General features: G+C 40.6%; 1 protein-coding gene across 2 annotated transcripts; it reads right to left on the bottom strand.

Annotated features, from left to right (window-relative positions):
* Positions 1-42446: 42446 nt before the first annotated feature.
* LOC118722413 (TCDD inducible poly(ADP-ribose) polymerase) lies at positions 42447-71588 on the bottom strand. 2 transcript variants are annotated; one of them, XM_045583627.1, is made up of 6 exons: positions 71350-71588; positions 67296-68252; positions 51156-51324; positions 49211-49371; positions 43724-44002; positions 42447-43053 (listed from the first exon to the last, which is right to left on the bottom strand). In XM_045583627.1, the coding sequence occupies exons 2-6, from the start codon at positions 68210-68212 to the stop codon at positions 42606-42608; spliced, it is 1974 nt and encodes a 657-aa protein (XP_045439583.1). In that variant the 5' UTR covers positions 68213-68252; positions 71350-71588; the 3' UTR covers positions 42447-42605. The 2 variants fall into 2 exon arrangements, with proteins under 2 accessions (XP_045439583.1, XP_036299735.1); XM_036443842.2 differs by lacking the exon at positions 71350-71588 and having other exon boundaries at positions 67296-68254.
* Between the last annotated feature and the right edge of the window lie 501 nt (positions 71589-72089).

Raw genomic sequence — 72089 nt, 5'->3', positions numbered from 1 at the left:
GCTTTGTTAAGCAATCCATGAGCCGGGCAGCATCCCATCTGGCAGCTAGAAGGATGCTCTAAACATTGGGAATTATCCTGTTTGTAGTTATCATCTCCCCAACACTGTATTCTCTCAAAAGCTTTAAGTGCATGTTCGCAGCTGCTAACTGCCAAGGAAATGATCTCTCTGTAACGGGCATGTCAAAGAGGGAAACAGAGGGAATGAATGGTGTATGAATTCTAAAGCTGGGATCTGGAACTGGAACCTGTGGATGGCACAGAGGTTAAGCAGACTCTTCATGCCATACCAAGGATCCCCAGAGCTACAGCATGGGAGCTGAAAGTGACACGAATTGCCTTCGTTTTCAGCACTTTTCTCAGCGGTCAAGGGCATGTACCTTGGTTGTGGGCACATCCCCGGTGGGAGGTGTGCAGGAGGCGGCTGATGGATGATTCTCTTTCATCATCGATGTTTCTAGCTCTCTATCCCTCTCTCTTCCTCTCTGTAAAAAATCAATAAAATATATTTTAAAAAAAGAGTATGATCAAAAGGGGAGAGATTGTTAACAAAGAAGTTATAGGCCCAAAGTGGTGTCACTCAGGCTGAACATCCATGATACTACTGTAAACCAAAATTAATTGTAGGCTATATTAAAAAAAATAATAAGTATTTAGTTGAGCCAAAGGAGCTGCAGCACAGAAGGCACAGATTCAGGTAAATTACATTTCACAGAGGCAAAGGGGAGACCACTTTTTAATAGTGAAAGTTCCCACCCAGGTCCTCAGTGAGGTCCATTTTATGTAAATGAGGCATCCAACGGTGCAGTTCTGATTGGATGGGGCACTTCTCTTTCATTTCTTTGATAGGAAGACAAAGCCATGGCTTTCTCACAGTAGTTGGCTCAGATGGCTTAAACAAGCAGGGCATCCTACAGGAAGCCAAGAGTACAGTCTGAGGTTCCTCCCAGTGTACAGAGTGTGTGAGGAACCCCTGTCAGCAAATAGCTGCTAGACTCCTATTATTCATAAGATTTGGACCCTTGGTTGGCCCTGGGGGGTCCACCCCAGTAGATAAATTACTTTTTGGGGTACACATTAAATGAATTTTTCTTCTCAGGGTGTCCATTACCATACCTAGATTTAATACCTGATCTAATTGCAGTTTCAACCTCTCTCAGAAACACAGTCTTAATTAACTAGTCTGGAATTTCTGCTCAAGCAGCAGTAAGGTAATCTGTCACATAGCCCTCTCTATTCCCTCCCCGCCCTCTTCCCCCATAGAAAGAGAACACAATCTACATGATAACACACACACACACACACACACACACACACGCACCCCTTTCTCTCCTCTTCCCCTTGAGAAAGGATGTCCAGGCCTAATACTAATCCTTTCTTTTCTTTCACTAAATAGCTCACTTGCCCCACCCTGCTACTATGCAAACCTTCCCTTTTGTAGCGCTCGTTGTCTTCTAATTGCTGGTGGATGCTGACCAATTCATGAATCGCTTAATAAAGCTAATTAAACCTTCACATTTACTTGAATTTTTTTTAAACATGTCCAAGATGAATTATGGATGTATATTTGGGGGTACTATAAGATATGAGACCCAAAGACCCATTGGGCAGGTGAGGTATAGCTGCCATTTTGGGCAGAGGAGAAGTGGGGCAGGGATTTTAGATTTCAAAGGGAAACTGGGTAATTCACAGGAGGACACCATGTAATAAACAAACTCTTTCTGGGCAGCCCCAAATCGGTGAGACACAGAAGGGAAACTAGCTGACTTTTCCTCATATCCTCCCAGTCTGACATGCTTAATCCACACAAAGTTAGGGTGACTACGCTAAGGCCAATATGGTAAAGTGAATATGCTAAGATTCCTGTCCTGAAGCAGGTTTTTCTATCTGAATTCTCTTAGGCAGAAAAAAAAAAAAACACAAAAGGGGTGGGTGGGTGGGTGTCAAAGGTTCTTTCTGAGTCTTTTGTTTTAAAAGACACAGGTTCACAGGTTGGGGTGGCAAAGTTTGGTATCCTTTATTGGCCTGGGCTTCAGGATTTTACAAAGCTCTCCAAGTGATTCTAAGGTGCAAACTTGAGGATAACTGTAGAATGGTGGAATACAACACTCAAGGCCTTACGTAATCCAGACTCAGCAAACTTTTTTGACCTTCTCTTACTCCACCTCCATCTCAGCATGAATATAAGTCACACAGTCTTTCTCACTGCGCCCTAAATGTACTTTGCTCATCCTTATTTCCGGGCTTTCTTCATGCACACACATTGTCTCACTCTGGGCACCAAAAAAAAAAAGCCAAGAACAAATGTCTTCTGTGCAGCCTTCTCGGTCAACCCACCTTCACCTATGAATCTCTTCGTGCCCTGTGATCACTGAACACTTTTTGCATAGTTTTATTTCATTACAGGAAAGATATTTGTGTATAGGAATATCTGCTCCCCTTCCCTAACAGAATGTGTACTATAGTTTCAGCAGTAAGCAGGGTATAGGTTTCTATGAATGATTTATTGAATGAATGAATGAATGAATGAATGAAAAATGTAAAATTATTGTACATTATTGATGTTCCACTCATTGAACCGAATTCTAAGGCCAGAGTCTGCTTTACAATCTCTGAATCAGTAATTTGGGGGTGGGAGATCTGTATCTTTGCATCTCTACGTGGGAGGTCATAGACCAGCAGTGGCGGCTACATTATCTGAAAGCAAAAGTTACAGATGTAGAGTTTGCATTTCAATACAATGCCAGGCTTTTCTGCCTCTGGAATTTTTGTTATGGAAGGAAAGCTTTTCTTTCTTTCTTTTTTAAACCATTTAAGCCATTTCTGATCCTTTCAATCAAAAGCACTCATTGATATATTGAACATCTTACTGTGTTTGTTCAGTCAATAAATATTTGAATACCTATTATGAGGCACTATGCTAAGTTTCTTATACGTATTATTTCAAACCCTCAAGCAATCTATAAGTTGGGTATTATTATTCTCATTTATAAATAAGGAAATGGAAACTTAGAGCAATTAAGTGGATTATTAAGTAAAAGGGTTGGCACATGGTAAAGCCAGAATTTGAACCAGGCCTGTCTGACTCCAAAGCACATGTTTTTTCCTACTCTGTTTTGCTTCTCAGTTTGGATAGTGTTATTAATGAGGCCTCAATAGATTGAGTTCTCAACTTTATAGACTCAGAACTCTGCATTCTTAAGACTTAGTGAGGATTGAATGGCTTTTATTTGTAATATTGACTATAAACTATAGTTGAAAGAAATTAAAATAAAAAAGAAATGTATTTTGCACTCTAAAAAAAGAGAAAAGTGTTTTCATTTATTTAGGTTTTACCTACTGATGTTTAACACCTTAAACATTAAAACTAAGAAGTTTAATTTATTTTTAAAAATAGCCTTCACCCATGCAATGCTAATGAAAGTAACATATTTTCATGAAAAAATGACTATATTTTCCTAAGCAAAACAAAATAGTGGGAAGAGTGACATTGTTTGACATTTTTGCAAATCTTTTTAACATCTGGCTTATTAGATGGGTCCTGCTGGGTCCTCTCTGCTTCTACATTCAATCTGCAGTGGTGGTTTTAGCTGAAGTATACAAAAGAAATTGGACTTCCACGAGTATGCCACTAGAAAAGAGAGGAGTATTGTACAAGCCTTTTCATGTCACTGTTTATATGCTTTGAAGCTATACCAAACTGCACAAGTGTTAATTTCTGAAGGGTTAGTTGCAGTGTGGAACCTGAAACCGTGTTACAGGTGCACAATTTTGAAACATCAGGCACTGATAATTTGCAAAGTGCTTCCACTGAGTTGTGCAGATCTTCCAAATGTTGACACATTATATTTGACAGTATCAAAAATTGCATTTATCAATATTGCCATTGATACCATCAGTAAAGTCTCTAAATATTGGTAAGCTGTGAAGCTCTTGGCAGGCGATCCAGGTTTTCCAAAATTCTAATATTTTCTCGAATGCTCAATTTTTACCACTGGCAACAAATACTGTCAGCTATTTCCTTTGAAGTGACAGTCTTACTTGTTTGCTTTTGAGGAAATGTCTGCCAAATACCCAAGCCTGAAGAAGTACAATTTGTCTCTCAGTCATTCTTTCTCAAGTAAAAGCAGTGTTTCATGATAAAAAGCCATTAGTGTAGCTTGTGAGTCAACAATGGTGCAGGTCCTTTTGCTTGGAGACAAACATGGTACTTCATGCAGCGGACATTCTTTCTGCATATGTCCCATGCCATCACACAGGATATTAAAAGACGTGTACCTAAAGGTTGAGAGTTAATAAAATGAATACGTTTAATGGTTTCATCAAGGACTTTCTTAAATGAGACGGGCAAGCTTCTCTGCTTCTGTGAGTGTGTGGTTGTAAAGAATGCAGGGAAGACTGAAACAATTAGGTACCACTTTTTTATATTCTTCTTCTTCTTCTTCTTCTTCTTCTTCTTCTTCTTCTTCTTCTTTAACATATATTTTATTGATTATTTTACAGAGAGGAAGGGAGAGAGATAGAGAGTTAGAAACATCTATCAGCTGCCTCCTGCACATGCCCTACTGGGGATGTGCCCGCAACCAAGGTATGTGCCCTTGACCGGAATCGAACCTGAGACCTTTCAGTCCTCAGGCTGACGCTCTATCCACTGAGCCAAACCGGTTTCGGCGGTACCATTTTCTTGATTCGTTCTAAGGCACCAGTGGTTTTCTCCACTATTGCTTTTGCATCATCGGAATAAATGTCAACACTGATAGATCCTTCCTTCCCTCATTTGATGGACAGACATAAACCCTACCTGCGGCCAGACATTCCTGAGCTCTGAACCACCAATCAGCACCTGCCAAATACCCTAAGCCCCCATTCCTAATTCCCTAGGTCCTAATCAATCAGCGTGTGCTGAGTGCCCTAAGCCCCACCCTCTATCCTTAAAGGTGCTTGTAAGCCCCTCGCTCGCTCTCTTCTGCTCCTCTCTGTGGAAGCAGCCGGCAGGGGTACCTTCCCCTCCAATAAAGCCTGTGTGTGTCCTGCCACCCAATCTCCGGTCTACCTTCTCTATTTAATCTATCAAATACATTGATAAAGGTTAATGCCATCTTAATATTATCATGAAAATAGTGTTGACCTCCTGGGCCTCCTGAACCAGGCTCCCCAGAGGTCTGGAGACCACACTTGTAGAACCGAGATAATAGGTGACCATTTGGTAATGACACCCTTTAAGAGACGTTCCGGATACAAGATAATTATTGTAAGGGCCGGGAAGAGGCTAAGTTCTGTGCCACCTCATGGTCTGGTCTCTGCATGTGGGTCAGTGTCACTCTTGCCTCGGTGGCCCCGAGTGCATGGAGTCATGGCCAGAGGAGTCCAGGTGCGGAGGTGCTGGTGAGGCCTTGGCCGGAGGGCACAGGAAATTGGCTCCCCCAGTCCGAGTGCTGCTGGTGACAAACACACAACCACCTGCTTTGTTTCTCTGTTCAGCCTGCGAGGCAATTTAACTTGTCCCGGGCTTAGGAACGCACTATTTAACAAGATCGAATTTCTGTTTATGATTCTTAAAATGCTCCTATTAGTAAAGTTGTTTAAGCCCTTTTCTTGGGATAAAACTTCTCTGATGCCAAACAACTGTTAAATAATGAACGTTTTGTGCCCTTCTGCGGGACATCAGGACTCCCCCCTCGCACGCAGCTTCTGTCCCCCACAGCTTGCCCGAGGCGGGCAGCTTGGCCACACAGAACACAACTCTGGGGGCGTCTCACTGAGCCGGTCCCTGTTTCCAGAAAAGAAACCCCATGTCCTTGAGCCAGAACTGGGACGCCCCAGGGGCTGGGATTTTCCTTCCTCCCACTGACGGGGGCCAGACTGACAATGGCTTGCTTGAATCCCTCCAGTGGGAAAAGCTTTCCAGAAATGCCAGCCTGCCAGGCATCTCATGCCAGAGATACTGTCCCTTCCCTCATGAATAACTGCGGGATTGGCCTGGCTACTGCCAGGAGGGTTAAAAAAAAAAAAAATACTCTTCCTTATGAGCAGTGATGTCTGGGGCTGACTCAGCCTGGGGAAAAGGCCAGGCACGCTGCTGACCCGCTGTGCTCACGGAATGAATGTCTTCATGTGCAGAATGTCTTAAAGTGGTCCTTTCCTTCTTGCTGCTCCGCTGTGAAGAAGATAAGGCAGGGAGGAAGCTCCCACATCACCAGACAAATGGCTCCGAGCTTTAGCAAGTTTTCTCTAACATTTGGTGTGAAATGTTCTCTCCTTTGGAGTCTTCCAGACCTTCGCCCCCACCCCCACCCCAACACCAAAAAAAAAAAAAAAAAAAAAAACCAACAAGAAACAACAACAATGGCATCAATATAGCCCTCTTCTTTAAAAAAAAAAAAAATATATATATATATATATATATATATATATATATATATATATTGAATATATATATATATTATTGTTTTTTCACAGAGAGGAAGGGAGAGGCTAGAGAGTCAGAAACATCGATGGAAGAGAAGCATCAATCAGCTGCCTCCTGCACACCCCCTACTGGGGATGTGCCTGCAACCAAGATACATGCCCTTGACCTGAATCGAACCTGGGACCCTTCAGTCCGCAGGCCGACAATGCTCTATCCACTGAGCCAAACCAGTTAAGGCTGTATATCCCTCTTCTTACATATGTGCTGGGAACACAAGTGTTGTGGAGATCTCCTTGGCTCTGGGACTTTAAATCCTCCAGCAAATCCACCTCACCTCCATGAGTCAGGACCAGCCCAAAGCCGTGGAAGGAAGGAGGAAGCCAGGCCTATTGACATACGTGGGGTAATAATTTCCCAGATCTGGATCTAGCTACTCTTATCTGCGTGACATGCTGACTCTGTGCCCTAGAGTTTGAGTACAAATAGTATCCCCAGTGACCCTCCTTGCACTGCCCCATCCACTGCCCTTTGACTGTGAAAATGTGCCTTTGGGGATATTGATTTCTAAGCTAGTTGTTCAGAGACAAAAGACTCGGAAAGAACCTTTGACCTTCCCCCTTTCCTGCCACGAGTTGAAGATAGGAAGGCCTGTGGGAGTCTCAGCGTACTGACCTTCGCATTAGAGAGGAAGGATCCAGTTAGCTAGATTCCCCAGTGGCCCTCGCAGAAATCCGTTTCCTGCCTGGTCAGCTCTGCCTTGACTACCTGTAAATTGCCCGTTTCCCCTTCAGAATCCCAGACCCTGCCAGCTTCTCCCCTTTGTCCATAATGGCATGTGCTTGGAATGAATTTTGCGTCTCATTCTAATGGCACTCCAAACGTGCATTTACATCATAAACTTAGGACATTGTCTCCCGTTCATCTGTCTCTGTGAATTTAATTTTCAGCCCAGCTAGAAGAACTTAGACATTGGAGAAAAATGTTTGGTCCCCCCCCCCCCCGCCCCCACACACCCTCATAACTGTTACAGTGAGCATTTGCTTTACTTTAGCTCTTATTATTACGTTGGCAGAATGCCTTCTCTCTAAGCAGTGTTCTGGTACATTATTTCTGTCTTGTTCCAGAAGAAGGAATGGACGGGTAAGTTGGGGAAACGTGTGTTCTAGTTCTGCCACTCAATGGTGATAGATACTGGACAGGTCGCATGCCTTGGGCTTCACCTGGAAATGGGGGAATGGAGAAGGAGAGAGCTACATTTCCAGTGGTTCCTGAACCTGCGGGACAGAAATACATTGTTAGCAAGGCCCTCAGTCCAGCACCTCCTTCTATGGTGCCTCCTATGCTGAGAAATGTGTTGGGACTACTAGACTTGATGTGTTCTAGACTCTTGTCCATCCTAATATTTGTTTCCTCTATGGTTCCCTCTTTCTCTCTCTCCCCTCAAATGTCAAGCCTCTCCTCCCCACCCCCTCCCCACTAGATTGCACTTGTGACTTGCCAAAGCATCTGTGCCTTCTGGGTGGTCCACATGGCTTCAGGCCACGCCCAACTCTCCAGGCTGTAGTCTGGACCTTCCGCAGCTTAAAGGAGACTGCCATCTGATGATTTTTAAATTCTCTCCTTAATTTAGAGTTGCGAAGGGGAGCCTCATAAAAGTTGGGTGGTGGCAGGTTTAGTCCCAGGACAGCACATAAATAGGTGAGGAGAAGCCCTTCTCTCCTCAGGTGCTGCGTCCCAGCAGCCACACAGAGAGGCTTCTGGAAGGAGAGATTCCTGCCAGTTTCCAGAGGAGCAGATGGCCCAGCAGCACTGCTGGGAGCTGCCCCCCACACAGGCACCGAGAACCCACTTAACTTCCTACTCCTGGGACCAAGAATGACGAGCTCCCACCTACACAGGGCGGGGTTCTGAGAACCTGGAGGAGTCAGGAGGCAAACATTTACTCCCTGGAGGTGTAATGTTGGTGCCGCTGTGACCAAGGACAAAAATTTGGTTTCCTACATACCCCGATCCTGTGATAAGGCACACCCTACAGATTAAAGGGGAGAAAAGGACATAAAGAAATATAATAATAAGCAAACTGAGAGAAAGAGAGAGAGAGAGAGAGAGAGAGAGAGAGAGAGAGAGAGAGAGAGAGAGAGAAGTACTGTGCGTGCCAGTTGGCTATGCATCTGTAGAAAAAGAGGGGAAAAGGAAAAATCTGGGTGGCTTTAGGGAAAACAAAGACAACCAAATAGAAAAGAATTCAAGAACACACAGAAGAAGTGTGAATAAAATACATGAAAACACAACATAAAAGCGGATCCATTCATATAAAGGTAAACATAACCAGTAAGAAACTCCATGTGGTGACTCAAAATGATCATTCCCTCGTACGTTGACCCCAGGAGGCTAGCAAAATCTCTCATTTAAAACAGCATTGGGTATATAAAGAAGCATTAGGTATATAATTTGCCCGTAAGATAAATACTGAAACAACATATTAACAACTGAGACAGAATTCTGACCACACTTTGTTTATATATTTCCTTCAGCCACTATTTAAAAAAGTCAGGCCGCTAGCAGTTAATGCACTTATTCATCTAACCCTGCCACAAGAGAAGTTAAAATAAAATGATAACACTGGGCAAGGAGTTGGCATCAAGAACTGAGGGAATGGACCTCAGTCCCCCAGAAGGCAGCCTTGGCAGAAGGGCCTACATGCTTGGGACAGCAGGATGACGTGAAACCTTAGGACAGTCGGTCATTATGTAACCTGGGAGAAATTTCCCTACATTTCCAAGCCTCTTGCAAATGGCATGGGACAGTCCCTGTGTTGTGAGCACACAGCCCATTGAAAATGCCACCATAATTCTAGTTGAAACAGTGAGTGAAACCTTCTTGTCTTTAAGAACCAGTATAATATTTTTTTAGGGGGGAAAAATTTTTCCCTAAGTTAGCCAAACCACAAGAAGAGAGGGAAAAAGATGGCTGATCAAGCTGTCATCTCTCTATCCTCTTTTGAATAATGAGACAAGGCAATCGTGTTGTATATCTTTGACTAAGAATTCTTCTGGGATGTGTTCCCTGTCCACTATAAAGAAGTTGCAGCAGCCCTAGCCTGTTTGGCTCAGTGGATAGAGTGCCGGCCTGCGGACTGAGGGGTCCCAGGTTCGATTCCGGTCAAGGGCATGTACCTTGGTTGCGAGCACACCCCCAGTAGGGGGTGTGCAGGAGGCAGCTGGTCGATGATTCTCTCTCATCGATGTTTCTAGCTCTCTATCCCTCTCCCTTCCTTTCTGTGAAAAATCAATAAAATATATTAAAAAAAAAAAAAAGAAGTTGCAGCACCCGATGACTTGAAAGAAACCGCACTTCCTTTTGGGGGTGGGAGGTGTTGCTTAGAGAAAGCACTCCTCTTACCTGTCATGGGAACGTCTGGCCTATTTAAAGGCCGCAGGTGTGTGAGGACAGAGGGCATTGGGGACAGGGACATGTTCAGGCTGCAACAAGACTGCCAAAAGCCGCTCGAAGGTAATGCTTTCAGAGTGATGGTGTTTTTCCCTTTCTCTCACTCAAATGTGTGTGGGGAGCAGGTTCTCCCTCAGCACCATGTCCTGGAGGTTTAGTTTGTGTGTTGTTGTTGTTGTTGTTTTATCCTCTTTTCTGTCCTTTAGTGAGAGAAGTGCCGATACTTCAAAATACAGGCCAGCTCAGAAAACCAGCTTGGAACCAGTGCAGAGGGCCTCCCAGAGAATGAGAGTGTGGAATCCCTGCTATCCGGTGTTTGACGAAGAGGAAGGAGAAAGAGAAATGGAAAGAAGGGCAGAGGAGCTGTCTCCTCCTGGGGAGGGTGCAGGCAGGGTTCACTCTCTGGGACCCGGCGGGGGGTTTGAGTTGAGATGCTGGCACCAGCCTTGAGCCATCCTTGCAAGTGTCTGTGTGCAGGCCCCTAAGAATGGCCACCGCGTAGCGTGCAGCCTGATGATGTGTGTGGGCTGCCAGGAGACTGAGTGTGATATTGGAGAATTGTTCACACCCCCAAAACACGATAAACCGACTGACTAGCTCCAGCCAGGGATCTCGCCACCTCCACCTGCCCTTCAGGGTTTGCTTCACCTGCCACAGGTCCTGAGCCACTCTGTGCCTCACTACTCAGAGAGAAAGGGAAAGGGAGAGAGAGATAGAAACATCAAGATGAGAGAGAATCATTGATCAGCTTCCTCTTGCACACCCCACACTGAGGATCAAGCCCACAGCCCAGGCCTATGCCCTGACCGAGAACTGAACCCTGACCTCTTGGTTCAAAGGTCAACCCTCAATCACTGAACCATGCCGAGCGGGCCCTGAAAGTGGCATTTTGATCCCCAAAGACTCTATCACTGAGGCTGGAGCTTCCTCCACGGTGCACCCATTAGTCAACAGAGACTAGAGAAGAGCTTAACCCTCTGGCCAGGACGGCTGTGCCGGCATCCCTTCTGCCTGGCCTTGCTGGAGGTGGGGACGTCTGCACAGGGTGACCTTTACCTGAAAAGCCAGGGAGCCACTGCCAGTGCGGGGTCTCTGTCCAGCCTCTGAGTGTCAGGCACAAACCCCAAAGGCCAGTGGCTCATCCAAGGCCACCAAGATGCTCACAGGACCCATAGGGAGCCACACTTCCTGCTCAGGGCAGCCTACACCAGACAAAATGGGGATGGGAATGGGGCGGAGGGAAGGAAAGTTTTCCTGCTGTTTTACAACTGGCCTGTAGAGCCCTCGCTGAGAAGAAGAGGTGCTAAATGCTTCACATTCGAAGGAGAGTTATTAGAAACCAGAAGTCCCTCCCATCCTTCTAAAAGCCAACAGGTTAGGCTGCCCCTGTCCACACCTACCACCACCTCCCTGCTCCTTTTGTGTGGGGAGGAGCTGGGAGAGGGCATCCAGGTCAGCAGCTTTGGGCAAGGTTCTCATGGAGAAGGAATGCCCTGCCAGCCTGTGCCCCACTGTTCACTCCTGCCCTGGGGTGAAGGAAATGGGAGAGGGGCTGCCAGAAGGGAGGGCAGCCTTTCACTCCCCTGAGGGACCTCTGCTTAAGCTGTGGACTTTCAGATCTACCCTTCTGCCTGCCTGAGCAGGAGATGGTGACAGGAGTTCTGTGCCTGAGAAATACTGGCATGGAGCTATGTTGGCAGGATCAACCCCAGAGGACTGCCCACTGCCCACTGCCCAAGGGCCCTAGCGGTGAGAGGCTGCGTGTGTGCCACCAGAGCAGAGCTGAGGGGAGGCAAAGAGGCCTCAGAGAGCAGGATATCCCACAGCAGGGAACGCTGTGTTCCCAGGTCCCCTCCTCTTCTCATTCCCAGAGCCTGGATGATCTTCAGACTAAGTGAGAGAAAGGCACTGGCATAGAATTTGGAATTAGACACGGGAATGGGATTTTTTAATGGGACTGAGGGTGACCAGAGAGAAATGGAATATGCCTGAGATTGCTAAGGGGAAAGCTTTCATTATTTTTTTTTATCCATTCGTTTGTGTCGTTGGGAGCAAATCAGATTTGAAGATAGTGATTGGAAAAATTAAAACCACTTCATGGTAAAACCCCACTGAGTTGGGGCTGCCCCATGAATGGTTTTGTACTCATAAGCAGTGAGGGGTGAGGGGCTGATGGAAGCTTGGACCAGATAAGCCTCTAGATCCTACCCCAGCCTGAGATGCCAGGTTTGATTGTGGCAGGGCATCCATTTGAAAGAGGGCCTCGCCCATCACTGGGACTCAGTTGTGTGTGGACGTGTCTGTTGGGAGGGGGTGATTAGTCAGTTCTGGGCTGCCGTTTCAGTCCTAAGGGGAAGGTGGGAGGAGGTGCTGGAAATACAACAAGAAAGTCACTTGCATTAAAAGTGGGCAAGACACTGGAGTTAAAACATTGCTCTAGCCTCACATTTATCTTACTGCAAACTGTGTGCTCAAGATTAGAAGTTGTGTGTGTGTGTGTGTGTTTTGCGTGGCAACCATTGTGTCTAAAACTATGCTGTCCAACACATATGTGATGACTTAAATATAATTAAAAATTCAATTCTTATTCACACTAGTCACATGTCCTCAGTAATCACACATGGCTTGTGGCTACTATATATATAATTGTAAAGATATAGAATATCTCCATCTTCACACACACAAAAAATCTATTAGGCTGTTCTACTTTGAAGAAAAAGCAAATTTCCCAATGATGGAAGAGAAAATGGTGAAACTGGACTTCTGAGCTCTCATGTAAAAAATTATGCATCCCAAATCTCTTGGGCAAGTGTAAGGTTAAAGGAACATAATAAGAGGGGCCATGTGAACCCTAAGCTCACAGAAGTCCTTGCGGCCTGACTTCTGCTTTGGGAACTTAAGAGCTGCTTTGAAGGAGTCGTCAGGACAAGGGCAGCCCAGTCACTTGGCAGGGGCGCCGACCCCCAGGGATGTGGTGGCGGTGCTTGGCTGGGGTGATGGTGGGACTTAGGAGAGGTGAGAGTGATGGTGGGAGGGATTCCACTATGGCAATCACTTCCCTTCCCAGAACTCTCAGCAACTGAGTGAGACTTTGATGGGCAAGAGCCTGATATTTACACATGACAGTATCCTATTTTTCTCACCAAAAGCAGGAGGCTACACAAAGCAGAGGAGGTCTATTAGCTTTTAATGCTGTGTAACTAACTACTCCAAAACTTAGTGGTTGCCTCCTGCATACCCCTAACCAGAGATGGAGCCCATAGCCCAGGCATGTGCCCTGACTGGGAATGAAACCTAAAACCTTTTGGTGTATGGTATGCCCAACCAACTGAGCCACATAGGCCAGAGCGGACTTCTGCTCTATTCTGCAGTCACACAGACCTGCCCTAACTCAGTATTTTAATACCGCTCACAGATGTAAATAGTACTAGGAGGCAAAGTTCATTTTAGAGGCTGGTCACCATGAGGTCACACAGAGCCAGAATTGCATATTATCAGAAATCTGACAATCAAAAGCAACAAAAATCCAACTCAAATGGTCTCAAGAGCGCTGAGCGTCAACCCAGGAACCAATAGGTTGCCTATTGGATTCCTAGTCAGAGCACATTTGTGAACTCAGTCCCCTGTAGGGGGCATGCAGGAGGCAAAAGATCAATGTTTCTCTCTTATGCATGTTTCTATTTTGCTATTCCTCTCCCTTCCTCTCTCTCTAAAAACCAAATAAAACAAATTTTTGAAAAAATTGTCTCAAGAAAAAAATCAAATAAAAGGAAATATATCTTCTAGCACAAATAACTTAAAAGTCTTGATATGGTGCTTAAATGATGTCCCTGGGGTTTGATTTCATTCTCAGATCAGCTTTCCTCTTGTAGCAGCATGATGGCTTCCAGTAGCTCTAGGCTAACACCCCCTGTTTAAAAGAGTCTGCCTCTTTCCTATTAACACCAATGAAAATCCCAGTGGGGCTTCCATTGGCTAGAACATTTATCTCTGAACCAATCTCTGTGATCCCTTTCAGATACGGTGCTTTGATTGGCCAGGCTTCAGTTGTCATTGCTCCTTCCTGGATTAGAGTGATGTTATCAAAAGAGGAATGGATGGTGCTGGGCTAGCAAAATCAACTACAGTTCACTACAAAAGCACATCTGTATCTGTCTGTTTTTATAACAAAAAATTACATCATATTACCCCCCCACCCAGCATTAGGATGATAACGACTGACAACCCAGAAACACATCATTGTTTTGTTTTTCCATGCCCTTCCTTACAGAGCCAGAGATAGTCACTTCTCATGAGATTTGTTTTGCACAGCCAAGACTAGAGATGTCTCCAGGGTTGACAAACATCTGATACTTCTAAATCTGGATGGTCCTCCAGGGACTGGGTTTTGGTTTACACTGATCACAATACATCACTTCCAGTGTTCTCTAGTGTGTCTCTCCCAGGAGGTGGAAAGAGTAACTTCCCAGCAAGACCTTAAAGATGTGTGATTAAAACTTCTTTATTAGAGAGAAATATGGCCTAATATGGGTAGGGAATAGTAAATACAGGAACAGCTCATTCATCTAGACACTGGAAAGCTGATTTATAATATATGCAACCCTTCAAAACACAGACTCTGTTCCCGGGTTGGGGAATGTTCCTGCAGATTAGATAAAGCACTCATCCAGTTGTGCTTATAAACACTCAATTGGAGATTTATTGATTTTAATTGAGCATATAAACATATAGTTCTGGGCATGTTTGATTTTTTTTTTTCTAGTTCCCAGGCCCACCATAGATAATAAACAACAAACTGAATGGGGTGTGGCGTGGAGCTGTTGGAGATAATCACCGTGTTGTCAGCAAAGAAAGTGGTACCTGATGGTTTGAGTTGCTAAGACTTCGTTCTCCCTGTTATTTACTTAACACTGACAGGCACTGTGCTAAACGCTTCCCATGTCATGTCTCATTCAAGCCTGGCAACCCTATAAAGCCAGGGCTATTTTACTTCTTTTATAGATGGGAAAACAGAAGCTTAAGGGCGACGTCAAGTTATTGAGAAAGGGTTCTATATTTGTGAACACCTGTTTAATAAAACAGGTGGGTAGATAACATCTTTTAGAATGCTTCCTTCCAAAGTTGCTCACCAGAGACTTCCTCTTATCCTATGACCAGGCACCATGAGGTGGCTCTGGGTGCTTTCTAGGCCTGAGATTCCTGGAGGCCTGGGTCTCTAAGATCATAGAACTTTATAAATGGTTCTGAGGAGGTTGTCTGTTAGAACTACCAATGTCCCTATTGTGTGCCTTCAGAGTCCCCTGTCAGGATCCAGGACAGGAAGCCTGGCCAGCGGTTGACCATACAGTCTCTCCTCAGAATGATTGCTAATGATGGCCCCGGCACCTGGTGGTGTCTCTGATTCCTTCAGCTGTACTTCTCTGGCCCACCTGATGTCTGGCTGGAAATAGGCAGATCCATTCCTACAATGGGTGCCCACAGGCCTCAGCTGCCTTCATCCCCTGCCTCAAGATTATATGGACACAGTCAAAGGATTCTTTCTTTGAAGAAGGTCGTCATTTTTGGACTGGAGGTCAGATGCAGGGATTAATGAGGGTCCTGCTCACATTCTCTCCCCTGCCCTGGGTTCAGCTGCTTGAGCAAAGAAGCCATGGGCTTGAATGTTTTCTTAGTCTTGACAAGCAAAGGGAGGGGGATCCAGTGTGTTTTCTCTCACAGGGCATATTAAGAGGCCCTTCTGAATTCTTCTCAGTGGGAGTGGACATGCTATTGAGAAGGATAAACATTTGTCAACAATGTCAGGAATCACTGAGATTGTGGTTTTTATAGATAGGGGTGTGTGTGTGTGTGTGTGTGTGTGTGTGTGTGTGTACGAACGTTTGGAGATATTTACAACCCAATGCAGTCCCCCAATTCTAAAATTAAGCTGAAATCATCCATGCCTCTTTGAATGTTAGTATCTCCAAAGGATTCAGGAATTACATGGATTGTTTCCTGGAACTCAGACCTGTGATATGAAATGATTCAGTTTCTGACCTTTGGCAATTTGAATATGCCCATTGTCCTTTCTAGCCTGGATCTGGCCCTTGCATTCATTTAGCACTTACTGCACTTGGGCAAGGAAGAGGCATCGAGGAAAAAAATCCAGATATCAAAATTGGCCTTTGAAAAAATAGGGTTGATTCCTAGATTCCAATCCTCTGCAGGCACTGAGGGCGTTTCAAAGACATTTTCAAAGACATTTTCAGACTTTACTATGTATAAAGATCCAATCTGCACCCACAAGGGTGTGGTGTTGGCTGGTGCTAGAGGAAATTGGGAGGGAAAGGACGCTGATTTCCCCACCTTCCTATTTTGCAATATTTTACCACCTTTTAGTGATTCCCTGTCCGCAGATTTCCCTGCTCTTAGGATATCCTTTCCCAACAGGGGAGAAACAAAACTAATGTTATAAACTAATCAATTCAAAGAATTAGGAATGTTTTATGTCAGCTTAGAAACAGTATGTTTTAAAAGACAACCTCTAAAGCGTGGGCCACTTTGGAGAAACAAGTTTTTTTGTGTGTGTGTTGTTTTTTGTTTGTTTGTTTGTTTGTTTTTTGAGAGGAGAATCCAAGAGTCATCAAATGAAAGTGAACTGTATTTCCTAAATTTTCCTCCCCATGAAAATCACCTGGGGGTAAAACCCAGCCTTTCTCAGCCTCATTCCTGATGTGGGCACGCCAGGAGTAGGGAATCACGTTGGGGAAAGTTGTGCTTCTTAAGGAAAGACAGATTTGTGTTTGCTCATTTACTCTGTTACTTACTAGGTGACTTGAGCTAATCATTTATTGAGTAAATTGGATTAATTATCTGTTTTTGTGGGGCTATTAAGAGGCTTAGAAATCACGCATGTAAAGCAAAGGCCTGGCCCGTAGATCCTCAGATCCAAGGCTAAGTGCTCAGTTATTGATAGTTCTTGATCATAATTAAGAATTTGCACTTATGGGGAGGGATAGGGGAAGGCAATGGGAGGGGGAACATTTGTAATACTTTCAACAATAAAGATTTATTTAAAAAAATAAAGTAATTAACCTTAAGTCATTTCAAATGAGTATTCAATCTTTTTTTAAAAATTTATTTAAATGCTTTCACAATATTTAATTAAATGTATAGAAAATAGTATACTTATGCTTCCTGTACCTATTACCTAGCTTTGACAAGGATCAACGTATCACCCTGCCTTCTTGTAATGCTGTTCAATTGTTTAACTCAGTGGTCGGCAAACTTCGGCTCTCGAGCCCCGGGTTGCCGCTCTGTTGACTAATGAGTTCACCAACCACTGCTGTAAGGCATTACCCTTACCCAGAAGTTTTGACTTCAGGTTAAAGACATTAGTACATTATTAAAATATTTTTTAAGTGTTTTTGACCAAGGCAATGGTTGGCAAACTCATTAGTCAACAGAGCGGCAAACCGCAGCTCATGAGCCACATGTGGCTTTCGAGTTGCAGTTTGCCGACCACAGGTTTAACTGATAAGAAATATAATGATCCCTATGCTTGGAATTTTTTTTGAATCTTCTGAGAGCTGATGTTACCTTTTTGAAGGAAGAGGGAAAACTACACTGAAAACCCAGTGAAAGTCAGCACGATGACACGTAAACGATAGTGACTCTCCTCAGACAACATGCTTCCCCTACAAACTTCAACATCACAGCTCTGGCCCCCAGGTCCACAGGTGCCCACTGCCTGCCAGTCCCACAGTCAGGGCTGCCGGTGCCATTGCAGAGTTAACGCCAGCCAAGACAGAAGTGTTTCAAAACCCACAGAGGGACTTGCCTGTCTGAGCCCAGGAAGAGGGTGACACTGGAATAACCACAAAGTGGATTCACATCCAGCCCATCCCCCCAGCCCGACTTCGTGTTTTGTGCAGAAAACTGTGTCAGAGCAGCTCTTCTCAGGGTGAAGGGAGCCCTGATGGAGCTGAAACCCTGGGCCGGAGGCTGGTGACAGGTCTGCCACTCAAGAGTGCCAAGGCATCACATCGATGTCTCCTTTCTTCCCACAGACCTTAGGGATGGTAGCAGGATTGCAAGGTCATCAGCATCTAAAGTCACTGTCCTTGAATCATCATCAGTCTGATGTCTCCAAACCCCCGGTGAGAACCCACAGCTCCCAGTGTTTTTTATTCATAAGTTGATCATTGAGTGGAAAGCAAACCTGCCAATTAAAGAAGGACCCTAGTCCAAACAAACAAAATATAAATGGGGGGGGGGGGCAAGTGGAGAGAAACAGCATAGTTTAGAACTCAGCTCTGCTGACTGTTCAGAGTAGAAATCAGAATTCAGCATCATCTAGCTCTTATTCTACCCTGTTTTCCCGAAAATAAGACTGTGTCTTATATTAATTTTTGCTCCCAAAGATGTGCTAGGTCTTATTTTCAGGGGATGTCTTATTTTTCCATGAAGAAGAATACAGTACACATTTATTGTTAAATGAAAATAAAGGAAATTTATTACCTGTATACGGTACAGTAGTACAGTAGTTGTCAACACAAACCAGTCAAACTGTGAATCCTACAGTATCAAGAATTTACTCATTTATTCAATGACAATCATGTCATCATCTTCTGGAACATCATCATAACAATCCAATTCCTGAATTTCCCGGTGAATTTCTTGTGACTCCATTTCTTTCAGAATCAGTGGACCAGATCTCTCATGTTTAGCAATAGCATTCTGAGACAGAGCCTAGAAGGGGGCCTTATTTTCGGGGGGGATGCCTTATATTTCACTCAGAAGGAAACCTGTAAGTAGGTCTTCTTTTCGGAGGATGTCTTATTTTCGGGGAAACACGGTATGAATCCCAGAGAGAAGGCAGCTCCAGAGCTTGGGCTGCCAGAGAGATGCAGGCTCTGAGGCGCCCACTGAAGTCGCAAAGTCTGGGACCCGGGAAGAGAGAGAGCATGGGGTCACAAAGTAGCAGCCACCTTGTGTGGTTTTGTGGCTTTGCTCTTGCTCTGCTCACCTCAGGAATGTGCCAGGAACCCTCTGAGGAAATAGCCCACATGCAGTCAGACACCTTGTCCTCAGAGGGCTGCAGGGCATCCTCTCCCATCAGCAACTGCACGGGCCTCCCCGGCTTTCCCACGGTGGACGCCTGGCTTACTGTGCACTCAGCCCAGAGCGTGCCTGTCACATCCTAGCATTCCCTCTGGATCCTGGCCTGCCGCCGGGCCTGCTCACTGGGCGCTGATAACCCGAAACAATGCACTCTGACTACAAAGTGGGAGACCTATCTCTCCAGCCAGATGGAACTCTACTTTCCAGTCACGCCAGGCGGGCCGGTGACGCACTTGGAACACCTCAGAGGAGAGGTCAGAAAGGTATCACTTTTTACTTAAAGGACTAACGCCTGTTCATCGTGGTGAAGGGCAGGGAGGGGAAGAAGAGGTGAAAAGAAAGGAGAGGAGGAGGGAAGGAAAGAACGACTAGTCAGAGAGTAGCGAGAGGGCCCAGCTCCCAATTTATGTTGTTCAAAAAACATTTCCTTTGGTCCCGGCCAGTGTGGCTCAGTGATTGAGCATTGACCTATGAACCAGGAGGTCATGGTTTGATTCCTGGTCAGGGCATATGCCCAGGTTGCGGGCTCGATCCCCAGTGTGGGGTGTGCTGGAGGCAGCCAATCAATGATTCTCCTTCATTTATACTCTGATGTTTCTATCTCTCTCTCCCTTTCCCTTGCTTTCTGGAGTCAATAGAAGTTTATGTTTTTTAAAAAATTTCCTTTGCTAGGACAATTTTTTTTCCCTTGAGATAAAATATCCCATTCAACCTGAGGTGAGGAGAGGTAACAAGTTGAGTAAAATAGAGTTTCCTTTAAACTGTGGCAGAATCCCTAGCAATGCCACATCTTGCCACCCTGCCAGTCTTCAAAGGTCTCTCTATCTTGATTACGTACTGAGTTTACCTGTGCAATTTTGGTTCCCAAATGACTATGTGGCTTTCTCTCATGCCTTCCATTCCAGCATTGCTTTATTGATTATAAATCATCTCACCACGACATATATCACTTCCCTAAGCGAAGAAAAACGCTGGACAGAATGGGGCGGGGGTAGAAGTTGAGTCATTAATTTCCACCTTTGCCTCACTTCTGTCAGCAGCCCCCGGACCACAGTGCATCTTCCACCTCCTACTTAGCCCCACGGACGCCATCACCCCATCACATCATTCCTGGGGGCAATGCAGGTGATGGCAGGTTCCACCTGGAGTATCTGGCCACGTGCCCACAGCCGCTGGCTGCCCACGGCTTCTCAGAAAATAAATGCCTCCCGGGGGTAACTTCTTGTTCTCCTCTGTGTAAATGAAACTCATCAGGCCTGGAAACTGTTTGCCCACATTGAACAAGTCATTCCTCTGTCGAAGGGATTTGAATAAGGTAGCAGAGAATAGGGCTCCTGCTTGCCTCGAGCCTGCCCAAGTGCCTCTCTGCTGGGCCACCTGGCTCCCTCAGCCTCTGACCTTTGCACAGCTGGTGTCAACATCGGGTGATTACACGCAGCTCTCCGGAAAGGCAGGCAGCGAGTAGCCAGGTGGAGGCAGGTTGTAAAGCTCACTTCGTTTACCTGTCCTCACATCTACGTGGACTTTCCAGATGCTGACTGGTGAGTGACTCCCACACATCCCTGGGAGGCAAGCCAATAGCATCACCCCTGCTTTGACAATGAGCACAGGGTGGAATCTGGCAGGCAGTCCAGGGCCACACAGCAAGCATGTTGGCCACACAACCAGGCAGCATTTGTGGACCAGGGTCCTGCTCTCGGGTCCCATCCTGGGCAGCTTTACCTCCTCTGAACAGCAGGTACTCATGGGGTAGCTCATTTCTAAAACAAAGCACTTTTTTTTTTTTTTTTTTTTTTTTTTAATGCAGGACTGATTGAGCACTCACATCCGAGCCTTCCAAAGCCTCTAGCTCTGGCCAGCCTATTGGAGCAGAGGTAAGTGGGAGCTCCATAAAGGCAGGGAGAGTGGATGTTTTGGCTAGTTCCATGGTCGGCAAACTCATTAGTCAATAGAGCCAAATATCAACAGTACAACGATTGAAGTTTCTTTTAAGAGCCACAGTTTTTAAACTTAAACTTCTTCTAACGCAACTTCTTCAAAATAGACTCGCCCAGGCTGTGGTATTTTGTGGAAGAGGCACACTCAAGGGGCCAAAGAGCCGCATATGGCTCTTGAGCCGCAGTTTGCTGACCACGGGTCTAGGGTATCCCCAGTGCCTAGGCCTGTGCCTGGCTCATCGTAGGGACTCAGTCAAGATGGGTGAACGGTGAATGAATCTCAACTGCGTTGTTAGTTTTCGGTGCTGACAGCTGGGCCTTATCTGGCAGGTGCCTTTGTGAGCCCACCACTCTTTACCTAACTCCCTTATTAAGCCATTTAAATAGGCTTTTGATTGCATTTCTCTGAAGAAATCACAGAAGATTGCATCCAAAACGGCCTCTATGCTTACAGAGGAGGAAGCACACATCTTTGGAAGTAAAATGATTGGTTCAAGTGTCCTCAGTTGTCCTGATGGAATGCTATGAACTGAATTGTGTTTCCCCAATTCATGAGTGGAAGCCCCCGTGTGATGCTATTTGGAGTGGGGCCTTTGGGTGGAATCTCATGTTCTCTTTCTCTCTCTCTCATTCTGACACAGTGAGAAGGTGGCTACCTGCAAACCAAGAAGAGGGCCGTAGTGACACTCTGATCTTGGACTCCAGCCTCCAGAACAGCGAGAAAACACGTTTCTGTTGTTTAAGCCACCCAGTCTATGGTCTTTTGCCGTGACAGCCCAAGTTAAGACAATACACTGGCTTTTCTAATACAGCTTTGTCTCGGGGTTAGGCTGCAGCCAGAGCAACACTGGTCACCCTGTCCACAGGCCCCAACAGAACAGTTCTGTAGAGGATTCCATAACTACAGAGAAATCTGTGTCCTCACTACTGCTCCCTTGGTTCTAGAAGACTGAGTTGATACACAGGTTCTTCTTAGGTGTTCAATTGAAGGACAAGCATTGTAAAGACTCTTAGCCTTCCGAAGGCCTCTCTTAATTGAAAGGCATTTTGTTTTGGAAACAATCTCATTGGATCATCTCAATGGGAATTATAACATCACTCCTCTTTCCACATGCTAGGGAGTATGTGTTTCTTTATACCTTTCCTCCCCTGGGCAACTTAAGTTACTTGTGGGAAAATTCTTATTTCCTGGGCAAAACTTAAAACATGCAAATAAATGTTTCATAACCTATAAGGAGAAATAGATATTAGAGAATCTTAAGTGGGACCAAATCCTAGCATCACTTCTTTTCAAAATCTTATACATTTCTTGGACACAAATACGCAGTTCATTTTTCTTTGAGGGTATTTTACAAAAAAATCTAGAAAATATGCGGTGAAAAGGAATGTCTTGAGTCCGTCAAGTCAAAGTTGGCTTTTACATTTTATTTTATGTAAAATATATTTTATTGATTTTTTTTACAGTGAGGAAGAGAGAGGGACAGAGAGTCAGAAACATCAATCAGCCACCTCCTCACACCTCCTACTGGGGATGTGCCTGCAACCAAGATACATGCCCTTGACTGGAAGTAGACCTGGCACCTTGCAGTCCACAGGCCAATACTCTATCCACTGAGTCAAACCAGTTAGGACTGGCTTTACATTTTAGAAATCATGTGATTCAAACAAACTTTGAGTGTTCTAGTCAACCCCAAGGCAGCATTGTACTCTCTCCTAGCCGTGGAGAGAGCATCTAAGCAAATGCTGCAGTCTCAGAGGGTATGGGCTCTGCACAGCCCTGAGAGTGAGGGCCCTTTTGTGAAGCGTTATAGTTGGAAGCTCCCACCTGTACAGCCCGAGTCTGAGGAGAAACCAGTTGGCGACTCAGAAAAGTCCTCCTGCATCTGGTGCCGCTGGTTCCTCCCTGGCTTTGCTGAGATCAGAGAAGGGCACTCTCTGAAAGGCATCTAAGAATGACTTCCCTGGATGGGGCGTGTCCAACAGGGAAGAAGTAGAGAGTGGACCCATGAGGCTTTCTTTGCACAGACAGCTCTTCACTGCCTGCTTTCTCCAATGACTTCAGATCTGGAGGACCCTGCCAAGGGGTAACATGAGGAGTGCTCCATGGGGGTACTCAGGAACAAACACAGAGCTGGAAGGGGGGCCAGCTAAAAGACTTGTCTTTTTTTATTATTGATTTTTTTACAGAGGGTAAGGAAGAAGAATAGAGAGTTAGAAACATTGATGAGAGAGAAACATCTATCAGCTGCCTCCTACATACCTCCTACTGGGGATGTGCCCGCAACCAAGGTACATGCCCTTGACCGGAATCGAACCTGGGACCTTTTAGTCTGCAGGCTGACGCTCTATCTGCTGAGCCAAACTGGTTAGGGCTAGAAGACTTGTCTTTGAAGCTGCACTCTCATAGCACTGGAAGCTCAAGGAAACATTCATTGTCCATTTAAAGAACTGGGGAAGATAACTAATAAGGACAAAGAGAGTCTAAATTCCCAAAGCCACCCCTTGGATGGCATGGAGGCAGGAAAGACTAGATGCATTTCTCTGTAAGAAACTAAGTCGCATGTGTCTAAGTATTCTGAGAAAGGCACATTCTTTGGTAATTACTAAGGGACCTACTTTATGTATTTAAGTAATCAAGACTGAGAAATATTTTCCAGTGGGGAGTTTCATGGTAGCCCCTGTATCTCCCAGAATATACAGGGTGGGGAAAGAGAGGGTTTACAGTTGTTTGTGTGGAAAATAATGCAATAATTAGCACATAATAATATAAGAATAAACTCTGTGTTCATACTCACAACTGTAAACCTACTTTTGCCCACTGTGTTTAAGGTCTAGAAAGCTCAGGTGACATTTTCATGTCTTGCTGGTGCCAAGCCAGTGAATGACTGGCAAGAAATGTTCACACCTACAGTCATTATTAAAGTTTCCCACATGGCTGAATCTAATTAATTAGGCCTAGCCGAACTTGCCAGCCACACCCGGGACCCAGCCCAATAACCCTCAGAGGATTTAGAAACACTCCTTTGACAAACACTCATTTATTACTACCTGTCTTCACTGAATCACCTCTACAGCAGATGCCATCTGACAGGGTGTCCTCAAAACAGGGTGCTCTATACACTAAAAGTCAAAGCTCTCTGCTTCATCCCCCCCCCCCGCCCCCGCTTTGTTTTTTATTAAAGAATCTCTCTCTATTCTCTTAACCATCAGAGCTATGGTGCTTAACACTCAAACCACTTCACAAATATTAATTTCTATTCCACAGTTTGTCCAGACCAAGGATTATGGGCTTTATTTTTCTTCAGGCCCAAATCAAAGGACTGGATAGTTTCTACCAGCCCCATGTTTGTTTGTTTTTCTAATAATTTTTTACTGATTTCAGGGAGGGGGGGAGAGAGAGAGAGATAGAAACATCAATGGTGAAAGAGAATCATTGATTGGCTGCCTCCTACACACCCCCTACTGGGGATCGAGCCTGAAACCCAGGCATGTACCCTTGACTAGAATTGAACCCGAGACCCTTTTATCTTCAGGCTGATGCTCTATCCACTGAGCCAAACCAACTAGGGCTTGTGTTTTGTTTGTGTGTGTGTGTTTTTTTCCTTGAAATTAGTGTGAGCCTTGTTTTTCCCCAAAGCCTGTCAGATATTCCCAGAATGGGTTATAAACTCCTTTCAGCTCTCCACCCTCCTAGCTCTCTTGGGGAGCTCTGGGAAGTTATTCCAGAGCAAACACACATCCATGGAGACCAAGGGTACCTTTGGACCTGGAGTTTTATTCAACACACCTGTACTGAGTGCTGATTCCATGGCAGGTACTGGTCCAGGCATGAGGAGAATAACACAGGCCATCATGCTTTCTGCGCCCTCATGGCTCAGTTTCCCCGGGGGCGGGGGGGGGGGGGGGGGGGGGGGGGGGGGGGGCAGGGAGAGGCAGGCGGCGCAAGGTAGTGGCAAATAATAAACATGAAAACAAAGTAATTTCCAATAGTGATAAGTTATAGTAAGACCATACAAAGGATAATGACTCCGAGAGTGACTGGGGATGTGTGTGCTGGATGGTCAGAGAAACATTGTCGAGGGAATAACCCTGGACTTGAGACCTGAATGATGATGTTATGCTAACTGTATCATGTTCTGTTAGATACACTTCTGTTTAAAGCAATTCCACAATGGCAGAAACTCAAATACAGCAGAGATTGATTAGGAGAGCATTGTCTTCTCACACTGTTTTTTTGTTTTGTTTTGTTTTGTTTTGTTTTGAGTTGGCAGAGGTATGCAAGGATAACTGGTAAATTGGTTCAGCCTTGAAGAAGGTCAACATTGAATATCTGTCAAAATTAAAGATGTACTATTCTTAGACTCAACAACCCCTACTTCTAATAATTTAATCTATAGAAATAATGGCACTTATGCATGAAGATGTATATACAGGGATATTTGCCTCAGCAATGTTTTTATCTTTGGGAGGGCAAGTAAGAATGATAACAGTTTTTGCCTCAACAGGAGTTGGAGGAAAATTAGGGAAAATCTATATATTTTTTGTAATGTTTTCACTTTTTACCTTTTTCATATCTTAGCTATCGAATAAACATGTTTTGAAAAATGAAGCATTGGAGTATAATTATATATGTAATGTTTATAAGAAATTCTTTTCATGTGTACATATACATCACAGTTATAGCTGGAATGAATTTAAGCTATATTGAATGGGGAAGCTCCTAGAATTAGTCACCTCTTTGGCTAACTCAACATATGGGCATTTCTCAGCCAGGGCTTGGGCATGTTCTCTAGGATGAGCTTAGGAATCATTTCAGAAAAGGCATTGTCTCCGAGGATGGACATAATTTTTGGAAAACAATGCACTCATTTCTATTCGTTTGAAGATCTCAACAACTAATCGTCAACCAATGTTCAGATAGAGAATTGCAAAAAAAGGTGACTTTTCTTGAAAAATACTTCCTAATGTGTATACAATATTACAGTTTGCTTCCTCCTAAGATAGAACAGGTCTAGGTTTTTAAGAATGAACTTGGTCCAACAAGAATGTTTTTCTAAACTCTCACAGCTATTTCATGTTCTGGTCCATTAATGATTATGGACTGATAAGAGTCTTTAGTTACCAGTAAAATTTTAAGAAATACGATGAAAATAAGATGTTTCTCAGACATCTCTTATTCCAAGCCCAGTCTCTGTGGTTTCCTACAATGCTGTGCCAGAGAAGGACAGCAAGTAGTACTTACTCCTCCACCTCCTGGGAATAAAACCTGCCCCACGATGAATAAATCATTTGTGCATATAAAAGTTTTATTTGAAAGAAAAATTGCTGTCAATAACCCAAAATAGCTGTGGAAATGACATCCCGTATCTATTTTTTAAAAATGCATTAAATATGCATCCAGTGGAATCGTGAGGAATTAATTCGCTTGGAGGCAAAATTTCCATCAGCATGAAGGTGGCTGTGAGACTCTCGCAGGGGCAGAGCCTGGGGAGTGGCCTGCGGTTTGATGCCAGTGGGGCTGCAGGAAGGACAAATGGCTCATTAGAAAGAAGCCGTGGTAACAACACCCCAGAGAACAGCTGTGTGTGAAGCTGAGCCAGAGAGCACAACCCTACGGAGGAGGAGCAGAGAGAAGCTGCTCACAGTCAGCGTGTGGATAGCAGCTTTGAGAGTATCATCCGAGAAGTGAATGTCATCAGTTCTTGGCAGAGTCTACCCCTCTGTGAAGCAGGTTCAGGTGAAAGGTGTTTTGGACATTTGCTAGGCTGTTGGTCTTACACCGCAGCGTGAGTGCAGCAGAGAAAGCCAGAGTCAGGATCCCAGGAGCCTTTCCAGGCTTCAGGCCTGCCTGTTATCTGTGCCAACAGCACCTGATCACAGGGGAGGAAGTTATTAAAAAGTAGGTCATTGCCTGGGCAGCGTGGCTCCGTAATTAAGACCTGTGAACCAGAAGGTCACGGTTTGATTCCCAGTTGGGGCATATGCCTGGGTTGTGGGCTTGATCCCCAGTGTGGGGCTTGCAGGAGGCAGCTGATCAATGATCCTCTCTCATCATTGATGTGTCTATCTCTCTCCACCACCACTCTCTTCCTCTCTGAAATCAATTATATACATATATATATATATATATATATATATATGTGTGTGTGTGTGTGTGTGTGTGTGTGTGTGTGTGTGTATATATATATATATTTTTTTTTTTTTTAAAGTGGGTCACTGGAGGGCGGGGCCAACTCCAGGTCAGGGTCCCTTGTCCACAAATCAAGTTTCAGGGAAGGCTTCTGTGGCCCTTGAGGTCACACACCCTCTGTTGTTCTTGGAGAAGGGAGGGAGAGGGTTGTGGCTAGTGGAGGTGGAGAGAGAGCAACCTGAGAGAGACAGAATGATTCAGACAGAACTCTGGAAATCACAACTGGATGTGACTCTGTCCCAGGGAGGGGCTGCTCTAGTACAGGCAGCAAATACGTTGGACAGTCTGGTGGAGATCGGTGTGACAAGTGTAAATAATCTTGGAGTTGGTCTTGTATTTCCACCTTCTATTTTTGAGATCCCTCTTTGGAGTCAATCAGCCTAGAATTCATTGACTCTCTGTATGAAGCATACTCTATCTCTAAGGTCAAGGTCTTTAGTATCAATAGTTCAAGCTATAAATTTATTATTCCACTAGAGGCCTGATGCACAAAGATTCATGCAAGAATGGGCCTTCCTTTCCTTGGCTGCCAGCACCGCCTTCACTCTGAATGGAGCCACCTTTCTGCCTTCCCATGCTGCCCAGAGGCCCAGAGTGGCTGGGGTGTTGCAGAATGCCTGTGTCGTCATCATGGCAACAATGTAAGTGTCCAGTCCCTGGCCGCTCAGTCCCTATGAATGCAAATTAACCCACCATTTTTGTTGGGTTAGTTTGCATACTCACTCCTGACTGGCTGGTGGGCATCATGAAGGTAAGGTCAATTTGCGTCTTTCTCTTTTATTAGTGTAGATTAGGGGTGTCGAACTCAATCAGAGAAGGGGCCAAAATCTAAAATCCAGCCTAAATCGCGGGCCGAATGGTTTACTGAACAGTCATAAACTGTCATTGTGATGGAAACGCAGCGGAGTGCAGTGATGACAGCGCAGTGCGGGCCACATTACAAGGCCTGGCGGGACGGATTTGGCCCGAGGGCCTTGTGTTTGACACATGTGGTGTAGATAATTTGTCTTAGAATTGGAGTTGGAAGGGGCAGTAGAAATCCGACCTATTCATTGTAGAGTTGAGGAAATCGAGGGCTAGAAGGGTTAAGGAACTTGGATGAAGCTATCAGAAAAGCTGGGGCTAGGATTCAAGGTTTTCTCCACCAAGCAGAGTCCTTTGCTATTTGAAAAAGTAATATTAATTTCCTGCTTTTGCATTCTGCTCACACCTCTATTTATTCACTGTGTTTCAAATTATGTGGTCCATTTCCCTGTCCCAAAGAGAAGTGAATATGTTGGTTCAGCAGAAATTTTCCTAGAGCTGAGCTGAGAAAGAGAGACAGAGAAAGAAAGAAATGGGAGAGAGGATCGGGAAGGGGGAGAGAGCAAGAGCAAGAATGCAAACCTATACATCAGAGCCTACAAAGCTTAATGTGACCAAAAGAATGTTAATCGACCAACACTATCCAGATTTAACAACACTTGAGCCATTATAAACTGACACCCGTACAAACATATGAAATACAGAAAATAGGATTAACCTTTGTCTTCAGGGGAGGCCATACCTGCTTAAGGGCAATCCATCGTCAGCTGGCTGATATCTTGATATGGCCTAGGATTTTGCACGTAAGTATTGCAGGCAATATTCATGCGCTGCCAAGTGAAAAGGGATTTGGTATTTTCCAGTTCAATAAATGCAAACAAACCACATAATTTGGCATTAAGTAGATTGTATTTTATCAAACTTTTCCAGTCCTGCAGTCGGTGCTGATCCAATCAACTAAATTATTGCCACTCTGGTTATCTGTGAAAAAAAACACAATTACAATTCCTTGGGGCCTTACCTGACATCTCCTCCTGTAACACATCTGATGGTGGTGGTGAAACATCCCAGCCTGTTGAGTCACAGTCATTTTCTTTCTCCATCATTTAGGGTGGGTCTGTGAAGCACAGTGACAGTTTGGGGACATAAGCTGCCGTATATTTTTATATGCCTGCCTTATCTTAGCTAATCTCCACCTTATTCCTTAAGAATGGGTCCTATATATTCTGCACCTCTGCATACACTCAATAAATATTACTGATTGAGTGTCCCTCATACAAAGGTACTAAAGATACAAAGATTCCCTTGAGGAACTCAGTCTAGTGCAGTGGTTGGCAAACTCATTAGTCAATAGAGCCAAATATCAACAGTACAACAATTGAAATTTCTTTTGAGAGCCAATTTTTTTTTTTTAAACTTTAAACTTTTTCTAACACCACTTCTTCAAAATAGACTCGCCCAGGCTGTGGTATTTTGTGGAAGAGCACACTCAAGGATCCAAAGAGCTGCATGTGGCTCTTGAACTGCAGTTTGCCGACCATGGGCTAGTGGTAAAAACATGGGTCTAAGAAAATAATAAAAATGTAGTGTGGTCACAACCTAGTGTCTGGGTGATGCTCAGAAAGTCTGCCCAAGAGCCATAAGCCCTGCTTCTTCTTCTACTAGTTTGTCTCTTACTCCTTGACCTTCTCCTTTGACATAGTCATCACGTTGATACCCATGTGGAAATTGGATAGTGTTAGACGCTGGAAAGGTCCCACACAGCCTCACTTTCATCTCTCCGGCCATTTTCATACCTCTCCCCTGCTTTCACAGGCAGAAGTGAGGAAGCTTTAAGTCAATAAAGGGAGAGGGGGAAGGGAGTGTAAACAAAGATCAATTAAGATGAAGGACAAAAGTATTGGAACATCACTTACATTCATTTTTATCTCAGAAATTTTAACATCTGTAATACTTCCAATAATAATGTGTTCTTTTTTTTTTAATTTAAAAGAAAAATATTAAATTTCCCCAACTTTTAACTTTTATGACACTGGCACCCTCATTAGGCCTGTCTGTTGGATGAGCACATATCCAGTATGCGTGCACCCTCAGGAAAAAGTGAGTTCTCAGAGCAGAGGGAGGCTTCTGCCATCAGGTACCAGAACATATTGCAGGTTATCGGTGCTTGGTTGAGTGGATTTAAGAATTATATTATCCAAAATCTAGGGTTGCCAAACTAAGGCCACGGTCAAATCCAGCGTGATGCTTATTTATGTAAATAAAGTTTTATTTACACAGCCATGCTCATTGATTTACATATTGTCTGTGTCTGCTGGCAGATAGCAGTGGCAGAGTTGAGCAGGGTCAGGGTCAGGAGTCAGTTTCCTGGGGATGTGCCACCCTGGCATGAATTTTATTTTGAGCTGAAAACAATTAAAACCCAACAAACTCAAGGAGAGTTGTTTTGTTTGTTTGTTTGTCTGTTTGTTTGTTTTTTAACTTCTACCCCATTTCATCTTGCCTAAAGAGATTCAGATAGAAGAACCTGCTTCAGGAAGGGAACTTTAGAATAATTATCTTAGTATTTTCACTTAGGCACATATGAAATTAAGCATGGCAGACAGGGAGGATACAAGCAAGACTTTATTCTTGATTCCCCATAGGGCCCCTTTGTTTCTGGTGGCCCTGCAAGAATTTGTTTAGCAAATGTTTGCTCGTTCTCTCCTACCTGTGAATTGCCCACTTTCCCCTCTCTCCCTAAAGTGACATATATACCTCATTTAGCCTCACTGTCTGGAATTTTCATGCTTATGTGAATTCCCTGTAGGCATGCATTAAAATTTGATTTTTTCCTCCCCTGTTAATCTGCTGTATGTTGTTTAAATTACTAGTGTTCAACCAGCCAGAAAAACTAAAGGGATAAGGGACAGTAGTTGCAACAGAGATTGTATGGCCTGAGAAAACTGGAAACATTTACTATCAGGCCCTTTACAGACAATATTGGCCAAGTTCCACCCCCCAAATTGTTCAATTTTTGAAAAATTTTTATAAGGTGGGGAGAGAGGATAGTGGCCATGAACATCTTAATATCACACCAAGGTTCACTGCTTATCTCATGACAAAGTTCTTAAAAGGAAAGTAGAATTAAAGATGAATTATGTATTTTTATGAAAACATGAATGTTTCAAAGTTGCTGGCCTTTTATTCTGATGACAAGTAGCTGACTCTAGTGACCAAGAAGGTATTTGTGAGAAAAACAAAACAAAACAAAAAACAAACACAAAAACAAAAAAACCCACACACATTTAAACTACGTTTTAAGTGGAACTGTCTTTTCATTTTGGAACAAGGTGTGTGTGAGAAATGATTGTGTATTTCATTAAAAAAAAAACTTTCTGTGGAGAGAACACTTTGGAAAAAAAAACAACACATTTTTATGTGTTCCTACTTTATGAGAGTGTGCTTCTAAAAAAATAAGTGTATCACAGAAAATTGTTCATATGTATATTCTTAGATACTTTGAAGCAGATTGTTTTCGGTCATTTTAGTCATCTAAATGAAGAGTTTCAATAGAATTTGAAACCATATGTTAAAATTACACAAATACAACACTTTTCTACTGGTTTTCAAAAATGACTGGCATCTGTAAATAAGAATATATACTAGCTGAATTTCAACAGAAATCTGTGTCTAAGAAGGATAAGAATGAAAAAATGAGCATTGTGATTTAATAAGTTCAGTCAATGGTGGACTTTTTTTTCCATTTGGACATGTGTCTTTGTGATATTCTTTTTCCAGCTACTATTATTAATTTATTTTTAGTAAAAACAAAAAATATTTGTGTACATTTAATAAGTATAAAAACTATATTTCTTGTTTTAAAAATTTTTAAATATTTTATTTTATATTATTTACTTCACCTTTTTCTTACTCATTTCATATCTATTTTTGTGTCAGTTTTATAATTTATATAATTTGTTAGTGGAGAATAAAACATATACAGTTATGAATAAATAAATATGTATACATTGGGATGTATGCCCCAAAAATATTTTTAAAAATAAAAATGTATATTACAGTGTTTGGAGACCACTGATTCCACTGAGTGTGAATTTGGAATTTAGTTGACAAGTTTAAATGGCTACATTACCTTGGTCAGAATAATTTATTATGTCTTATTTTCTCAACTGTAAAATTGAGATGATTCCCATGAGACACTTAACACAGAATCTAGTAAATGTTCAATAAATATTAATAACTGTTTGATAAACACCAATAAACAATATTATTGTACCTAAATATCTCCACATTCTTTTATCTTCTAGGGCAGTGGTTGGCAAACTCATTAGTCAACAGAGCCAAATATCAACAGTACGACGATTGACATTTCTTTTGAGAGCCAAGTTTTTTAAACTTAAATTTCTTCTAACACCACTTCTTCTAAATAGACTCGCCCAGACCATAGTATTTTGTGGAAGAGCCACACTCAAGGGGCCAAAGAGCCACATGTGGCTCTGGAGCTGCAGTTTGCTGACCACGGTTCCGGGGTCACTTTTTTCTTGATAATCCCAATAGAATAACTCAATTCCTCCCATCTCACTTATTTATGGGAAGACCAGCATATGTCCCTGAATTTCTACAGAGGGTGCTTAAAGTCACGGAGAGTTTCATTTTCCTGCTGGTTGCTTGATGCCTCTCTCCTGGCTCCGTTGTCCATCACCTGCAGGCTTCTGTCCTATTTCTTCTCCACACGTCCCCAAGAATGGATATAGCCTCCTTTCCAGCATTTCTTAAGACTCAAGGCTGTTGTAAGACTTATGACTTCAGAATAACACAGGGTAAATACAGGTCAGAACAGTAAGAAACTTAAAATTTAGATATCACACCACACAGGGCCCTTTCTAAGTTCATGGACTACTGTCCACTGCTGGGATGTCTTGCTGATTCTGTACAGCCCTAGGCCCAGACTGTCTTCCTGTTGTTGGCACAGTTCTTTCACTTCAGAGAACTTTCTGGCTTCTTAGTTCTTGAACTCAGAGTCCAGCCCATTTCTCAGGCCACTACAGCCTACTCTGTTATGCCAAGGTCTTAAGCACAGCTTCAGTCTGGGCATTAAACTCCTCGAGGGATATCATTAACACTGATGAGTGAATAGTGCTCCCTCTTATTGTTCAATAAGGAAGCTCTGAGCTTTTCCATCAGAGTGGAGGTGGATGGAAAGACTTTCAAACTCAATAAGCCATTAATATCACTTCCTAAATAACAAATCTGGAGTCTTTCCTGAATTCAAAATTATCAGATTGAATTCTGAAGCAGGGGCTCCAGGTTAAAAAAAAAAAAAAATTGTAGTTCCTTTTTCCTATGAGTCTTTATAGTGGAGCTGGGCAATGAAAGATTTTATTATCCCTACTTTCTAGATCTTTTTTCTTTTTCTTTCTTTGTAAGCAAGTCCTATGGGTCTTGATTTCTTCCCCTTTCCACCACCACCACTAAAAATAACAATACTATCATCAACTTCCCCACCTTCAGGACCCTTATGACCCACTAACAGCCTGAATCATGACATCACTGTCTCCACTATCACCCTCACCATCATCAGCAGCAGCATATCATCTTCTCCATCACCACTATGGCACCATGGCTACTATCACTAACATCACAGTCACCACCATCATGAAGGACCACTGTTATCACCTCAATGGCTTTGATCACTAATACCATAGCCATCTCTACCTCCTTGTTGGCTTTTTGGAGACCCTGTGGCAATTCTGTGAAAAACTGCCAAAGCTCTCTAGAGTTTTTATTTTGGGAATTCTATAGGCATGTCTTCCAGCTTTTTTTTTTTTTTTTTTTTTTGCTTTTTTCTTATTATTAGATAACTTTATCCCCTGTTTCTGTAGAGAGAGAGAGCTAGAATAAAACCCATGTTCTGTTCCTGAACTCTTGCGTCCATACAGCCCAAATGCAGGCTTTAACATTGGCCTCTTGAGACTTGGATCTGATCCTGAGCCTCATCAAACATATGGCCACGCTTCTGTAATGGTTTTCCACTCTTTTCACCCTGCTGTCTCCCTTTGTCTTTAGAGAAAGCTCCTTGCTCTATTTTCTGGTCTTGGAGAATACTTCCACCATCCAACCAACTCTAACTCTTGAAAAAGGTGTGTGTGTGTGTGTGTGTGTGTGAAGTGTAATGTGACCCCTTGCTTTTAGAAGCTTCTGTATGCCCTTTGGCCATCCTAGGACAGAAAAAAAAACCCAAAGTTTTTCATTCATGTGGGATCTCAGGAAGAGACTATCTGCCACTATTGGAACCAGTTGGTTCCTCATCTACTCTGCCCTCTCACGTGAGGTTTCTGTTGAACCAAAATAGCAGGATGGGATGGCTTTTCAACTGCTGGATGTATCAGAGCAATGGTGGAAGCTCATAGTTTCCTGATCCACCACTCCTCCAGTGGAGAATATGAGCATTTAGCATACCTTCACAAATAATATCAGACACAAAGCATAGTCTTCCTAAAGCCTTTTAACTTTCTTCTTGAATTGAATATGGTCTATTATAGAACAGGGAAGGAAAACAAATTAGATTTAAATAATAATAATAATAATAATAATAATAATAATAATAATGCTTTCCCTGTGATTAGGAGCACAGCTATAGTAAGAGAAAGAAGCAGAATTTTAATATAATACCTGGACATCTTGAGTAACAAATCAAACTAACTTTGGTTCAATTACTAGACTGAATGAAAGTGGTGTATAGCATAGGTCAGTGGTCGGCAAACTCATTAGTCAACAGAGCCAAATATCAACAGTACGACGATTGACATTTCTTTTGAGAGCCAAATTTTTTAAACTTAAACTTCTTCTAACGCCACTTCTCCAAAATAGACTCACCCACACCGTGGTATTTTGTGGAAGAGCCACACTCAAGGGTCGAAAGAGCCGCATGTGGCTCTCAAGCCGCAGTTTGCCGACTTGAGAGCCACACGGGCATAGGTGGCAACCCGCTAGAAGTAAGATTTTGCTGAAACAGAGCCAGGCTCATTCCCTCACACATTGTCTATGGCTGCTTTTGTGCTCCAATGGCAGGGTTGAGTAGCCATGAAATTCTGAATGACCTATCAAGTCTAAAATATTTAGTCTCAGGCTCTTTTAGAAAAAGTTTGTTAACCCTTGCTATAAATAACAAATACTTTTCTCTTCCTGGAACTGGCAGGAACATGAATTGTACTGGTCTTTCTTTATATCACAGAAGTAAAGGTTGATATCCCAGTTAAGGCATTAGAAGTAAGGGGTAGTATTTGGTCCTAACCAATAATATTGTATAAGTAGCCTTTCATCTATCAGTTAAGTTTACTTTATCTGAGATTAGAGCCAAAACTCCAGCTAGTAATAATCTCTTTGTTCTGCTTCCTTTGTGCAAATATCTCCTCAAAGATCTTGTGGGAAGATGAAGTGACTGATCCAAGGCAGAATTGGGTTTGCCCAGAATTGGGTATCTCAGTCAGAATCCTGTGTGGTAACACCCTCATTCCATTCATTAGATGTTGGTCTGTATCAGTGGAGAAAGTTAGCTGAGTTTGCTTGCTGGAAATGAATGAGATGATTTAACTTTATCATCAACAAATAGGCTTATCTCACTGCCACAAGCTCAAGGCCTGTCCTAGCAAATTCTGAGAGATGAAAGTCCACTTCTTATGCTGCTCATTGCCAACCTCAGGTCTCCTCCCAAATTTTGATTGAGAACTAGTCTTCCATTGCAGTTCCATGAAGGTGGAAGGTTGGCTTTGTTGTAAGAGATATGGTAGACAGAGTTAACTTTTTGTTTTCATTATATTGTGGTTAGCTGTATTTGTTCTCTTTTTAGTTTATAAAAATATCAATCTTCAGTTTGGTCACATTCAAGCCCTTGGACTCAAGTAATAAGAAGTCGGCATTCTTACTTTGCTAAATGTTTTACATACATTCTCCTTTAATCCTTCTATGGCCCAGCAGGGTATTTTTTGTTGTTGTTGTTGTTTTATTTTTATTCTTATTATAAAGAAACGGAGTCTTTGAGATGCTAATCTGCTCAAGTTACCCACATAGAGATAATGATGCTAGGATTCCAACCAAAGTAATCTAACCAGAGTCTTTGTTCCTGCCCCCTCTCCCCCCGCCCTCTTCCCTTGTCCCCATGCTGCAAAGATCTTCTAAATGTCAGTCCATAGGAAGACCCAAGTTTCACATTAAAAATAGCTTCATTTAGAATCTGGAAGTTTCATAAACCAGATAGTGGTACATCCAGCTTTAAGTCTATTTATAGACTTTCTGAAACATCATTTTTGCTTCCATAACTATTTGGTCTTTAAGTAAATGGATACCTACAGTCTTTGTGAAAATAGATTGAAAAAGTTTCCCAAGGAGTGCCCTTGACTTAATCTTGCAAAACAACATGTGTGACAGGTAATTGCTGGTTTTTCTCCCCAACAGCCATTTTCCTTTTTCCTAACCAAACCCCAATCTTGTTCAGGTGACTAGACTACTAAACCAGTTGACTACCTGCTTAATAGATCACTCCCCTGCCCTAGAGGGTGAATGCTGATTAGTCCAAATCACTTGTAGTGATTCTGTCGCCCTTGCCAGGGATTGCTTTAGGCCTGGGCACATAAGGCAACCTGGACAGCAAGACAAAAATGGCAGTCCACTGGCGTGCTTTTGTAAAGTCTTTCTAGGTCTTGAAAGGAAAAAAAAAAAAAAAAAGGCACTAGATTAAGATAATTTCTTCCTATTTCTCAATGTTGCAAATGCGATGTAGAATTTGGGGCCAGAGCAGTCAAGAGAACCCAAAAAAATCATTCAAAATCTTTGGGAATATTGCACCTTTGGAATAGCCTGTTCCCAATTTATGTTATGAAAGATAAAGAATTCATTATATTCATTATGACAATGATACCTTTATTTACCAAAACAATCTGATTATTGTGACCCTCTCTCATGAGACTCTTCGGAATAACCTACAATAGAGAAAAGCAAAGCTAATTGAATGATCAAAGAAAAATTTGAAATTTGCTTTTGTTCAAAGCAAAATTTCAAATGAGGTCTTCTGCCAAGAAGTTCGTGATTATGAAAAAATAACAAGCCGGCTAAGAGTGGAGTTATTTTTAATAAGGTTTGAGACTTAACAAGGTCTCTAAAAAAGACAGTGGTTTCTAATATTCCTTACCAAACTGAACTAACTTTGTATCCTGGATCACCTGCTCTCTGAGTTGCCCCAAACTATAAACCCCACCCTCCCCAGTGCCCTTTCAAGGGGGGAATTGTAGGGATTCTAAGAGTTAATCAACAGATGTGTGTGTGTGTGTGTGTGTGTGTGTGTGTGTGTGTGTTTTCTCTTTTCTACTAGCTGTTTACTCTTTCCTCTATAAGTACAAGAGACCACTCAAAGGAAACTTGAATATGCAAAGTAAACCTGCTATTAAGCAGCTTCAAATGCTAACTGCTTTATATTCTTCGTCTCAATTAGTCCATAAACCACTACTAAGATTGTGTAACTTTCTGAGACAGGCCTGTGACTAAGCCATTGCTGATAATGACAGTTCATCACAAAATTGAGTAATAATGATACAAAAATCTGCATTCCCACTCCTATCAAGTCCTGACTTGTATATGCCTACAAGTTAATTATGAGATTACAAACTATTTTTTAGAAAAATGTAGTCTTATGAATGGAAATTTGCATTTAGAAGAAATTCACTACATTTGAGTTGCTGGTAAGAAAACTTGTATAATAGTTACTGGGTTCAGTTAGCTTACAGCAGTGTTTTCCAAACGTAGAATTAGGTGCAGCTAAGCACGGTGCAGTGCGCACCCCCAACAAACTCTTCCTGTACCCCTGGGGGTACGAGTACCACACTTTGGGAAACACTGATTTAGAGCATTGAGACCAATGCTAATTAGATTTATCATTTGCTACTCCTAAATGGAACAGTTCATTGCACTTAGCTTAATAAGAGACTAACCCATGGACATAGACAATAGTGGGGTAGGCCTGGGGGCAGGGGGATGGATACAGAGTGGAAGGGGTCCATGTGGGAAAAGGGGGACACCTGTAATACTTTCAATGATAAATTGAAAATAAAAAAAGAAACTGTCTTAGACCCTTGACCAAGATGCTATGAAATGCAAACCTTCAATCGGACTTTTCAAAAAAGTGTGGGTTAATGCACAAAACCCATCACTGCTATTCAAACCCAATTTATAAACTGGTGGTTGACAAGAATTTGTTAGCATTACAGAGTCCCACACTATCTTGGAATTGAGTAGCATCTGTTTAATATACTCCTGCCACTCAAATCTGTTAGAGGCAGTCCTTAATGTATGGGGAAACACTTAGAAGTGCCGGTGATGTATCTATAAACATAGGGCCCAAATGACAATTTGGCACCTAAGACTTCCTATGTATTAGGAGGATTAGAGGCTCTTGAACATGGGGTTGAGCCTCTTAGCTGTCTAATTTAAGGCTATTTTAAGATGAAATATAATTAAGATGATAGTTATAAAAGCCTGAATATAGATAATAGTCTAGACCAGTAATTTTCAGCCTGCTGGCTGTAAATTTTAACAACATGTGGAAGTTATTGTAAGGAGTCCATTAATCCATTTGAGTACCAAATGTCTGCAGATTGTATCCTCCATACCAAATGTTGATATGGTTGTGATGAGTAACACAAATGTGCTTAAAATATCAATGAATTCGTAGAAGCTTTTGGCCCTTTTGCATTTTATTAATCATTAGGCACTTCAGTATAATCAAGTGTGAAATTCTGATATCCTCAAAGTGGTTGGGCACCTCTGCTCTAACTTGAATTTAGCAGTGGGCCCAAAATACTTCTTACACACCAATGTTTCCATTCATGTAACATTAAAGCTTTAAAAGAGCTGTCATCTGAAAGTTCAATCAGAAGTGAGGCTCCCAAAAGATGCTGAGAAGTTGAGCAATAATAATGCCGATGAAACCTTTCAATAGTATCTTTTTCTTTCTATAACCATAGCTTAAGAGTAAGTTTAGCAAGATAAAGGTTAACAAAGGACTTGTATACATGCATATAAGTACAACCAATGGACATAAAACTATGGGGAGGGAGGGGATATGGGGGAGGGAGGGAGGGGGGCAAAAAAAATCATTAAAATATGTAAAAAAAAAAAAATAAATAATTAAATTAAAAAAAAGAAAGAAAAAAAAAGAAAAAAAAAATAAAATGTCACCACCAAAAAAAAAAAAAAAAAAAAAGATAAAGGTTAAAAAGTTTCATTTCCTTTATTTAACTTGCCTAGAGGAGTGCCTAAATCAATAAATGAGAGGGCCTTGTTTTTGGAACCCAACACAATCTTTTCTAAGAAAATGTCTGGCTTTTAATTTGTAAATAAATGCTATCAGTTGAATAGCACTTTACAAGAAATGTTTGCATTGTAGAGTCCCAGAGTGGTAACATTCTTATCATTTTTAGTTTTTTTAAATTTATTTTATTTTTAAAGCAAGCAACTTTTCCCACCCATTCTTTATTGATTTCAGATTGGGATAGATAGATCAATGATGTCAGAGAATCACTGATCAGCTGCCTTCTGCACTCCCCACATTGGGATCAATCCCCCAATCTAGGCATGTGCCCTGACCAGGAATCAAACTGTGACCTCCTGATTCATAGATCCATGCTCAACTCTGAGCCATGCCAGCTGGGTTCATTTGTAGTCTTTTGAAAAGGAAAATAAAAACATGCACAGTTTCAAAGATGAGAAACCACATGAAAGGTTAAGTGACTTGTCAAACAGAAGAGGAAGCTACCATTAAAAAAAAAAAAAAAAAAATCCCCACATAATAGCAACTTAAGTGATGTGAATTTGATGTTAGAAAAGTGCCATACCAACTTAAGTGATGTGAATTTGATGTTAGAAAAGTGCCATACCAAACTTTCTATGCATTTTGACTATTTGATCCCAATGAAGAAAAACTGGAAACATATTGTGGTCATCTTACCTTCCTTAAGAGGAAAAAAATACTCTGATTTACACTGACAGGTACAGTTTGGGTGTTGACTATATTCTCTTTTTTAGACTTAGTATAATAACAATTCCTATAAATATCAGCATTTCAAGACTTATTGTTATATCCAAATAATACTTTACTAAATAAACAGGTTTCAGGCTAATAGCACAGTTTTACAATTTATAATTACCTAGGATCCAATATTTTTAAGTTTTTAACACACACACACACACACAAATTGTCCTGTACATAGGATTGTATAGCACTGAAATATCTTGGGGAGTCTGCAGACTCTCCTTAGAAATCTTTATCACAGTTTTATTAAGTTTCAACTTTCTGAAATGGTATAAATTATAACTGGGCTAGTAGAGATAAAGATTTATTGAATGCCTTTCAGTATGTTTTAAATCTATAGAACCATTATAAAATTGAGGTTGATTCCATAGTTGCTTTTTAAATATATTTATACTGATTCCAGAGAGGAAGGGAGAAATAGAAACATCAATGATATTCATTGATTGGCTGCCTCCTGCACACCCCACACTGGGGATAGAGCCCACAGCCCATAACCTGGACATGCGCCCTGATTAGGAACCGAACTGGGACCTCCTGGTTCATAGGTCAATGCTCAACCACTGAGCCATGCAGGCTGGGCTAACTCCATAGTTCTTGCTTAGTTAAAACAACATACAATATTATATAGGAATTTCAAAATTATTACACTGAAGGTTAAATACGGTCAGATGCTCACATTTACCAATCAGATGACTAAATTGGCTGAAAGCTAAAATGCTTGACAGCTGACAAGATTTCTATAATTCCTTTTTCTATTTCCTTCAGCACCTGTTGGAAGGGACAGCCCTGCTCATATTTTGCACTATAGCTGTTTGCTGATATAAAACATGCCCCTTTTAAGATGCCCCAAATACTTACCTGCAAAATAAAAAAATCACTCTTCACTGGTGACTTAGTCCATTGTTAGATAATATCCTTTCTGCTGATTCCCAGAGCACAGCACACATTTTAAGCAGCAGGTTCTAGTTAGTTCTGCACATTCAATCACTCAGTCAACTAACCAATCAACCAACCATCATTTATAGATCATCTGCTGTGTTAAATTCAGTTATTTTAAATGGAACCAAAGCAAAAAGTTTTAAAGAATTACCAGAGCTTTTATTTTTGCTTAGTTTTTATTAAAAAAATAAATATATCATAAAGCTTTTTTTTTTCTTTAGGGGGAAAAAGGAACAAGTTTCATAAAATCAAATGAGAAATGGTAGGGTGTCTTAACTTGAAAAAGATTGGGAATCACAGGTTTACAAGTTCTAATTGAAACAACAATTGTAACAGCCAGAGTTGGCCGCTTCATGCCAATGGCAGCAAACAAGATCAACTAGAGCAAAATAAATAACGGTGTGGAAGCCCTGAAAAGTGTTTAAACAGACTGATTCACTGAGACATCAATATAGATATATCTTGCTTTAAATAACACAGAAGTTCCTGAAAAGTTTTGTGTAAATGAAATGACTACAAATACTCAGAAAGCTTAGTAACTGAAGGAATTCTGTGAATTCTTTTGTGAACAGCCACTTCCACTTTTGTAAATCCAGGTGTTTGCTTTGCTTAAGGCAAAGTAAACTTAGCTGCTACCTCTCTGAACTGAGGTGTCAGCATATTCATCTAACACTGCTCCAGCTGGGCCAGTAGCACAACTTCCCACTTTGTGTTTCTATTAAGTAGTGTAAAATTCAGAGCCAGCCAGGGAACCCAGCTGCATCTGGCAAAGCAGGCATAGAGGTGGGATTACCACCTTTAATAGTATTTCCAAGTCAGCAAATATTTTGGAGAGTCTACTTTGTGCAAAGCACAGTAATAAGCCCTATCAATTTGGTTACAGATGTACTTCCTTTCTCTAAAACCCTGTCAGGGCCTAGCTCTGGAACCCTAAAATAAAGTAATACTCCTAATCTTCAAAACTGGCTTTAACCAAATTAGCTGCCCAACTCCTTCAAACTGAGTGGATAATGGGAGAGACTTTTTTCCAAGGCTGAAGCGTAACAATACAAGAATCACCTATAACAGGCTAGTAAAAAATTTTGCTGATGACAAAAATTTTTCAAATAGTTCCTTTTTTTAAACTTCCTCTAACAGAACTCTGAATTCTCAGGCAAACTCTGCAAAAGTTAAAGTCATTGGTATGCTTTGGTTCGGTGATACATTTCAGTCCTGCTGATAGAAATATTTCTTTCCACTTTGGACAGGGAGTATGCATGGTAATACTAGTTCCAGTCAGTTTAATCACTGTAAATATACCAAATCCTCACTTTGTTCACAGCTTGCATTTCATTTGGCCAAACTTCTACCAGGCTTAAGTCACATTCAATTAGTTAGGCTGTTTGATTTTTTTTTTTTTTTAATGCTTCTAATAACATTGCTGCCTATATGTACAAGTGTGAATGAAGAGTATGCAATCTGTAGTCTTTCCCACACTGAGTACACTAACAATTAGTAAATAATTAAAGAGTAAGTGGTCATTTTAAAACTTGTTTTAAAAAATTTTTTACTTTCTAACACTTAAAAAAATGGGTCTTAAAAGTGCCCTATTAATAATGTCCAATGCTGTTTCCCACTCTCTCCCACCCATCCAAAACCTGCTACAAATGCTGGATTGAGTCCATATCAAATAATTTAGCAGTACCGAGATTTTTCAAATGGAAACAGTGTTACTGACTTCTTCATATTGAATAACAAAATAAGGGTAACTCTGGTCATCATTAAAAATGACAAAAATCTGAGGCTCAAAGAAATTATCCACACAAGAGTCATACAGGTCACTGGTGACACTGCCGGGATTGACGGGAGGAGGTCTTCTCATGCCATGACTACCCATCGTATATCTGCCAGTTAGCACTTTGGCCAGAAACATGAAATGAACTCCTTTGGAGGACTTCTTAGAAAAGTTATGAGAGTAGCTTGCCTTCTTTGCAAAATAACTGCCTTGTCCAAACATTGTAGCATGCTTTCCACAGACTCGAGGGTCAAAGTTGTGCTTGCAGATTCCATCTACCACATCCTGGGATGTTCCATGAAATAAATGCCTCTCATTTATTATTCTGTCACGGCCACACATTTTCCTGTTCATATATTCCTTTTTCCTAATGCAAGAGTGGATAGGGAATTCAGAAGAAAGAAGGTAGCATCAATTTAAAAGGCATGATGTGGTCACAAACTTCCTTATGGTTTCAATGGGGAAGAGATGTTAAAGTGGCTAGCAAGAGCAAAATGCCATTAATGATCATATTAAAAGTTTAAGCTTATAATTTCCACTGCAGATAAAAGCCCTTTTCTTTTTTTCCTCTACCAACTGTTCACATGCTTTCTCTTCCACTTTAAAACTAGTTCTCACATTTTACCTTCCTTGTCTAATTCCACAACCTAATGCCTCTTAATTATGAGATTCCTTAAACCTACATGTATTCCTTTTGCACTACATTAATTGGTTTGTTGACTTGAGAGGCAGCCTAGTAGATTAATTAAGAGCAAGGTTTCTGGTGCTAGACTGCTAGGATCCCAATTCCAGCATCTTATTAGCTGCATGTCCTTTGGCAAATTACTAACCTTTTCTACACTCAGTTTCCTCTCTGTAAAATGTAGACTACAATACTCCACTCCTACTTATAGGTCTGTTATAAGGATTATATGAGAGCTAACATATAAAAAACACAAACATATTAATTTCTATGCAAGTCTTTACTATTAGGTTCCATACTTGTCCTTAGCAATATTAAGAAAAGCTCTCTTAAACTTTTCATACTACTGACTCACCTTTTATATTTCTCCCAAAGAAACTGGTTTTGGACTCTCAATATTTGCAAAATTCTATATTTAAACTCAGGCACAGTCTTATGAAAAAGATTGTAAATAATTCGATAACTTTTGTCCTCTGAAGAAACAGGCACTTGGATAAAGTCCTGAGATGGATGCATATAAACCCAAGTTTCAGGGTAAAAGTTTGCTGAGGTAACCCCATCTGGGCAGATGATTTGTGATGATGAAGTTGCTTCGAGAGGTGAAGGAGCCTGCGTGGGAACACCACCAAGTGTCCTAGAAGGGAGAATAAGAAATGTCAATGTAAACCACTCAGAGCATTTCACATTAGAGTGCACTATAGCAATACCTAATCTGTATTGCTTAAAAGCTTGTTGTATAGCTTAAAAACATTTAAAAGCTATTGATAAAAGAAAAAAGAAATTTTAGAACAAAAACTGCCTTTAAATAGATATTATTTGCTTCCTCCTGGCCTCCTCTTTGTGGGAAAAACTATAGCATATACTGCTGCAAGGTAAGCAAACAAGAACAAATTTATAAATATCTTTACTCTTTGAATCCTGGACTTCTCTTTTGCCTATATAGTTGAAACTTTGTTTCAAGGGAGCAGCGATAATTTATATGTGTTCTTCAAACTTTGCTGTACTAAATAGGAAACATATCATTACTAACATCTATGTGGAGTAAGGAGAGCAGAATAAAGGGGAGAAAAAAGTGAGGCAGGCAGAAAAAAGGGAGCTTACAGTGAGAAGACACAAAATATTAAAAATAAAAAAGCTTAAACTTTATAATTTTTATAAAAACAAACAAAATCATAGCATAGGCATTGAAAACTGACATTTGGCATTCATTTTTCAGTATCATATACAACAAAAAACACCAATCCTATTCAAATTTTACAATTTTAGACGTGATGGCTCTAATTACTTTAAGCTCTATACAAAAATGCATATTCTTGAACCTTTTAATTTAGATGAATTTGAAAGATAAATTTAGATAAGCAGCAACTTGCTCAATTACTTATTCTGGCCTGATTAAATGCTTAAATTCAAATCATATTTCTTGACCATTTTCAAAACAGAGCAAAAAAGAAGAAGCAGAGAGAAAGGAAATCCTGACCCTAAATCCCAGATTCAGGTTTAGGGTACTGTAACATTCATCAGCATGTAGTGATCACAAGGAAGCAACAAGTCTGCCAAACAGATTAGGAGTGAAATGTTCCAAGAGCTTTGTGTCACAGAGTTTCCAACTATGGGTGAACATGCATCTAATCTCCAGCACATATTTCATCCTCCTCCTCCTAATTATTATAGCCACCTTATAGTAAGCACATACTACAAACCAGGCATTTTACATATAGTATCCCTGTCATAAGATAGATTGCTTATCCCTACTTTACAAATTTAAAAAAAAATTGCTGGCGGAACCAGCAAAGACCAAAGACAGGATTTTAATCAAGGTCTACTAGTTTCTAAGTGCATATGTGAAATATGTGGAAATGGAAAGAGTTATGTATTTTTCCATTTCCCCCAATATATGCAAACAAAGGTTAAAAGTGATGGATATCAGGATTAGAACTCAGGGTTTGTTTGGCTCCCACTAAACACCACTACTAACACCTCACATAGTCTTTTGCCTTTTAAGAGATGACTTGATAAGAAGCTAACAATTAATAGAGGCACAACTCCCTTCTTTAATCCCCACCCCTTCAAGCTATGCCTTTGATTTAACCTGCCTTGAAGTCCCTGTATCCCCCAGCTGCTTTTAAGTTCAGGGGCAGATTTAAAAGAGTGCTGGTTTCTCCAACTTTTATGACAGAAGGCACAACAGTTCTTGGCTTCTGGAGCATTTTCACCAAGCTCTGATAGATCCCCTCAGAACCTTTGTCACTGGTACATATTTCTGGAGAGGCCTCACTGTTTTAATCAGATTCTGATTAAAAGCCATCACAATTCTGAAAGATGGCAGGAAACACAGAATATAAGCTCCTTATTTTTAGCTGTCACTTCTATCCCTGCACTGCAAAGAAGGTTAAATCCAAACACTCCAGGTTTTCCAGTTTTATCAGGGGTTGAAGCTAGCATCAGAGGTTTCTGTGTTGAAGGAGGAAAGTAAGATTCTTCCCAACCACTCTGCCCAAAACAGGTTTTAGGCTGTTGCAACTCTACTGAAAACGTGGCACTAACAATAGAGTACAGTCTGCTTCTATTCTTTCTAATACCATTCCTCTCTTAACAGAAACACAACAGTTCCGTAAATTAGAAGTTTCAAACTTATATTTTCCTTTTTCAGAGGGAATAGGGTCTGTTATTTACTCACACATACCTGAAGATGAGCCAGTATAACCAAGTCTCATCCATCCTAAGATACTAAATTATATCATATATATCTAGTCAGCACCCATTCCCATCAATAGATGCTTACTTTTAACAAGCCAATGTCCTAATTGGGCTAAACATAAAAATGCATATATGTATGTCTGGTGGAGTTATACAACCTAGTTGACATGGGTTAAAAATATGTATATCCCAAGCACAGTTAGAAATGTGGCTTTATGTTCTGAGAACGCTGAGTTTGTAGTCAGCTCATAGGTATTCCAAAGACATACATGTGCTTTACAGTGTTACACCAGTTTCTTTAGGGAGGCAAAGCTGGAGGGTAAGGAACTTGTACTCAAGGACATCTGACAAATGGATTTTCAGAATTCAAGGTCACCTTTTATCACTTACCTTCCCTCTCCCTTGTCATTTTGAAAGAGGTTTCCTAACCCAACTTCAGTAATGAATCAAAAACTAATTCATTTTGCCCTTTTGAGAAGAGAAGCTAAAGAAACTGTATCAGGCCTTCTCATAACCATGAGGTGATTGCATGGAATAGATGTCTTTTCAGCTGAAATGAACTCACAAACCTCTAAACCTGAGATTTGTTTGCTTTTATGCAACCTCAGCACAAATATTCTAAGAATATTAAAGAATAAGCTCCTTTTTTATTTATTATTTAAAAAAATATTTTATTGATTTTTTACAGAAAGGAAGAAAGAGGGATAGAGAGAGAGCTAGAAATATCAATGAGAGAGAAACATCGACCAGCTGCCTCTTGCACAACCCCTACACGGAATGTGCCCGCAACCAACGTACAAGCCCTTGACTGGAATTGAACCTGGGACCCTTCAGTCCGCAGACCGACGCTCTACTGCTGAGCCAAACCAGTCTCGGCGGAATAAGCTCCTTTTTATCAGCCCCATGAAAAAAGCGCAAGCACAAGGAAAAAAAATTTTTTTTAACTTTGAGGTGATGGATGTTAACTAAACTTACTGTGGTAATCATTTTGTAATATATACATATGTCAAGTCATTATGCTGTACACTTTAAACTTAACAGTGTTGTTTGTCAATTATAAATAAAACTGGAAGAAAAAAAGGAGCAGGGAAACCTTCATTTAAAGAGCTAAATTTGCAGGAAATTCGTGAATTAAGTCAGCCTCCCTCCCCAATCATCAACCTCCCTACCCAGGACTTTCCCAATTCTTAGGTATCTCCGATTCCCTAATAATTGTGGCTTTTTTGACACTTATGTTTTTCTTTGACCTTTCGTATTTACTAGCACTTAACAAACTTTTTTTTTTCTGGCTAAAATCATGATCTTTCAGATTCCGAGAGTTGGCTTCTGAAATCAATCAAGTAACAGTCTATGGACTAGTAAACAGGTTTACTACTGAAAAATAGATGTTCTGAAACCTGCTTTTAGAACTAACTCACTCCTCTTTCTCCCCAGTAGGCCAGTCCGAGTACCCCTTAGGCCCAGACTCGGATGGGAATTAAGGACTGCATTTACCCATTCTACCCTGATGAACTTGATGCTTCTCTACTCCTTTCTCACTGACATGTCTGCACAATCTCTGATTTGCTAAACTCTTACTTTATACCTGATTACCACTGTTCCAGGCAACACTAAAATAGGAAATTTTAAAAGAAAATTAAAGAACTTTGTTCTCAGTAAACCTAAGTTAGAAATAGTAAGTCCATATTTGTGACATTAATTTTCCTACTGCTTATAGTTTATACTTTTACAAAACAAGCTTAGGTTTTAAAAGGGGGGGGGGAAGAGGTAGTATTTCATAATTACTTATCTTAGGATCAAAACAAATTTTCACCATTCTATGAAAGTCCCTCAACAATGTAGCACTTGAATGAGTATTCTTACTCTCACATAGAAGCTACATCTCACTCAACTGGCTCAGCATGCCAAGATGCTGTTCTCACTAATGAGTTCCACCACCTCACTAGGATGACAATGTGTTCTTAACTATTGGAAATTGACACTATCTCCAACTATGCTAATGAAATCACAGAATTGGCATTTTTATTCATTTCTAATTTTAAAAACCATAAGGTAAAAATTTTCACACTTGGACAAGAAAGAAAAGCACACATTTACCCAAGCAAAATTATATTTCTAAAATTGGACTTATTACACAGTACTTTTGGATCCTGAGAATTTCATGGATTTTATTTGTTTTCTATTTTGTTTGAATGTTTCCTTTGCAATCTCAGAATTAGAATCATTAAGATTCTGTCATAATGATCTGCGAAATACACATTTTGAACTTGAATAAAACAAAACTACTATTAAGAATATAGAAAGATCATTTTCAACTCAAAGATCAACAGAAGGGACCAACCAATATTACTGTAACCTCAAAGTTAATAAAACCAAGTAAACCTAGTATCATTTTAAAAATCAGGCTCTAAATAGAGTATATCTGACTAGAGTATATAAAGATTTCCCTTGAGACACTAACTTTCACAGATGGCTAAGCAAATGGCAATGTGCCCCACCTTTTCACATTTATAAAGATGGGTGAGTGGGCTATCTAGAGAGGGAAAGAAGAAATGGCACTTGGGAAAATGCAAGAGCCACCTATAATTCAGAAGGATGAGTTCAGTCTCAACGTAAAAGTGTCACAAGTAATTTTAGTCAATATTATAGGAAGATACGCCTTACTTAGCAAATGAAAATGTAAATTATTTGAAAAGGTGAATTCTTCCCATGCAAATGCATTCAAGGAAGAAGAATGGAGAACATCACCTTGAAGGTTTCTCCCTACTTAACCTGGTAGTTTTCTGGGACTGAGAAGTAGTCCCATACACAAAAGGGTATCATTAGAAATGTCAATTTTGCATGAAGGAGGCATATGCAAATTTTGCCTTATTCCAGGTATAATTACTTTTAGTTGTGAAAAAATGTTAATTTTACTGTGCTGTCATTTAAAAAAATCTAATACAATAATCACTCTTTTAGTGTCAGTTAACTATATCTTATCTATTCTATTTTTTGAAAAATTAAGCCCAAAGAATAACTTAGAATTTCACATTCTAGAGGTAATAGCCACGTTAGTTTTTTTTTACTTAATTTTTTTCTCTTTGGCATTCATGTGTACATTAACATAAAATCAGAGTAAAAATGAGTTTTCACTGACACTTACTGTAAATATGGAAGCAATATAAAACAAGAGCGGAAGAGGGGTCTCCTTTTTATTTCTCTCCTAAAAAATGAGTTGTGGAGAATGTAGTGGTTGTTCCACATCATAAATCGAACCTCTTTCAGACCTCGAGAGTTGGCTTCTTCAATCAACCGAATAACAGTCTATGGAGTAGTAAACAGAAGGAAAAGGAAAAAAAAGTAACTTAATATACAATCACTATGAAATATTAGTGTTAACATTAAATGTTAACATTAATGTTAACATTAAATCACTATTTAATGTTACTAAAGCCACACATAGTTAATCTTGCTGTTAATATCATAAGAGTTTCAATAAAGTACAGTGAGCCAAATTATTCCCTTTATACATAAAAATTTTCCCCCCCTTTCTTTTGGAGCAAAGATATAGGGTAGAAAGATGCTCCCTGTTTAGAAGAACACAGATTTCCACTTAAGAAACCTGTGAGGCCCAGGGCTCTCTTCTATTTTGAGGCCTTACAATGTCCTAGATATGCAATGTTTGTTTTTTTAATTTAGCCTTCTAATTGTTTTAATTACTCAAAAAAAGCTTCATTTTTTTAAAAATTTAGATTTCTCACTCTGTGCCAGTGCTTTAAATACATTCACAATTTTTTTTATTTTTTTTGCTCCTGGACCCTGGTGATCCTGCTGGCATCTTTTCTCATTTTTGACAACCTTATTACAATTTCAGGTCTCACAGGACAAACTCTGTAAAGTTGGCCAGGGCACAGGCCACATGCAGATTTTGGCGCTTTCCCAACCATATTGATATAAAGGTAAACAAATAGCAGGGGTTCAGGACAGTCTAATTTTGTTAGAGGCTGCATTATAGGACAGCCTCTGACAGTGTTTCAAACACTGAACTATTCTGAATGCCTGAGGACACCATCCCCGGAAGAGAAAACAAGATTTTTTATATTTCTTAAGGGAATTTTCAGAAGAGAATTAAAGAAGGTAGTGTTCAAATAAATAAATTCCAAACCTAAAAAAAATCTCTCAGAAGACAAACGAAGGAATAGTCCAAATATTCTGAGAATACTTTTTATATAGCCTCTTGTTCTCTTTGGAAGGTATTAGATACTAATGATTACTTAAAAGAGAGACAAATTTTTAATTCAATATTGTGTTTTATAGCAATTAAAATACTATGTCATTTACTTTAGTTATTGCCTTAAAAGAAAACCTAAGGTAGTTAAGTTAGTTTCCCCTTTTCTTACTGTTGGAAATTTGATCAAACTAAAGTCACATCTTCGGAATGTGAAATTAATCTCTAAAGTCTATTTCAACGTGTTTAAACTTATCTTGGAATTCTCATTTAGAGGCAAATAAACTATCACCATTTTAAAATTTTGCTTTGTGATAAGCTATTCTTATCACCTTAATCTAAGGATGCATGTGCACATTTGATACAATTTTAAATAACGAATGTGCCTAACTATAGCTCAATAAACATTTTTATTACTTCTTTCACAGGCCGAAGAGTGATTGTTTCCCACTATCCCACTATACTTCTGAAATGCTAAGCATAACACATTATCTAATCACCATGGTCCTAAGAACCAGTTACAACTAAAAGTTACACCAGTACTAATCTCATTAAAATTACTCCAAAAACTGCTCTGAGTCTGAATACTTATAACTCTAAAGACTTTCTCTCCATAATATAAGTTACTGGGGAAACATTTTATCTAATAATAGAGGTATTCTACTTATGGATTCCATGGATTTAATGTGAAAAATACATTTTAGAAAAATGGAGAGAGAAAAGTGTTACTTATATCAACAAGACTGAATTTTATATTTATAACCAGAAGCTCTTTGATTTGTAGTTCTGTGTAATCATTGTTGGAAAGGAAGAACAAAAGAACAATGAAAGACTAAAACATTTAAATATACTTTTGTGGATTTAAAAACCCTTTAAATACCTCAGGATACTCTCTCCATCCAAAGTGGTCCCTACAGAAGAATTTCCAGACTGTGTGGTAAACAGCATTGACATTGCTAGAGGGTGGTGTGGACAGTCTTCGTAGTTGGTCAAATTCAGTTGTTTCATACACATTCATGGCATTCAAATCTGCCCAAAATTCTTGTCCTCTAAAAAGACCCAAGAAAAAAACGATTTGTTAATATTAATACATTTAGAAATACAAAAATAGAAATATTGGATATCTCATTGGATATTAAAAATAACTAGTAGAGCATATGTTGTAAATTTTTAAAAGTGGTCTTATTTGGAGTAAAGGGCATTACTGATTGTTTCCCCATTTCCTACACAAAAATCTCCAGGCCATGGAGGTATGGTAGAATTGATTATATCCCACACCATCATTGACCTAAACCCATGGTCGGCAAACTTCGGCTCTCGAGACACAAGCGGCTATTTGGCCCCTTGAGTATGGCTCTTCCACAAAATACCACAGCCTAGGCGAGTCTATTTGGAAGAAGTTTAATTTTAAAAATTTGGCTCTCAAAAGAAATTTCAATGGTTGTACTGTTGAAATCTGGCTTTGTTGACTAATTAGTTTGCCGACCACTGAAAACTAAAACTAATCAACAGAATCTCACTCTCCCCACTACAGTGGGATGAGCCAAATCCTGAGGATGACACTGACAAAGAAGACAGAGAAACAAAAGAAACTTCTCTTGAAGCTTGTTTTGATTTGTTGCTTTTTTCAGACATCAGTTTACCTAAGTCAAGTAGGAATACACAATACTGTCTGAAGAGATAGGGGGGCACGGGGTAGTAACAAAAGAAGGGAAAAATAAAATGACTCCAGGAGGTCAGTACTGCTAATCTACTCACCATCAATACTACCTTTTATAGTGAAAAAAGAGTTGGCAAAACATGAAGAGAAAAATTATTTGATTATGAGGTTATTTTTGTCATTTTTGTTATCTGGTCTGCTGCTGCTGAATCAGCACTTTGTAAAACATCTGAATACTGCTGGGGAAAATATTCACTATATGAATTAGAATCACTTAAGAAATTAATTTTATAAAGGATGGTCCAATTAAAATATTTGTGTTTCTTTTTAAATGGAACATCTAGTGTCTAAAACATCTGAACCATTATTTTCAGTAACTGATAAACAGTTCATAGCTCTTCTTTTTTGTATGCTTCAAAATTTTCCTAAGAAAACAAAGTGTTAAATATATCATAAAATAACATCAGAGATGTACCTCCACCCCTTTCCACCACAAATTTTTAAACAGATGTCTATAACACACAGGATACTCCAGATCCACTGGCACTCAGGAAGACTGGCTCATGTGAAATCCAGATGTCTGGACAGATATGCCTAATAATTATTTCCTTGTTGTAAATTGGGATTTTGAAAAGGGTATTAATTTTGACCTATGGGTGTTGTTGGTTAGTGCAATACTTTCTAAACTCTGCCCTTAGAAAACATGTTTCAAGGACTGTTACTAGGTATTCTGTGCAAAAAGTATTCTGCGGTCAAATGTTTGAAAAAAAGTGGTTATACAAAATTAAACAATTTATATACTGTGGCCACTCCTCAGTCCCTTTAATATAATAAGGCAGACATTGAAGTACCATGATAAAGGCTATAAAGTATTCTTCCAAACCTATGACAATGCTCTCCCTTTTCCTCATGAATATCTGTTAACATCTCTCAATAAAGACCCCTGATAAATACCTCAGGGAAAAAATATCTATTTTCCACCCACCATCCCAATGTTCATAATTAGGGAATCAGTTTTTCTATTAAAAACAAGCAAACCACACACACAAAGACTCAAGTCACTATCAAATGATAGTGCCATGAAGCACATAACTTGTAAAAAACAGTATGGTCTTTAAAAATTCCCAAAGAGTTTCCAAAATTCCTAATTTCTTGCTCAGAAACAGACAAACTAGTTAAGACAAGGGCTTAAAAAGAACATATAATTTTAATTATAAAATTATATAAGACAATAAAGTGTATTTTAAAATAACATTTGGACACTGCCTTGTTTAAAAACGAGTTTGGTAGCCCTGGTGTGGCTCAGTTGATAAGAGCAATTGGTCCAGAAACTAAAGCATCTTGGGTTCGATTCCAATTAAGGGCACATACCTTGGTTACAGACTCCCAGCCCTGGTTGGGAGAATTTGGGGGCAACCAATCCATGTGTTTCTCTCACATGGGTGTTTCTATCTCTCCCTCTCCCTTCCCCTCTCTCCAAATATCAATGGAAAAATATCCTCGGATGAGGATTATAAAAACAATGATTATGGTAAATAGAAATACCCAATCAAAAAGGAAAAAATACTTTTGGGAAATCCTTGAAAAAAAAAAAAAAAGAGAGAGAGAGAGAGAGAGGGAGGGAGGGAGGGAGGGAGGGAGGGAGGGAGGGAGGGAGGGAGGAAACCGAAAACAAACTCCTATGCCTAAACGCCACATCAACTTGCTGTAAACAATTTTCACTTAACTTTAGGATAACTTTTTTTTTAAATCCTCACCTGAGTATACAGTTTTTACTGATTTTAGAGAGAGGAAGGAGGGGAGGGAAGAGAAACAGTAATGTGAAAAAGAAACATCAATTGGTTGCCTCCTATACGCACCCATCCCAGGGATGGAACCAACAACCTAGATATGTGCCCTTATCAGGAATCGAACCTGTCATCTTTGAGCGTATCAGACGATGCTCCAATCAACTGAGCCACACCGGCCAGGGCTTAACTTTAGGAAAATTTGATGTTATCGCAGAAGAGACACTTACCTCTTTAGATCATTGCCAATTTCTAAGTAGATTTTCCTGCTTTACTAGTGTGTTTATTTCCCAATTATGAGTTAATAAATTCTCAGTATTTTTCTAAGGAGTTCTCAGAACAGCAGCCATTATGTTAACATGCATGTATAATATACAATGCTTTTTGCTATTAAAGTGTCAGATTTTATTTTGGGAATCATTCTAGCAATTTTTGTTTATGCCTGTATTACTACGACTTCATAGATAATGATTTGCATGAGAAAGACATCTAAAACTGCAGCTTTTGCTACATCCTCTGTACATTTCAGTCCTTTGGCCATTATGACATTTCTATAACAAATCCTAATTTACTACAACCAAATGTTCCTTGCATTGATGTATCAAAGTACTGTTTTAGCTCTATTTGATTTTCAATATGCTTTTCTAGACTTGACAGAGACAAAACAACAAATCTAAAAAACATTAAATTATCTTTTTATAAGATCAATTTTACCACCTGCTCTTCCATAAACAAGCAATGCTTATAAACTCCATAGCCAAGAGTTTTTTCCTTCCTCAATCTGCATCAGTACAAATGTGTAAATGTTCAACATTTACCATTCTTCTTTATCAAACCATTGTTTTCTATTATCAGAAAGCAGTTATAAGTCATGTGTGTGGTAATAGCAGTGGTTGGCTGTTTTAGGCAACAATACAAAGAATTAAACAGATGTAGTCCCTGGCTTTCAATGGCTTTGAGAGAAATGAAAAGCCAAATGTTAAAACCAAAGAAGCAGTACATCTGCCTATTTATATTCATCAGCAGCAAGTACAATCCTGGATAAGAGGACAAATAATAGGCATAAAACGTTATGAGAGAGGAGGTGGTTACTGGCATCCCAAAATGGAAAAGGTCAGGAAAAGTAAGAGAATTTATCAATCCAAGATAACTTTCTGAAAAAGAAAAAACGCTAAGAACAATTTAAATAATAGGAAATACTACAAGTAACGGGTTGTGTGGAAGAGCAACAATAACAAAATGCCAGAGTCAGTGGAAGAAGAGACAGAAAAGACAAACTCTGTGGCATAGTATGAAATGTGACACAAGGGTGGTTTGTGAACAATTCAGAGACAGGGCCTACATCTGCTGAAAAGGGGGGCAGGAAATATGGTCAAGGGAGGTATCCCAGAGTGGATGCAAACCACATCTGGCAAGCCACCAGGCAGACAATGGGAGGTAGGATACAACTTGCACAGTGACTGACATGTGTAGACATTAACCAAGCAAGGCAGGAGAGACCCAAGAGTATGCAGCACTTGCAGTTCATGTGGGAGGTCAGGGTGTATGTGTGTGTGAGGGGGATGATAAGATAAAACACTGGACTAGATAGGTTGGCTGGGGCCAGATAATGAAGAGCTTTGTATTCTGGGTTAAGAGGTTAGGATTTGATTCTATGGGCAATAAGAATCACTTGTGGATTTTCAACAAGGTTCAGATTGCCTTTTATAAAGGTCACTGCAGCAGTAGTGGTATGGACTGATTTGTTTATTTTTGCAAGGGGAGGATAGGGAAAGATGGAGGAAGGGTGGAGAAGGCACTTATTTGCTTTAATATTTATTATTCTATGCTTAGCCATCTACAGCTATTAGCATTGCTTTTAAGACAAATGATGACAGAAAATGGAGGAGGCAAGGGATGCCCTGAGGGGTACTTAAGAGTCAGAACCTAACTGCATGGAGGATGATTACATGTGGGGCTGAAGGGAGCAGAAAGAGTCCAAGATGTGTCCTATGTCTCTGGTCTGGGTGACTGGTTAACAGTGCCATTAAATGAGATAGGAATTGTAGGAGTGGAACACATTTAAGTGGGAAGATGATGTAAATAAAATATAGAAATCTGACTTTAACAGAGGCCAATTAATATAAGTTTCTGGATCGTACTCTGTACAGTTTCAACTGGATGGGTTAGACTTTGGCACTTTGGCCTCCTGCCTATAAGAGTTAACTAGTTTCTACAAGGACAAACCTGTGACCTCAATAACACCTTCCCTAGTCAGCTAGACCAGTGGTCGGCAAACCACAACTTGCGAGCCACATGCCTCAATCAGATTGAGGATGTTTTTAGCAAAGGCCAGCTTAGGAGTACTCTAAGTTATTAACAATGTACCTACCTATATAATTTAAGTTTTAAAAATTTGGCCCTCAAAAGAAATTTCAATCACTGTACTGTTGGTATTTGGCTCTGTTGACTAATGAGTTTGCCGACCACTGAGCTAAACTAACCTGACACAATTAATAGGTCCTTTTATTTTATTACTATGATATAAAATGAAATGTCTCCCCAAACTGAGGGTCATCATGATAGAAGGCTAAAGATCAACTACAATATGAAGAGAGTGTTAAAGCTCTTTTCCCACAGACTTGAGACAGGCATGACAGATGGGGTATGTTTGCTGCTGCTAAAGAAATTTCACAGGCACACAAAATATAGCTGGCTTTTGATACCTGGCTTTGATGTTTTCAGGAACTCATTTAGTAACACTGGAATATCTGGCAGCTTATATAACCCTTCAAATATGTTATAAGGTGATGAGAATCAAAGCCATGGCATATATAATACCAGTATATTTTGTAAAAGCAGTATAATTATTAAACTTCAGAGGACTGACTATGCACTTTTAATTTTCTGTATTAGAAGCATAATAATGGTCATTTATTTTGTTATTAAGATTTTTTGCTAACACTGACTCAAATAAATAGCACAAAGCTATTGGAGGAGGCAATAAAAATTACCTATAAATGTTTATATACAAAGCAATATATTTCAATATTTACCAGAAGTTAAAATTCTATACTTAAATTTAAAAATATATATATATTTTATTGATTTTTTACAGAGAGGAAGAGAGAGGGAAAGAGAGTTAGAAACATCGATGAGAGAGAATCATTGATCAGCTGCCTCTTGCACACCCCTCACTGGAGATGTGCCGGAAACCAAGGTACATGCCCTTAACCAGAATCGAACCCGGGACCTTTCAGTCCGCAGGCCCACGATCTATCCACTGAGCCAAACTGGTTTCGGTACTATACTTAAATTTTATACTATGACATGGGGTCTTGGTAACAACTGGGTTTTCCCCTTTGTACCCAGAATAGCTGGAGACACAGATGCACCTATAAATCAAAATTGGGAGTTTATTATTATGCATATGGCCCTCAGTAATTATGGGTAGGCTACACATCAAATGTTGACTCTCAATTAAATATGCACATATTTAAGGAGACCCTGACCTAATCAAGGCTTAGATCTAAATAATTAATTTGTAAAATAATTAATATCCATCTTGAATCATAAATTTATATTATGGTTCTAAATGCCTCAAAAGATTTTGGGTAGGTAAAAATATTCTCCACTTTAAGAAACAACTCTTATACAGAGATTATCAAAAAGCAAAATTCTGACTGTGTGTGCTGCTCCTTTGGTCCCTTCTGGGACATCTTAGAAATAGGTGAATGAGAATGAAGCCAGTTAGTGAGTGGAATCTAGAATCACATTTATCTGTGTCTGACTTACAAACTATTAGACATGTAAGTGTTAGACAACTAATCGATGATCTTAAAGTCATTTTAGAAGTGAACACAGTGAAGAAATAATGAGAATAAGACAGAAAAAAAAAATGAAAGGCAGGTAGGTTTACTAAATGAAAGGATGCCTTGTATTTTTGTTGTTGTTGTCTTTTTTAAAAATACTTTTTAAAAAATTGATTTAGAGTGGAAGGGAGAGGGAAATAGGGAGAGAGAGATTGAAACATTAATGATGAGAATCACTGATTGGCTGCCTCCTGCACACCCCCTACCAGGGATCAGTTTGTGCCCATGACAGGAATTAAACCCGGTACCCTTCAGTCCACAGGCCAACAATCTATCCACTGAACTAAATTAGCTAGGACTGTTATTAAGCTTTTGTAATTCTATAGTCTCCAAAAGAATGTGAGAAACTAAGCAAACTCATAACACAGTTTAATACCATACACTGAAGTACCCTTCATGCAACCACTAAAAGCAAATTACAATATCCACTTGAAGAAAAAATAATCTACTAAAATACTGTTTTTGGGCTTTCTTGATTTTTATTATAAAACTACCGAACCAAAGCAAAAAATATAAAAGAACTTTCTAATAAGACGTGGATAAGCCTATAGTTTTTTGTGAATAAAAATTGGGTTCAAAAGATCTCACTGCTATCTATTTATGGATGCATGGGATTAATGTTGCACCCTGAAGACATCATAGTCCAAAATCTGGTCATTTGCCCTGACTGGGAATAGAAAACCGAGACCTCCTGGTTCATAGTTCCACACCTATCCACTGAGCCATGCCTGCAGGGCAGCTTTAACTTTTATCCAAGTTTAATCACATGTCCTTAGACTCCTAGAAGGTAATTTAAGCAAGAAATACTTCTACATGTCTCTGATTCCATGGCCTGATGAAGTGAAACTTAATTTCTACAAGAATTTGAGATAGAAAGCACACAACAGATTAAAATAATTTGCACTATGCCTGTACTACCTTAAATTATGCAGATGTTGCTTTTTGTAAAGGTGAGTAAATATACCCTTTGTTAAATGAAATATTTTTAAACTGAGGGATTTCTATTTTACCTCAATGTAGACAATACAAAACGTCTGCCATGTACTCAAAACACAACCAATTAATTCAATTTTATGGATATAGAATTTGACAGGAGAGCTAAAATTTGTTTATAAAACTTTTCTACATACACATTATAAAATCAGGTATATACTGTATAAATGTTAAAATTGTTTAAAATAACTGTTTTCAAATAAGCTCAAACAATTCAGAACTTATACATAAATGATATACTAATTATAAATAATTATCATAAAATATATATCTAACTCCTCGTAAGATACAATCTATTAGCTTATTTTATTTCTGGACTAATTTCTGAAAGAAAAATAATACTTCCTATAGAAAACTTATCAAGAGGCTGTTTTTGTCTATAGAATTTGTAAACTATGTCTACAAAATCTTTCAACAGAGTCTTATACCAGTCAACTTTTTCCTAGAGGAAAGGGATTCTACAAAACCAACTTTCTCTAATATATTTAATTTTATCAAATTTAAGAGTCTACATTTTTTAGTAGCTAATCAACTGTAGATCACTTTACACAATACTCCTGAAGTGCATCAACATTCAGACAATCCAAACCTCAGAAAACAAGAAAGTAAAGTTTCTTCTGTTTCACATATTCTAGCCTCATTCAAGGCAAACCTAGTATTTCTCCTGTGCTTATTTTTACTCTCTTAATGCCTGAAAATGAAAGAGAGAAGCCAGGTGACTGTCAAAAACCAAAGACCCAATCACAGGAGGAAATTATTTAGAGTATTTTTTGCCATTTGCCCTTTCTGTCCCCTGATCAGCTGCAGGAGCTGTGAAGATCATAGGGTACAGGCAAGATTCTGAAAGCACATGCACTACTGCAAGCAAAGTTCACTTTTGGGCTCCTACCCCAGCAATTTTTCACTGACTATTTAGTGATGGTAAATTTTAGAGCAAATAAGGTCACCCAAATTCTATGGCTATATATCAAATGAGAAGGGACAGTTTAAGAACTTCTTAATCCAAAAAGAAAATAAAAATTAATATAATAAATTCCAGTAAGTGTGGCTTAAACGAAATATCTTTTCCAATCATTATGAGAAGTGCTGTTTCAACTCTGACTATTCACAAATCCTTCCTTATGCTCAGAAGCAACAGTACCATTTGCATAAAGAATACAAGTTTCCTGAACAAATCTTTCTCAGACAATTTAGTCATAGGGGATTCTAATACACTCTTTACACAACATTTTGTGGCACACATACTCGAAAATTACTGGTTTCTGTAGCATGTGAAAGGAAACAGTCATTCTGGCATTCTCACTCACATATGAGCTTACCCTTTCATTGTGATTACCATGCAAAGGTTCTCTTCTGGTCAAGTGGGTGTTACCAATAAGTAAATAGCATATAGCAGAGAAAGATCAAGGAGGCAGACACATTTTATTGTCCGAACACTGCAAATAGGAATGCTTAGCTAACTCCCTTCTATGCTTGTCTTAGCAACAGTAACTGATTAGGTCAGCAAGAAAAATTGGAAATTCAGAATTAGAAATTTATTAATATCAACTTCTAAAATTTGAGTTACTAATCACAGAATTGGTTATATTTAGCACAAAACTGCAAAACTGTCTTTTGTACAGAACAAATATACATCTTTACAAACTACCAAATTGAATAAGTATAATTTATTTATTTTACATAAAAACCTTTATTTCCAAAGATTAAAAAATATATTTCACAACCTATCCCCTGCAATTTCAAATTTCCCTATTAACAAGAAATTAATCTACAATGGAAAGTCAAAGCTTTTAGTTAATATGTCAGGGACTGGGTTGGATTAGTTTTAACACAGGGTTTTTAAACAGAGGTGAGTTTGTATATCATAATCCTTAGTCCCTAGAAAGCACTACCATAAGTCTATGAATAGAAAATTTTGTTTTCGTTAAAGAATTACCTTCATATCTAAAATGTGACTTGTTTGCTCCTAGAAATGATGAACTATAGGACCATTTTATTCCTTTGCACAGTTTGTGTTTATAGTACAAAGTATAGTTCAGCCCAAAACCATAAGCTATTATCTAACAACTAGAGGCCTAGTGCACAAATTCGTGCACAGGTGGAGTGCCTCGGCCTGACTGGCGATCATGGCCATCTCACTCAGTCCTGATTGGGGACAGGCTGATCAGGGCCTGCTGGCCAGGGGAGGGACTACAGGAGGTTGGCTGGCCAGCAGGGAGGGATTGTGGGAGGTTAGCCAGACTGATGGGGCAGATCAGGGCCAGCCCAGCCTGCCAGGGTTAGGGACCAGCCAGGGGAAGAGATTGTGGGAGGTTGGCTGTGAGAATGCACTGAGCACCAGGGGGCAGCTCCTGTGTTGAGTATCTGCCCTCTGGTGGTCAGTGAGCATCATAGCAACTGGTCGATTGGTCATTCTGGTTCATTCCACTCGCTAGGTCATAACAGTCCCTTAGGCTTTTATATAAATATCAAAACCAGATGAAACAGAAAATGGTTCAACCCTCAGCACTCTAGTGTCTTCCAATGATTCAAAATCATTCATATTCACTTTAAGACTCCCAGATTTATTTTAGAAGAGAAACTCTCCTGTTTTTAGCAAAGATGTTCTGGCAAAACCTACACACCCTCATAGAAACTTGGGCCACAAATAATCAAGAGTTATCTTATAACTCAAAATACATTTATTTTTTTCCTCTACAAAAATAACATATACACACATACTTGAGTGTTCTTTCCACAAAAATGCAACTGCAACTCACAAGCAGGACACTAGTAATTATTAAAAGTTGCTCACCTAGATTAAGAGCACCTTAGGTCTTAATTTAAATATGATCAAAATTATTACCATCAGACAAAGGATGAGAATCTGGTTGTCTCAAATCATGGAATAAGAAAGAAGGGAGGCCATAAGAAAACAGTTATAATCTCAAATGGTTGAATTTTAGTAGCATTCCTTTTGAGTACACAAGGTTTGTATGGGCTACATACTACTTTACCCTTTGCAGGGGTCTTCAAACTATGGCCCGCGAGCCACATGGCCTGCAGAGGAGTCTGATCGGCCCGCCAGGTTTTTTGGGCAGTGAGCACAGCCGAGGTGTTACAGTAGGAATTAGTAGTTCATATAGTCCGGCCCTCCAGCTCTCTGAGGGACCGTGATCTGGCCCCCACTTTAAAAAGTTTGAGGACGCCTGTTAGAATTAGCCCCAAATCCAATATAAAATGAAGAATCATTAAGATCAGAGATGCTTAGAAAGAACTTATGGATTTACCTTTGCTTTATGGTCGATGGCAAATCTAGAAATTCTAGTGTAACAATAGAAAATAGATTTACGCGACACAGAATTAATCAAAAGTTGCATTTTTTTGCATGTACACATATGCAGAATAAGGACTTACTACTTGCTTTTCCCCATTTACTTACAACAAAAAGTAAAAGCTTTATAGTCAACTCAATAAGAAAATGCATAATATATGATGTATTTTTAGGGATTGCCAGATAATCTTATAAGCTATTTACTCCAACTGTCTTTGCTTCTTGCCAAGTTCATTTTCATTACCATAAATACATTAGGAACAGACTGACCTAACCTGAAACAAGGTGACAGGTGCTTTAAAAAGTCTTATCTAGCCCTGGCTGGCTTGGCTCAGTGGTTAGGACATTGCCTCTCAGACCAAAGGGGCGCGTGGGTTTGATTCCTGGTCAAGGGCACAAACCTGGGTTGCCGGTTTGGGGTTTGTGTGGAAGGCAACCAACTGATGTGTCTCTCTTTCTATCTCTCTCTCTCTCTCTCTCTCTCTCTCTCTCTCACATCGATGTTTCTCTCTCAAAAAAAAAAATCAATGGGGAAACAAAAATCTAATCTGCTGATTGATAAAAAATAAAAATAACACACACACACACACACAGAAAATAAATGAATGATTCCTACTGATTCCCATGATAGCTCAACAGACCCAGTAACTCCTCTGGATTAGTACAGAAAGAAGCCAATTAGTTTTATTTCATATGTAAATAGCATTATAAAGAGGTAGAAAATATAATTCATTAGATTGCTTTATCTTCAAGCACAAGGCACAAATTTTGAAAGTCACTTCGAATACAATTATTGCTTATGGAGCTCTCTCTCTCAGACAGGAATTTTTAAAATAAATTCAAATTCATCCAGCTGTGTATATATTTAAGAAATACCAAAAAGTCACAAGGCATAGTAAGATTCAGCTGTTCTCATCTCTCCAGTATTATCAATAGCACATAATGAGTTAGTTCATACATCATCACAGCTGTGTAGGCCAGAGCTAACTTGGCTAATTTAACTATTCCAGCAGAGTTCAGTCAGGAGTTGGCTCTATTTTAGATAATCCATTCTGCAAGTCATATACAAAAGAACATCACATCCTCTTTATTATCATTAGTATGCAATTCTGTGTTCTTTCACAGAGTCCCTGTGAAGTCATCTTTATTACCCTCTGCACAGATTAAAAACATACACACACACACACACACACACACTTCTAAAAGCAATTAGCAATCAAAATCACTCAAAACTAAGACTATGACAAACACTCTAGGCATAAGTCATATCAAGTAAAACTCCCTCTCTTATCAATATGCCTTAATTCCCAAAGAGGAGAAAAGAACACTGTCCTTGGAGAAAAATTAACCCTGGAGTTGGGGTTTGCAACTTTTTACTTCACCCTCCCACTCTGCTTCAAAACTTTCAGAATTAGAAATAATCACAGGCTATATTTTCATCTACAGATTAACCCCAAATTAAGGTTTGCAGAATGCCTCTTCTTTATGGTTAATAATAACTATAAGACTTCTGGCACACTTTAAAATGGATGTAATGTGAAAACCAATGGCGATCTTAGTTGCTAATGGGAGATTTGCACATCCTCCACAATTTCAATTATCCTCATCAGTATTCTACAGTTAGTGAGGTTCTCTTAAAACTACTTAGACTTAAACTTAAAACTATTTAGTATCATTTTCTAATAAGGATGAGTGCCTAAACTGTCAGAGACTATGTTTTCTTAATTGAAAACATAACATTCAATGTTGTTTTCTTAACTTCATATTTGGAATTTGGAAATTCTCCAAAGCCCATCCTGTGTGTAAAAGAAGCCTCAGCATGTAAATACAGGGAGTTCACACATACAACTAGTTTCCAGTTGATGTTGGCAATGAACATCTGCAGATGTACAAAAGTAGAATGTGGGGAAAAGTAGGATTATGTCATAATTTGGGGTCAAGGCAAAATTGGAAAAATAATTTCATTATAATTAGCCAAATAAACATTATTGAAATTCTCTTTATTAAGTATATTTTTAGTACCTAGAGATCTTGATTAAAGAGGCAGAATGGACTTGTGAATTTATCTAACTCAACTTCCTTTCCAATTTCATTCTTGAGAATAAAATGAACCCTGTAAATCTAATTTGGATTAATTTAACTGTTAAATCTAATACATTTGAAAAACAAAGAATTTTATCTGCACAGCAGACCCTGAACTATGAACTTTCTCCAAGTTCCACACAATGAAATATTATAGATATAGTATGTAATAATGATTTATCAAGTCATATAAAATACTGAACACAAGTGAGGTTAACAACTGTCATTCATTTTTCCTGAATCCAAAGACTGCTGGGGTCTGACTTGGACATATACACAGCTGAACACACACTTCCTGGTTATGTGCAATCTGCACAGATAGACCAGCTTTACAGGCCTGACCACAGAGATTAATAGCTTTAGCCAAATAATGTGGTAACCATGTGAACCTGGGCTGTTCCAGCTTGTTTGTGAATCTCTCAGCAAGGCTCAGCATGCCGTTATCTGCATCTTGTTGCCAGGAAACACAACATCGCTTTGGAATACAAGGAAAACCAGGTTGCAATGACCACAGGTCAACTTCCCAAAAGTCTAATTTTTGACACTTAGCTATCTACAATCTTATAACATTTCTTACAGTAGTCCATGGAGAACCTTCTTCACATTACTAATAATTAACTTAATACTTTGCTATTTTTATCAGGGCAGGACAACTTACTACCGTTATCATAATATTAGCAGCAATAATTACAATAATTAATTCACTCATACCTTTCCTCTCAAGTGTCAAATAAACATTATTTCAGTAAAACTGACTTGGAAATCAAGCACTCACTGCAACTACTTTATAACTAATCCAACAATATCCATGTCTAATCTTCAGCATTTTACCAAAGGACAAAATACCCAAGATGCTGCTGACTTAAGAGTTCCTGTATTCTCTCCATCAAAATACTCATCTTGCTTTGCTGATAATAACAGAACATAATGTGTTGGACAATAATCCTGACCAATTCAAACAAGAGAGAAACTTAATGTACCAGATGCTGAAGTACTCAGCAGACAGGAAATGTGCTTCGTAAGAGTGAAGTAGGAGGCTACTATTCTGCAGTTTTGCAATCTGGAGATGGGAAAGATAGAGTGGCTTTGAGAGAATATAAAATTAATTATCCTTTACATACCAATTAGAATTGCTAGCTCATGGGCAACAGAGATTTTAGACAAAGCCTTATTAAAAAAGGTCTTTTTTGTTTTTTTAAATATATTTTATTGATTTTTTACAGAGAGAAAGGGAGAGAGATAGAGAGCTAGAATCATCGATGAGAGAGAAACATCGACCAGTTGCCTCTTGCACACCCCCTACAAGGGATGTGCCCGCAACCAAGGTACATGCCCTTGACCGGAATCGAACCCGGGACCTTTCAGTCCGCAGACCGACGCTCTACCACTGAGCTAAACCGGTTTCGGCTAAAAAAGGTTTTAAGAAAATGGAAAACATTGTCTTCCAATGCCGGCTTTAAAATATGAAGTTAAAAGTATTTAGCTTTATTACAGGATCTAAGAATTTCACTATTCACAAAATAGAATCTTGGATGCGTTCCATTATAAAGACAATACATTCATGATCAGGAAAACTATATTCTTGATATAATCTTACTTTTACCCCAAAGAGTATTCTACATAATAATGCCTTTAAACCTGGGCCTCATATTGTTTCTCATCTTGTTCCATACATCCCTTCAAATGTCCCTTTGCATCTCAAAATTCTAGTCTCATAGTTGTTAAAAAGACACAGATCTGAGTACTATCTGCCTGAAATATTAAAAAGAAACCACTTATCCAATACTAAATGGGAACAAGACAGTTTAAAAAAAAAAAAAGACCAGGCTTCTGCAATGCCAACAATGCTTTGGCACTATGTTATAACACAGAAGACAAACATCAAGACTAGCAGAATTAAACAACTTGGAAATGGTTTACTGCCATCATTTGCTTGTTGACTCTCTTGAAGAGAGTAATCCAACTTATCTGAGAACAAAGATGACTCTCAAGAAAGTTTTCCCCCTGGACTTCTAGTCTAGGATACTCAGGGTAGTTTTTGTCCATATGGATGATTGCTTCCAGTACAACACACATATCAGGCTATTCATTACCTGTGAAGCAGTCAGGATGCTCTCATGGTCTCCCAAATCAGGTAGCATGTATAGACATGCTCTTTTCCCCGAAGTAATCTGAATATTTACTCTTGGTCATACACAAATACCGGTAACTATTAACATCACACATTTTAACTCCTTCCACATTACAGGAGAAATAACTTTAAAGAAGAATTCAGATGTGGAAATTTCAGTTCCCTATCAGTGAATATTGCTTAGATATCCATACTAAAAGAACCAAATTATTTACTTATATGTCTTGCATAGGAAAACATGAGAAAACCGTTTTTATGTAAATGAGAAAAAAAGATACCCATTAACATAAACATACCCTTTACTCATTGTTAAAAGACTCAGTTTTTTAAAAAGAACCCTGAATTGTAGAATTTATTTTTCCTATAAAATAATTAAAATAATCTTAATGGCAAAAAGTTTTAAGGAAACTAAAATATATATATATATATATATATATATATATATATATATATATATATATATATATGCTTGAGCAGGATGCATAAGTTTGGAAGAATCTGAATCATTCACAAAAATAGTTTGTACCATTCAAAATCAAGAGGACCACAAAAATCTCCGAACAATACTATTTTCCTTTAAAAAGTAGCAGCTACTCAATATGCAAAACTTGAAAATTAGACATATTAGGTATGAGTCTTATATCATAAGACTCATCATGGACTTTCTTTCAAAATCAAGTTCTCCTGTATGATTAAAATTGTATTTGATTTACAACATTCAATGTATAGGTACTTCTCAGTCATATACATATTGCACAGAGTAACTTCTGAATTGTTCAAATCATAAAAACTTTATTGTCTGGTTAGGTAAATAGCCTTCATTCAACCACTATGAAAAATCAGTACAACACACAGGCAGAAGAGTAACAGTGGGCCGAGACCGGTTTGGCTCAATGGATAGAGTGTTGGCTTGGGGACTGAAAGGTCCCGGGTTCGATTCCGGTCAAGGGCATGTACCTTGGTTGCGCGCATATCCCGATCAATGTCTATCTCTCATCGATGTTTCTAACTCTCTATCTCCTTTCTCTCTGTACAAAATCAATAAAATATATTTAAAAAAAAAAAAAAAAAAAAGAAGAGTAACAGTGGAAAAAATAAAACCTATTAGGTTATTTAAAAGAAATAACCCTACTAAGGTTTTAACTTCTTTATCTTCTCGATAGTATTTAACAACAGCTTTTTAAAGAAGTTATAAATACATACCCATACTTCATTCTCATCCTATCATTCTCTGGGTTACAGTAAAATCTTTCCAAGTGCTCCTGGGAATCATTGGATACACTCTGCCACTTTTGGGTAGTTGTCCTTTTGATCTGCCAATGATAGGGCAAGACTGTGTGGTGTTTCAAACAATCCCTGCCATAAATACACATGCCTTGCAAAAAGTCCATGCAAATTTCAATTTCATTCTCTTGGTGAGTGTGGTACTGTAGCTGGTTCACCAACTCAAACACAAGATCAAGGGAAGCCTCCTCACTTTTGTCCTGAAAGAGCTCGGTACTCAGCTTATCACTGGTGTCCAAAATGTATTGGATTGTAAAACTGTTGTCTTGGAAAACCCCTGGAACATAATCCATGACTTTGTCTATGCAGTCAGGACTAACAGGAACATCACTTGAAACTGGGTGCAAAAGGGCAGTCTGGAAATGCCCTGCCGTAGAATCGGCCACTGTCCCACTAATGGTTTCTGATGGAAAGTTGTGATCCTGGATTGGAATCACTTGTTCTGGAGCATCAGTAGAAGGGCGAGTTTCTGGTATTTGGTCCCCGACATTTGTCTCCTCAGGAATCAGGACAGGCATATTGTTTTCTGCTGGTGGACAGGATGCGTTGATTTCCAGGGGTTTTTTCACCATAGGTTCATGTAAGCTGCTCTCATCTGCATCCTGGTTTCTGGATCTAAAAACCCCACCAAGTGAGCCAGATTCTAGCAAAGTGTTTAATATTGGCCTCAAAGACCTCAGGGTTCCAGTTCCCAATCTCTTCTGATCCTTTTTCTTAAAACAAGTCTTCAATGGCGTGATCTTCTCAGACAGTCTCATTTGGCATGAAAAGTCATCAGGAGGAGAGGAAGGCTGTACTACACAGTCTGGCTCAGGTTCGGTGGTTTCCATTTCCATAATGTGGATTAGATCCAATTGCTCCTCAGAGTCTAAAATCCTACCAGGAAAGGAAAGAAGATGATCACTTACAAGCTGACAACTGAATGCCATTCATTCATCAAAATGTTTACTTTTAGTCTGTAAGTTCCTTCAGGAACTCCTCTTACATTATATTTCATCTTTTTAAATTTTATTGAGAAGAAATTAAGGCTCCAGAACAGCCATGGCTATGCCCACAGAAGGTAAAGGTAAAAGAAAAAGTATTTTAGGCACTTGAAATTTATTTGTGGACTTAATATACAATGATTTGTATTTCTGCTGGGGTATGAATTTTTATTCTAAGTCTAGGATAGAATGGGAGGGGGGAAATGAGGGGTAGAAATAAGTATATCTAACTGATGACAGCAGGGAAACCACATCTTCACTGCTCTGTGGTTCTTTTTACAGTTGTTTATTTATTGCCTTTCTCATGAGGTGACAAAACAGTTTCTTTGTTAAAAAAAAAAAAGTTCATCAAATGAAGGGTAAACTTCAAAGTTAAATAGTGAGTGAATTTAGGTGTGAGGACATACTCAAGAAATAGGGGCTCTCAAAATGTTATATAGGAGAAAGTCAGAAGCCTGTTGAAGCATCTATTCAATTAAGTCCTTACTTAAGGTCACCTGTGATTTTAGGAAAAACAAGTATAATGAAACCAATTTTACCATAGGCTAATTGTTATAAACAAGAGTTAAGTTCATACAACAAAACGATGACCTGTTGTATTCAGAAAGTTTCAATATAAACCCCAAAGACATCAAGGGTCTACTTTTGCAATCTCCAAAACATTACCACTGTTGGAGGAGGAATACCAGGGTTTGTTTAGCAACAGAAAATAAATAAACAACAACTACAGCACACACTGTTTTAGAAACCAAACACAACTTCATAAAGAGACCCCTTTGTCCTTGTCTTCAAAAAAGTTACACATGTACTTTTAAAGGCAAATGAAGAAATATTGTGAAAAATAACATAATAAATATAAACACAAGCCACATTTTCAGATTCCTTATGAACTACTGAAAGTGAATAAAAGTTATTTCTTCAAGGAATCAGACCCTTTGGGGGGGGAAATGGAACAAAGAATAAAGCCATGGAAACTTTGTAAAATGACAAATGGTATCTCCTCCATAATCTAGCACTCATTAATTCTGAAAATATTTAGGCATTGTGTCGAGTGGAAAAGGATTGGTGATGAGCAATTAATACTCTTCTCTCTTATCCAATAGACTGAAAGAGATATTTGATGCAAGGACCCATGACTACATCAAGTATGCAACCCAGGTGCCCATTACAGTGCCTAACACAAATGCAAACAGTTGGTACTAAGGATATTTTTTGTGTGTGTGTCTGAATAACTGGAAAAAAAAAAAAAGAGCTTAAAGTGCCTAGTTCTATTAAATTTTATGGGTCATCAATAACACAAAATAATAAAATTGAGTCCCCAGAAAAATGGGATATTAAAGATCTAATTGAGTTCTTGAATCTGCGTGTAAAAAGCACATAATGATCAAACTCAGAAAAATGATTTAAAAAAAAAATACATCTCACAAGGTGTTAGCCTCCGTGATAAGTACAAAAGGGAAAGGTAGAAAGAGTTCAGCGTGAGCTGCCATTGTTAGGGAAAGCTTCACGCAGAAGGAGGGACTTGACAGAAGACATAAATCATCTGGAAAGCAGCCAAGCCAGGCGTTATTATTCATCATTCAGTGCTCTTGCCTCAAGGCACAATTGGCACAGATTGTGGTATTCCCTCTCCACACCAAACCGGCCTGTGCCATCCTCCACACACGCACACAAACACGCAGACACACACACGCAGGCACACACACGCACACATGCACACACACGCACGCACTCACGCACACCCTCCTATCACACCCCATCAAGGCAAAACAGACCTTAAACCAATCTTGAGTCACACACACTTCAACTTTTCCCCATTGTTGTCCTCAGCCACACTCGGAAATATCATAAAACCGAAGCAGCAGCAGCAGAGAACGGCAGGAGTGGCTGGAGTGGGGGAAGTCAACAGAACCCAGTTCCTCAACGAGTTTGCATACCAAACACACACACACACACACACATAAAAGATGAGAAGGGCACTTCCTGGGGTCCCTCTCAGCAGGAGGCCACCTACCACCACTGCTCCCCACACCTCTCGGATGCCCCCCATTTCTCGGGCACGCTCGGCTCCGAGCCCGCTCCAAGGGAAACCGCGGGCTCCGAACTTAAGGACTCCGAGGCCCGCCGCTGCCCGACACTCCGGAGGCGCCGAGCACGGGTCCGAGCGACGCCTCCTGGGGCCGCGGCGATGCGCGCAGCTCCGCACCCGGGGCCGCGCCAACTCGGCGCAGCGCGGCTGAGGCGCCGCCAGGTTCGGCCAATTTGGTCCGGGAGTTCCGAGCATCTCGGAGCTCCGCACCCCCAAACCCCTCGGTCTAGCCTCCTCCCCCAGCCCGGGATCCCCTGCACCCCAGAAGCCACTCACTCCCGGGGCCTTCCAGTCATTTCTTCACCTCTCAGCCGACCTTCCCAAGGGGACGATCGCTCCGCGAGTCTCACGGGGATGGGTCGCAGCACCGCCCGCCCCGCGAAGCGCCGGGAGGGGGGGGGGGGGGGAAGTGGCCGCCGCTTCTCCGGGGAGGGCGACGGAGACTCCCCGCACCTTCCAAGTTCACCCGAAAACAGCCAGCTAACTTCTGGGCTGCAGCCCCCGGGACGCGGGGCGGCCGGAAGGCTCCCCTGCACCCGCCGCGCCTCCCTCCTCGGTGTGCGGAGTGGCCCCCGCGGGGGAGGCCGCCCCGACGCTCCCTCACGCGCGGACCCGGGCGGGCGGGCAGGCAGCGAAGACGCCGCGACCCTGAGGAAACCCTTCAGGGTCTCGCTCCGATGTGTCTACACCTGCCGGAGGCCCGAAGTGACTGAGAAGGGTACACCCATTCCATCTCCGAGCGAACTCGGTACAAAAAAAGAAAAAAGAAGAAAAAAAAAAAAAGCACCATCTAAGTAGCCATCGCCCTCGATCCTCGAGAGTCGCCGCGGGACCGGCGCCCCCTGCCTCGCCCGCCAGCGTCCCCCCGCCGGCTCCTCAGAGCTCCGCCGGAGTCCTTTACCTGCAACCGGCGCCCTCAGGAGCCGAGGTGCGCGGCGCTGCCAATTCGCGGGCAACGTCCGCTCGGGGGGCCGGCGCGGAGAGCAGGCTCGGGTCGTCTCTAAGGGTCGCAGGCTGGGGACGCGGGGACCGGCGCCCGAGCCATCCCGCCGCCGCGAGCGCTGAAAGCGGCGACGGCGCTCGCTCCGGACCCAGCTAGCGCTCGCCTGTCACCTCGAGCTCCGCTTTAAAGTGGCTTCCGGTCGCCTGCTCGCTACAGCCCCGGCGGAGGGGGCGGGGCCTGGTTGGGGGTGGGGCTTAGGAGCCGCGCGCTCACTGGGTGCCGGGAAGGAGCCCCGCCCCCTCCCGCGTGCGCGCGCTCGCGAGAAGGCGCGGGGGGGAGGCGGGAGAGGTGTTTTCGCGGCCGCGCGCTCCCTCGAGGGGGGCGTGTCCTTTCCGGGCGGCTCCGGCCCGGAGGGTCCCCTGTCAGCGAGCTTCACTGAGCGGGTGGCGATGAGGAGGAAGCGCGCGCTCCCCGTGGGGCGGGCTCCACCTGCCTGCGGTTAGATGGAGGATCACTTTGTTCCGAGAAATCCCAGGCCTCCCTCCGAGGGAGGACGCGAAACGGAACGACCGGTTTCTGTGCCGCTGGCTTTGTTTACGTGCCTCCTCACCAGACGCCTCCGGCCCCTGACGCCTCCGAAACCCCAGGGGCGGCAGAAGGCTGCTATGGCCTCGGCGGCCAGACGGGGTCGCCAGCTC

This window comes from Pipistrellus kuhlii, unplaced genomic scaffold (genome assembly GCF_014108245.1).
Source record: "Pipistrellus kuhlii isolate mPipKuh1 unplaced genomic scaffold, mPipKuh1.p scaffold_m20_p_2, whole genome shotgun sequence".
In the NCBI taxonomy this organism is placed as follows: Eukaryota; Metazoa; Chordata; class Mammalia; order Chiroptera; family Vespertilionidae; genus Pipistrellus; species Pipistrellus kuhlii.
The sequence above is the reverse complement of the archived record's forward strand: the minus strand, read 5'-3'. Positions and strand labels throughout refer to the sequence as shown.

Excerpts from the sequence above, each read along its gene's own strand:
- LOC118722413 (XM_045583627.1), bottom strand. The coding sequence starts at position 68,212 with ATGGAAATGGAAACCACCGAACCTGAGCCAGACTGTGTAGTACAGCCT. Across the intron at positions 49,372-51,155 it reads GATGGAGAGAGTATCCTGAG|ACTGTTATTCGGTTGATTGA; the intron begins GTATTTAAAGGG and ends ACTACTCCATAG. Across the intron at positions 44,003-49,210 it reads ATATTGCTTCCATATTTACA|GACACTTGGTGGTGTTCCCA; the intron begins GTAAGTGTCAGT and ends TCTCCCTTCTAG.